This window comes from Lithobates pipiens, unplaced genomic scaffold (assembly GCF_037356315.1).
Source record: "Lithobates pipiens isolate NorthernLeopardFrog02 unplaced genomic scaffold, aLitPip1_a1.2 Scaffold_22, whole genome shotgun sequence".
Classification (NCBI taxonomy): domain Eukaryota; kingdom Metazoa; phylum Chordata; class Amphibia; order Anura; family Ranidae; genus Lithobates; species Lithobates pipiens.
This window is the reverse complement of record NW_027507784.1, coordinates 58,076,110-58,148,198: the sequence shown is the minus strand read 5'-3', so window position 1 is coordinate 58,148,198 and position 72,089 is coordinate 58,076,110.

The window sequence follows — 72,089 nt, the reverse complement described above, 5'->3', positions numbered from 1 at the left end:
CCCTGGTTTCCATCACCCTTTCTTGGGCTGAGTCGTCCATCGATATACAGGCTCTAATCGACTCTGGGGTTGCAGGCCTGTTCATTGATGCTGCATTTGTTTCGTAGCACTCGATTCCGCTGCAGCTGCGTGACACTCCACTTGCAATTGAGGCTCTTGACGGGAGACCTTTACAGCCTGCCCATGTGACTCATGAGACGGTTCTGTTGTCCATGGCCGTAGGGGCTCTTCACCATGAGATAATCCAATTCCAAGTTATTTCCTCATCCAAATTTCCCCTGGTTACTGGTTATCCTTGGTTACAGAGGCACAACCCCTCTTTTGATTGGCTCCGTGCTGAGGTTCTCTCCTGGTCACCACAATGCAGTGAGACATGCTTCCTGAAGGTATCCAAGGTCCTGTGCACCGCTTCACTCCCCTCCTTGCCGGAGGAGTACCGTGATTTTGGCGATATCTTTGATAAAGGTCAAGCTGATAGTTTGCCTCCACACCGGCCTTATGATTGCACAATTGACCTTCAACCTGGTGCCATACCTCCTCGTGGCCGGGTTTACCCTTTGTCAGTCTTGGAGGATAAGGCCATGGAGGAGTATGTTGCTGACGCACTCTCGAGGTTTCATCCGCAGGTCCTCGGCTCCTGCTGGTTTCTTCTTTGTGAAAAAGAAGAGCGGTGAACTGAGACCTTGTATAGATTATAGGGGTCTCAATCGTGTCACGATTAAGAATGCCTACCCGATTCCATTGATTACAGAGTTATTTGACCGCCTCAAGGGAGCAACGGTTTTCACAAAGCTTAACCTGAGAGGGGCATACAATCTAGTGCGCATTAAGGAGGGCAACAAGTGGAAAACTGCGTTTAATACCAGAATAGGCCATTATGAATACCTTTGTAACGCCCCGGCAGTTTTCCAGGAATTTATTAACGATGTCCTCCGAGATTTGTTGCAATTGTGTGTGGTGGTTTATCTCGTTGATATCCTCATATTTTCCAAGTCCCTGGAGAGCCACCACACAGATGTCTGTTGTGTACTTCAGAAACTAAGTGAGAACAATCTCTTTTGTAAACTGGAGAAGTGTGAGTTCCATCGTAAACAGGTTACATTTCTGGGCTATGTCATTTCCTCTGCTGGTTTTTCGATGGACCCAGAGAAACTGTCGGCAGTCCTACAGTGACCTCGATCCGTGGGTTTACGTCCTCTGCAGCGTTTCCTGGGCTTTGCCAACTACTATCGGAAGTTTATTCATAACTTCTCGTCTCTGGTCAAGCCTCTGACTGATATGACCAGAAAGGACGGTAACCCACAGAGTTGGTCTCCGGAGTCCATTAAGGCTTTTGAGACTCTCAAGGCTGCCTTTGTTTCTGCTCCTGTGTTGGCACATCCTGATCCTACGTTGCCTTTTATCCTAGAAGTTGATGCTTCTGAGACAGGAGTTGGCGCCCTTCTGTCTCAACGTCCAAACTCTGAGAGCGCTATGCATCCGTTTGTCACCAATCTCATAATTGCACTCAGCAGGTGACAATTTCTTGGAAAAGTAGCCAGAGAGCTGTTGGCGATCATTTTAGCCCTGAATGAATGGAGACATCTCCTTGAAGGTACCACTGTGCCCGTTCTTATTCTTACTGACCATAAGAATCTTACATTCTTGTCTGAGGCTAAGCGACTCTCTCCCAGAAGGGCGCGATGGGCTCTTTTCTTGTCGAGCTTTAATTACATTGTCTCATTCTTACCCGGTGCTAAGAATGTAAGGGCTGATGCCTTGTCACGACAATTTTCCTCCACTTCCAAGTCGGAGTCGGTTTCGGTTCCTACGATTCCTCCTGATCATATCTTGGCTACGGTTCGCACCAGTCTTACTTCTCCTTTGGGCGAAAAAATTCTTGCTGCTTGGGTCCATGCTCCTCCTGATAAACCTTGTGATAGTTGCTTTGTCCCAGAGAGTCTCCGTACTGCAGTGCTCCAGACTTGCCATTCTCCCAAGGCAGCTGGCCATCCTGGGAAGAATCAACTCATTTGGGCTATCTCCCAACAATTCTGGTGGCTTAGTCTACGGGCTGATGTTACTGCCTTCATAGCTGCCTGTCCCGTGTGTTCAGAGTAAGACTCCATGACACCCTCCAGTGGGCCTCCTACAACCCATACCCAATGGAGAAAGGTCCTGGACTCACCTGTCTATGGATTTCATTGTGGAATTGCCCAACTCCCAAGGCAACACTGTTATCCTTATGGTGATTGACCGGTTCTCAAAGATGTGTCATTGTATGCCACTTAAGAAGTTGTCCACCTCTAAGGAACTGGCTTCCATTTTTGCTCGGGAGATCTTTCGCTTACATGGGCTACCCAAGGTGATTGTCTCGGATAGGGGCAGTCAGTTTGTCTCCCAGTTCTGGCGAGCCTTTTGTGCACAGTTGGGAATCCAGCTTGCGTTCTCTTCTGCGTATCACCCGCAGTCTAATGGGGCCGCAGAACGAGCCAATCAGTACTTGGATCAATTGCTACGTTTCTATATTTCTGACCATCATAACCACTGGTCTGACCTATTACCTTGGGCAGAGTTTGCTCACAACAGTGCCTTGAATTCTGCCTCCCGATTGTCTCCATTTATGGTGAATTATGGTTTCCAACCTTCCATGTTGCCTGACTCGTTTGTTCCGCAGAGTATTCCTGCGTTAGAGGAGCATCTCCGTGGTCTTCGTTCAACTTGGGTACAAGTCCAGGAGGCTTTGCATCAAGCTAATGATAGGTACAGACTCCATGCTGACCACAGACGCCTTCCTGCGCCTTCCTACCAGGTTGGCGGCAATGTCTGGCTGTCATCTCACAACCTCTGGCTTCGGGTTCCCTCACTGAAGTTTGGACCTTGGTTTATTGGGTGTTCCGTACCCTTCGCAGGATTAACTCAGTAGCTTACGTGTTGGACCTTCCTCCTAGTATGCGCATCTCTAATGTGTTTCATGTCTCCTTATTGAAACCTTTGGTCTGTAGCCGATTTACCACCTCGGTGCCACGTCCTCACCATATTCTGGTTGAGAACCATGAGGAGTATGAGGTACAATCCATTGTTGACTCCCGTAGGTTCCGTGGGTGCATACAGTACCTGGTGCATTGGAAGAGGTACGGTCCGGAGGAACGCTCCTGGGTTTGATCCTCTGATGTACATGCCCCTGTTCTCCTCCGCGAGTTCCATAGATGGTTTCCCCTCAAGCCTGGTGGCCCTCCGAGGGAGAGGGGTCATTGAGGGGGGGTACTGTCAGGGCTGGCTTAGCCCTTCCTCCTCTGGGCTGGCCGCTCAGCTGTTGGCTAATTGCCAGCTCTCTTCTCTTTCCACAGTTACCAGCTGTTCCCGATGATGCTCGTCTGACCTGCCTATTTAAAGCCTTCCTGCTCACTTTTCCATTTGCCTTCGTGTTGGTCACATCACAGGGAACCATCTCCTGCTGTTTGTTTCAAGACTGGCTTGCTGACATCCTACCTGGCTTCTTATCCTGCTTGCGGTTGCTCTCCTTGGATCCCTAACTTTGGACTGGCTGACTACCCGTTCTGGCTACAGGACTCTAGCTATGCTTGACTACGCTTTTTTCTATTTACCTTTTTATTTTTATTAATAAACAAGTGTGATTTGATATTACTTCTGTCTCAGTCTGTTTCATGGTTTCTGACAGGGTCTATGAGTTACTATATAAACCAGGAGCACCTTTACCTCCACTTAACTTACTTTAACCTGTGGATTACAAATCACAAGGAATTACTTTAGCTAGCGAAGACAAGAAGACCAAAGATCAAGTACTTTAAGTGAGATCTCACGCATAGCTTAAAAAGTATGGGGAGCTCCTGGGTATTTATATATATACACAGTACAGACCAAAAGTTTGGACACACCTTCCCATTCAAAGAGTTTTCTTTATTTTCATGACTATGAAAATTGTAGATTCACACTGAAGGCATCAAAATTAGGAATTAGCACATGTCCAATTATATACTGAACAAAAAAGTGTGAAACAACTGAAAATTTGTCTTATATTCTAAGTTCTTCAAAGTAGCCACCCTTTGCTTTGATTACTGCTCCGCACACTCTTGGCATTCTGTTGATGAGCTTCAAGAGGTAGTCACCCAAAATGGTTTTCACTTCACAGGTATGCCTTGTCAGGTTTAATAAGTGGGATTTCAAGCCTTATAAATGGGGTTGGGACCATCAGTTGTATTGTGCAGGAGGTGGATACAGTACACAGCTGATAGTCCTACTGAATAGACTGTTAGCTGCTTTTTTCTTGCCATAATACAAATTCTAAGTAAAGAAAAACGAGTGGCCATCATTACTTTAAGAAATGAAGGTCAGTCAGTCCGAACAATTGGGAAAACTTTGAAAGTGTCCCCAAGTGCAGTGGCAAAAACCATCAAGCACTACAAAGAAACTGGCTCACATGACGACCGCCCCAGGAAAGGAAGACCAAGAGTCACCTCTGCTGTGGACGATAAGTTCATCCGAGTCACCAGCCTCAGAAATCGCAGGTTAACAGCAGCTCAGATTAGAGAACAGGTCAATACCACACAGAGTTCTAGCAGCAGACACATCTCTAGAACAACTGTTAAGAGGAGACTGTGTGAATCAGGCCTTCATAGTAAAATAGCTGCTAGGAAACCACTGCTGAGGACAGGCAACAAGCAGAAGAGACTTGTTTGGGCTAAAGAACACAAGGAATGGACATTAGACCAGTGGAAATCTGTGCTTTGGTCTGATGAGTACAAGTTTGAGATCTTTGGTTCCAACCATCGTGTCTTTGTGCGACGCAGAAGAGGTGAACGGATGGACTCTACATGCCTGGTTCCCACCGTGAAGCATGGAGGAGGTGTGATGGTGTTAGGGTGCTTTGCTGGTGACACTGTTGGGGATTTATTCAAAATTGAAGGCATTCTGAACCAGCATGGCTACCACAGCATCTTGCAGCGGCATGCTATTCCATCCGGTTTGCGTTTAGTTGGACCATCATTTATTTTTCAAATAGGACAATGAGCCCAAACACACCTCCAGGCTGTGTAAGGGCTATTTGACCAAGAAGAAGAGTGATGGGGTGCTGCGCCAGAGGACCTGGCCTCCACAGTCACCGGACCTGAACCCAATCGAGATGGTTTGGGGTGTGCTGGACAGCATAGTGAAGGCAAAAGGGCCAACGAGTGCTAAGCATCTCTGGGAACTCCTTCAAGACTGTTGGAAAGCCATTTCAGGTGACTACCTCTTGAAGCTCATCAACAGAATGCCAAGAGTGTGCGGAGCAGTAATCAAAGCAAAAGGTGACTACTTTGAAGAACCTAGAATATAAGACATATTTTCAGTTGTTTCACACTTTTTTGTTCAGTATATAATTGGACGTGTGTTAATTCATAGTTTTGATGCCTTCAATGTGAATCTACAATTTTCATAGTCATGAAAATAAAGAAAGAAAACTCTTTGAATGAGAAGGTGTGTCCAAACTTTTGGTCTGTACTGTATATATATATATATATATATATATATATATATATATATATATATATATATTGTAACATTGGGGGATGTTTAACTCTGTGTCAGATGCCTTTTCAGCAAGTTCACAGCGAACAGGAACTTTCGTTTAAGGGCATGGTAGCCCACTTTTATTAAAAAGGAACAACATAAAGTTCATACATGCACTTGGTTGCCCACACAGGGGTTCTTCTGCCAAAAAACAATACATGAAAAATGCCAAGCCACCTGGCTCTCTTCAGCAGCACTGCCACCTAGGCTTTACAATTCAGCCCTCTTGGCCATATAACAGGGTTCCCGGAAAACTACTGTACCTCTTTTCATCTTCCTTGCTGCTCAGGCCTTCCACTTCAGGCTCTCATTTGTCTCAGATGCGCACAGCTTTAACACACACACAGTGTCTATCTAGAAAGCAGCTCCTCACTGCTCTGATCCTCAGACTTGGGTCTCTGTCTTTCTCTAGTGCACACCTGCACTCTCTGGACTCCTGGAGACCTCCTGTCTCTCTGTGTGGAGCCCAGAACCCTAATCCTAATTTTGCTATAAGCCCAGGACCCACTTGCTCAATCAATCAGCCAGACTCCGGGCTCCAGGTCCCCAAGTGGATTTTACAAACTTTGGAGGAAACTGATAAAACAGATTCCTCCACATTAAATACTCCTGGAGCCCCTCAACCTGCCTATTTAAGAACCCTGGGCGACAATTACTAGGATAGGGAACTGTACTGTCACATATCCCTCCCCCTTGTTTCGAACCAGAGGGCGAAACACATTGTTTCCTTTTGGCACCTATGTGCCAACTACACCTTACAGAAGTCAAACCCTGTCCAACCTCACTTCTCCTAAAGGGGAACTCAACCCACCACTTCCATTGGTGCCTCTCTCTTTGCCCCCTGTCACTCTGTAATGGGTTTTGAGATCTTCCCGACTCTTCTTCCGGGTGCATTTCCATAAGGACTTCTTCTCCTGAAATTTAAACAGGGTACCCCTGGTCTTTCTACCAACCCTTCTGCCTCCACGCTTCAAGTTTCCTGGTTTCCCCAAAACTCTCTCAGCATTACTGTTCTGAGACTGTAGGGGGCCTATTTCTATAGTGTTTATAAGGGGAACCCGCCTCTTATTTCTGGTACCTGACTCAGCAGTCACTAATTGTTTACCAGTTTTACCTGTACCTTTGGACACCACATCATCATGTACCATTAACACATTACTTGGTTCATCATTGACAGACATATTCAAACCAACATTAGACCCCTCAATGTTACACATGTCACCAATGACTTTTCTTCAACATTTGCTAGGGTAGAGTCCGCAGAGGGCACACATACTGGAGGGCCGTCATCACCCACAAGAACCTCACAGGACGTCGCCTCCCCTGGTAGCTGTCCTACCACTTGACCTGTTCTGATGCCATCTGTATTTTTATCCACCTGAACAGGCAAGCTCTTGTCTGATCCACATACAATTTTTATCACGCTCCTTGTCCATTCCCCTGTCTCGGGGACCTCATTAGGTTTGTCACCTAAACCAACCATTGGACTGGGGACCCCAGTCTCTTTAACCACCTTTGTTTGAGCCCTGGTCAGGATCTCTGCTGCTTTCAGGTTCACACTTGGCCCTTCCATCTCATGTGGTTATTCCACTGGTGCAGTATACGTGCCCTTCACCGACAACTGACCAGCACCACCCTGAACCATAGCAGCAGAAATGCTTCCCATCTGGCTGTTAGGAAGTGAAACCACAGACATTTTAGGCTTATTTCCCATTTCTCCAAAGTCTGTCACAAATATTTCTTCTGGACGTAATCCAGCAGCATACGTAGTGGCAACCTTTAACAAAAGTAGCAAATTTAGGAATAAACCTTTCCTGTCCTGTTTTTCTTTGCTCTGTATAGCCTGCCATACAGTGCTCCACCTAGAAGTACTCCGCAGTACCAGACCATCAAACTGTGGAGGAGACACACTGGTATAGATTGGCTGTACATCCCAAAGTTCAAGCATCTCTTTTAATGCTTGGGTTAATAACCAGGCCCTTGACTCCAGACCTAAGTCCTTCCTGGGGACTTTCATGACACTGGGAATGCAGAGAGACTCACTTGCTGAGACTTGAAAAGTTGCAACGGTTAACGGAACCTCCTCCCAGCTGGAGGTAAACACAGCCTGGTGCTCCACCAGAGCGCTGCCAGGTGCTGGACTCATACCCAACTTCTCAGGCTCAACGAACTGCTCCAGAACATTACCAGTGACGTCACGTTGACACTCCATGTAAACTTCAGTTTTGTGGGTCACGGACAATGTCTCTGCTGTGCCCTTATTTGGTTCATCCTGCTCACAAGGGTTAACCCCTGCAGCAGCCACCGCGCCCTCAGGTACAAGCTGTTCTGCAGCCTCCCCTGCTGGTACAGCAGAAACCGTGTCCACCTTATTTTTGTGCATAAAAGCCTTATCTATCAGGGAGATAAGATTTTTACTCCAACTATCCCAATCTATTGTATGTGCGCTCCCTTCTGCGGTACTCCTCAGCACCGATCCATCTGCTCAAGGAGACACATAAGAACAGACTGGCTTAGCTGCAGACTCATTACACCAGTCATTGTAAATCATGTCAGACTGTGGTAGCACAGGTTGCAATACACCATATTCACCAACTTTCTCTGCTTGCTTTTCATAAACCTCACACACATTTGCATTTTTCACAGGTTGTGTTAATCCACCATTTACCTGCACATTTTTAGTACTAGCAGTTTGCATTAACACATTACCATTACACGGTACAGTTCCACTCTATCCCACCAGAGTGACATCGCAGTAGTCCAGGGCAACCTCTGACTCCAATACATGAAGTTCCCTGGAGATTCCTGTGGACAACTGTGCTGTCTTACCACCAGTTGCTACAGGCAATGGCCCATTTTTGCTTACCCCAGGTTCTTTCAGAGCAAAAGTTTTCCCAACAGCAGCAAACATTTCATTAACAGTAACACTTCTAGCATTTTTAGCTTTTGCAGGCTGTCCTAGCCCACGGCCAAATTGAGCCTGATAGTCATTAGACACAGCACTTTTAGTCACCAACACAGGTTCTATTTGGACTTTAACCCTTGCATTCCCACTGTATAGGGAAAAGTCATTCTCAAGTGCACATTCAGTGGCCCCACTAACTGGAGTCACTCTCACATCATCATGGACAGTCTCGTAACCAGTCCTTTTATACATGAAATCAGCAGTTCCAGCCATCATTTCATTAAAGACAGTCTTATCCACCGCAGTAGTTGGGGTCACAATCTTCATTTGAGTACGTTGTCTTATGCACCAGTCCTCTGCTGCACTTTTACTGGCCAACTTCCCCTGGTGGCCATGGGATGAAACTACAGCAGGCATCTCCCACTGTTTAGCACCCCCTGCAGGCACAACAGGAAACTCCTTGTTGCTAGGGGTGACTGCAAACATATTTTCACAGGAATCTGGGCCTACAGACAAAACTTTTTTCTCAGCAACATTATCTCCAGTCGTATTCCATAACATAAGGCAAGAAAACACACCATGCCCCAGCTGGCCACATTCCAGGCATGGTACTGGATGATTTTTTTCCAAAGCGAGTCTCTCCTGGTGATTCCCAGCTGGCCGGAATGCACGGGCCTCTTTGTGGGGACGCTGAACCAAATCTCTACTGCAGCTCCTTTCAGGCATAAATTTCACTCCGGTTGCTATGGGAGACCGCACTCTCCCAGCAGAACTTTGCTGGCTCTCTCCAACATGATATATGGGCTCCTCCTTAAGCCACTTTCCACGATCCTTATTAGACATAGCCCATGGTACAGAAACAGCCCGACTGGCTTCCTCTGCTTTGCTATGGGCAACCACTCTCATTCTCAGCCTTTGATCAGCCTCTCTCCTTGCATATAGCATGGACTTCTCTCTGCTGGATCCCGTCTCATGCTGTGACACATTCACATCTTTCACAATAGCTGTTTTAACTGCAGCAGCTTTGCCAGTGGCAACAACAGCCCTCTTCCAGTTATGGACATCCAGCAGCTTTCCCCTTGCACTGAGGGTTGGCTTGCTTTCCTCTGTAGCTTGGTTAATTCCTGCCAGGTGTCGCTTGCACCAATCCACTGCAGATTCAAATGCTGGTGGACTCTCCATAACAGCAGTCACCTGTGCATTCATTGCACCAGTGTTGCTAGGGACAACCCCAGCCCCTTTTCTCCTTGATAAACTCTGATCAGGCATGTATGGGGCTCGTTCGGGCGGTAACAACCCCTCCAACCACAGTGCTCTGTCTCTCATTTCAGCAAACCTTGCTTCTTTTAGGAGCTTTGACCGCCCCATACTTAGGGACTCCAGAACAACTTTACATAGTCCAGGAAAATTAAAGTGTCTCTTTAAAACAAGTTGCTTTTCTCTTCATGCAAGCTTTCCTCACCTGCACAGTGCACACACAGATTGTTCTGTCTCATGCACACAAACACAGTTCATAGCAGAGGAAAAATAAAATAAAAAATTGACTATTCATTCACAGGTACACCACCTGCAACAAGCAATGCTTTTTGCCTGGCTGCACTTCCACACACAGCCAATAGTTCCGGACTTGAACTTACTGTGGAGCAAGGACCCGGATTCCACCGTCTTGTGCCCGCATTCTCCACCACTTGTAACCTTGGGGGATGTTTAACTCTGTGGCAGATGCCTTTTCAGCAAGTTCACAGCGAACAGGAACTTTCGTTTAAGGGCATGGTAGCCCACTTTTATTAAAAAGGAACAACATAAAGTTCATACATGCACTTGGTTGCCCACACAGGGGTTCTTCTGCCAAAAAACAATACATGAAAAATGCCAAGCCACCTGGCTCTCTTCAGCAGCACTGCCACCTAGGCTTTACAATTCAGCCCTCTTGGCCATATAACAGGGTTCCCGCACAACTACTGTACCTCTTTTCAGCTTCCTTGCTGCTCAGGCCTTCCACTTCAGGCTCTCATTTGTCTCAGATGCGCACAGCTTTAACACACACACAGTGTCTATCTAGAAAGCAGCTCCTCACTGCTCTGATCCTCAGACTTGGGTCTCTGTCTTTCTCTAGTGCACACCTGCACTCTCTGGACTCCTGGAGACTTCCTGTCTCTCTGGGTGGAGCCCAGAACCCTAATCCTAACTTGCCCAGGACCCACCTGCTCAATCAACCAGCCAGACTCCAGGCTGTTCCAAAAACCCGGGCCCAGGATTGGAGATTCCATCCCACCCATAACACTATGGAATCTCCGGGCTCCAGGTCACCAAGTGGATTTTACAAACTTTGGAGGAAACTGATAAAACAGATTCCTCCACATTAAATACTCCTGAAACCCTTCAACCTGCCTATTTGAGAACCCTGGGCGACAATTACTAGGACAGGGAACTGTACTGTCACAATATATAAGTCTGGAAAAAAGAAAGGAGCTGATTATAAGACCCGCTGATAAAGGGGGCGGGGTTGTGTTACTGACAAAAGAATTTTACCACAACCAACTAACAGAAATGTTGTTGGAAGAAGATACGTACAAGAGACTTGATAAAGACCCCACTAAACAATATGAGTATGAGTTGAAGGCATTAGTGAATTTCGGCGTTTCAACTGGGGTCTTAACTAGTAAAGAGATGAAGTATATAACCCCTAGCAGTAGTAGAATTCCTACTATCTATACTTTGCCGAAAATCCATAAGAACATACAATGTCCACCTGGGAGACCAATTGTTAATGGGATAGGGTCCATCACATCTAGAATGGGCCAGTATCTTGATCTGTATCTACAAAAGAGTGTAGTACAGACAAAAGCATATTTGCAGGATACTAAAAATCTTCTACAAATATTGGAAGAGGTGAATCTAGCTGGTAAAGATGAGGTATATTTAGTCACTGCGGATGTTGCGTCTTTATATACCATCATCCAACATGATGATGCTATTTTGGCTCTTAACTGGGCTCTGAGTCAGAGAGACGATCTAACACATAACAAAAAAGTCTTTCTAAGAAATGCCCTTAATTTCTGTTTAGGTCATAACTATTTCTGGTACGGTGGAAAATTTTACTCCCAAAAACGCGGCGTCGCAATGGGCGCCAAGTTCGCACCTAGCATAGCGAACCTTTTCATGGGAGAGTGGGAAGATAAGAAGATTTTTGCTGTCAAGAGACAAGAATTACTGATATACAGACGGTATATAGATGACCTAATCTTCATCTGGGCAGGAACAAGATTGTCTCTTATGAACTTCCTTGCGGAACTGAATGATAATACTAGCCATATTGAACTGACGAGTGAAATAAGTACTGAAAGTATTAATTTTTTGGATGTTAATATCTACAGACATGGAGAAAGATTGGGCACCAAAGCTTATTTCAAACCCACAGACGCAAATAGCTATCTACCGATACAGAGTGGACATCACCCGGTCTGGCTAAAGAATATCCCTAAGGGGCAAGTGACCAGGATCAGAAGAAACTGTTCTGATGACAATGACTTCTACTCCCAGGCGAATATTATTAAGAAAAAATTTCTAGAAAAGGGTTATTGTGATAAACAACTCGACAAAGTGATTGAAGGAGTAGCATCCATATCAAGAGACAATCTCTTGACTAATAACAACGCTAACTACACTGCTAATAATCACGAATGGAACTTTATATCAGGATACCATTCACAATACAGAGAGGTGGAGAATATATTTCTATCACACTGGCATATGCTTTTGATGGACAAAACATTACAACCAGTGTTACCTGTAAAACCTGGCTTTATATATAGAAGAGCTCCCAACTATGCTGATAAGATAGTTAAAAAGGTGATAGACCCCCCTACCCATCCTCCTACTTTTTGGGAAAGAGAAGGGTTTTTTGCCTGTAGACGATGCAGGGCTTGTAAAGAAGTAAATACACCAATAAGAGCAATGGAACGATTTACAGCATCTGGGAATAATAAAGAATTTACAATCAAAGGGTTTATTACTTGCAATACATCGTATGTTGTGTATGCTCTACAATGTCCATGTGGGCTGATATACATAGGCCGGACTAAAAGACTTTTAAGGATAAGAATAGCGGAACATGTGGCTAATATTAAACTGGGTTTTAAAGACCATAATGTCTCCCTACATTTTAAGATTTTTCATAATCGGGATCCGTCTGGACTTAGATTTTGGGGCGTAGACCACATGAAACCCGCCTGGAGGGGGTCTAACTTGGTACGGGAGTTGTCTAAACGTGAAACAGAATGGATATATCTGGTTGACACTTTGACCCCAATGGGGTTAAATGTGGACCTAGACATTAATTGTTTCATTAGTGATTATTAAATTTGTGATATATGACATTTGTGAGGAGATCCACGATATAGGGGTGTATGTGTGCACCACTATATTACTCTTATGAAGGTTTAGTTATACCTATATCCATTGTTTATGCACAAAGAGTTTATGTGCATAAAGGCCAATGACACTTTTTGTTGCCTGGTAACCATAACTGCTCTATGGCTGATATATTATTGACTATTTCTTGATATTGGCGGAGTAGTAAGATCTTTATGGCCATTAGAAGATGATCAACTCCAAATAGTTATGGTTTTTTAATATTTTTAATAGCTTTATTTTAATATTTGCAGTATTGATTATTGATCTGTCTCTCCCGTCCGAGATGGTCTTTGAAAATAGGCCGAGTAGTAAGAAGTGTGTAATACTCTTCTTAATTAGAATGGCATTTCATAGAAAAGAGAAAACCTGGGAGTTGGTGGATATATATATTACAATTATTGTACCTGGTCCCTGTGACGTTAATTTCAAGTGTTACAGGATGAATTTTAGTGTACAGCCTTTGATCAGCCTCGCTCCTTGCATATAGCATGGGCTTCTCTCTGCTGGATCCCGTCTCATGCTGTGACACATTCACATCTTTCACATTAGCTGTTTTAACTGCATCAGCTTTGCCAGGGGCAACAACAGCCCTCTTCCAGTTATGGACATCCAGCGGCTTTCCCCTTGCACTGAGGGTTGGCTTCCTTTCCTCTGAAGCTTGGTCCAGTGCTGCTAAATGCCGCTTGCACCAATCTACTGCAGATTCAAATGCTGGTGGACTCTCCATAACAGCAGTCACCTGTGCACTCATTGCACCAGTGTTGCTAGGGACAACCCCAGCCCTTTTTCTCCTTGATACACTCTGATCAGGTATGTATGGGGCTCGTTTGGGCGGTAACAACCCCTCCAACCACAGAGCTCTGTCTCTTTTAAAGCAAGTTGCTTTTCTCTTCATGCAAGCTTTCCTCACCTGCACATTGCACACACTGATTGTGCTGTCTCATGCACACAAACACAGTTCATAGCATGAAAAAAAAAAAATTTGACTTTTCATTCACAGGTACACCACCTGCAACACGCAATGCCTTTTGCCTGGCTGCACTTCCACACACAGCCAATAGTTTCTGACTTTAACTTACTGTAGAGCAAGGACCCGGATTCCACCGTCTAATGCCCGCATTCGAACACCACTTGTAATATTTGGGGGTTATTTTAGCTTAAAGGTAGAGCTTACCAGTGAGCTGAGTCCACGCCAGATATGCCGTTTTAAGGGCTTGTAGGCCCACTTTTATTAAAGAAAGAAAAGTCCGATAACAAAATAGTTGCCCACACAGGGGTTTCAGCTTTCCACAGCAATAATGTACGTAGAACCAAAAATACCAAGCCACCTGGCTCTCTTTAGCAGCAATGCTGCTCAGACTTCTGCTGCAGCCCTCTTGGCTCTTTAACAGAGTTCCTGTACACCCAGTACCTCAGCACTCTTTACTAGCTTCTTTTTCAGCCCACAAGCTTGGACCCTCTGTCTGCTCTGACAGACCGACCTGTGCAGACATGCACACTTCTCCCTTACTCGCCTGGACTCCTCGGGAGGGTGGAGCCCAGAACCATGGTCTTGGCTTTGTTTTAAGCCCAAGACCCACCTGTGCAATCATCCAGCCAGACTGCTGGCTGTTCCCAAAACCCGGTCTCAGGATTGGAGATTCCGTACTACCACAATATGTAGATGTATATATATATATTTATATGTGTACATGTGTATGTATATATCCTTGATGATGCACACACTAGTTTCGTTTAAATAGCGTTTACTTTTTAGAGAGATGGTGCGGAGATCTCTCTTGCACATTTATGCTCTTGCTTATAGATCAAATATACATATAGGGATTTTATGAGAAAGCAGTGTTTTTACCTTCTTCCTGTGTTATTTATTTATATATGTTTACCTAAACCGTTATTTATTTATGTATTTAGACTATTGATTAGTATCTTATAATTTCAAATGCAGCTTTTTATCTTTTATGTATTGTTTCTAGCAGAATGCTCACTGCATCTGTATTAGGTTGCTTTTAATCCGGCCACTAACTGTGTCTGTATAGGCATCTCTCCCCTGTAATGAGAATCGGGCTGTGTGCGTCCTGTCACCATGGCGATGTGCAGCGTCATGGGGGCTTGACTGTGCACTGCTGCGCGATAGGTTGATAGGGAGGGAGATGGCCGTATATATATTCACCGCTGACGTCGTGTGGCCACGCCCTCGGTTGAAGTCGAAAGTGACGAAACGCGCCAGGGCGTGGCCTACACGACGCTACCGGAAGTGAGGTGTGCGCTCCACCGCTGACCACAGACCAGGAAGTTATGCCCAGTGTATACAGCGGAACACTGGTGGATGACTGAGAGATCTGAAAATTCGGTGAAGTACATACTTTAAAATGCTGACGAATTTCTATACAATGTACGCAGTTATTTAAATGGGATTTTAGTGTTAGTCTGTGAACCTTTCAAAAATAAAACAGTATTATGCTATGTGCACACTTTGTTTTACTTTTATGATAAACTGGGAGGACTGCTTGGGACTGCAACGCTGAGGTGACATATAGGAAGTTTTCTATACCAAAAGAAAGGAATACTCCTTAAAGGCCTATTATACCAGCAGTTTCTGGTGAGTTTAACCCCTTAGGGGGTACGCATCGCATGTGGTGAAGCACTCCCGGTTTGTGGTGGAAGGAAGGTTGACAGCACTTTGATCACCTTGCAACGCTGAGTAGATCACTGTAAACACCCTATCTGCACAATAAGAACTTTCTAGTGATCTCTCATACATTGTTGCTTCTGTTAAGGACTCTTCATAAAGCGCTGTTGTAATACGATTATTCTCAGATATATATTGATGAATTGCTAGTATTATCTTTATATATATATATATATATATATATATATATATATATATATATTTTGTTTATATTGAAATCCATTGTGTTGTCATCCTATGTTGGGATGACAGCGCAATTACTGTAATAACCTCTTTGAATATTTTTGCAGTATAATACACAGTTTTTTAAGTATCCTGTTGTGTGGAGTACTGTTTTCTCCCAGCAGGTGGAGCCAGTGGATCCTGAGGTTACAATAAGGGTACCTTGCATTGTATTATATTGTACTGTATTGTATTGCACCACAGCTGTGTTAAGGGGACTGAGCCAAGTTAGTGGGGTGTTGTTACTAGAGTGCAGGCCCAAATCAAATCAGCCGGGAGTCAGTGCTACACCAGATTTTAGTGTCACGCTAACATTTTGCAAGAAATGAGCATGATTGGCCGGCTATAAGGGGAGGTGGAGGGCGTTTTTTTTTTTTGTTTTTTTTTAACAGCTTGCAAAAAAGAGTATGATTGGATTTTATGTGATAGACCAACACAAAGTGGCATATAATTGTGAAGTGAAAGGAAAATAATAAATGGTTTTCAAATATTTTTTACAAATAAATCTGTGAAAAGTGTGGGGTGCATTTGTATTCTGCCCGCCCGAGTTAATACTTTGTAGAACCACCTTTCACTACAATTACAGATGCAAGTCTTTTTTGGGTATGTCTCTACCAGCTTTGCACATCTAGGGAGTGACATTTGTGCTCATTCTTCTTTGCAAAATAGCTCAAGCTCTGTCAGATTGAATGAAGAGCATCTGTGAACAGCAATTTTCAAGTGTTGTCACAGATTCTCAATTAGATTTAGGTCTAGACTTTGACTGGGCCATTCTAACAAATGAATATGCTTTGATCTAAACCATTCTATTGTAGCTCCGGCTGTATGTTTAGGGTCATTTTCCTGCTGGAAGGCGAACCTCCTCCCCAGTCTCCAGTCTTTTTCAGACTAATGCCGTGTACACACGATCAGATTTTCCGATGGGAAATGTTGGATGTGAGCTTTTTGTTGGAAAGTCCGCCCATGTGTATGCTCCATCGAAATTTCCGCCAACAAATGTTTGATAGCAGGTCCTCAAATTTTCCACCAACAAAACTTGTTGTCGGAAAGTCCAATCATGTGTACATAAGTCCGTCGCACAAAAGTTCACGCATGCTCTGAATAAGGGGGTAGATAATGCGGCCCCCATAGATCAACCCACAAGGGCATGAAAGGCCATACACAACGAAATCGGATGAGCAATTGTAAAAGTAATCAGTTTATAGGTTTTCCCTTTTGAGACAAAATATTTTTTACCATGTTGAACAAAGGAACAAGTTTTGCATAGAGCTTTTTTGCATTGATACATGCCTGTCAGGGGTATAAGGGTAGTATGAATGGTTTTTAATTTACTAGGGACAATTTTATTTTTCAGGTTAGGGGCTTTGCGATAAGTGGCTCTAGGTACCGAAGGAAGAATGTTTTTGAAGTGGGGGTCTTGTTGTAGGATATTCCAGTGCTTATTGAGTATCTTTTCCATTTTTTTGTACTTAAAGTGAAACGTAGTGACAAATCTAGTGGAGTGGTCTGTCAGTTCTTTATCAACTTTAGCGGGTTTGCCATTAGAATAGTGGTCACGTGCTTTGTCTACTAGGTCTTCAGGGTATTCTTTATCGATGAATTTCTTTTTGAGTGGAATACTTAAGGAGCAGCCTTGTGTGTCAAGCTAGGGACCGAGCCAGTCAGCAGGGGTGAAGCTTGAAGGTATCCAAAGTGCCAACCTAGGTACCCAGCAGGGAAGCATGGGTGACGCTTAAGGGAGATACCACCTCAAAGGCCTTGGGGAGCTTCCAGGATTCAGGGTCAGTGAATAAGAGGGTTTAGTGAGAGACCGGGAGCTCAAGGGGCTGAAGAACTACAAGAAGAAGTTGTAGTACAGCTGAGAGAACTGTTACTTTGAGTTAGTAATTGTTTAAGTACTGTTGCCATAGGAGACCGCAATCCTGCACGTGCAGAAGTTGCACCCCTCTGCTGGGGCCTTTCCCTGTACAGCTGTCCTCCTGATGAAGTCTCGGAGTATACCATTTAAAATTGCAACTACTAAAGGGTGTCCTGGCCCTAACCCTCTTTCCCTTGCAAAATATAAAAAGGATTGTCAAAGAAATAAAACGTCTTTTTACATCCAAGAAGTGTCTGGCGCCCAATGACTTTTACCACCTTTGCACCCACTATGCCTCACCACATATTGAAGGATCTCAACTATCTTTGGCCTTGAAGGTTCTCATCAGACTGAAAGGTCAGAGATTCTGCTACACACTGTATGCCTATACTTTACAGCCATGTGCAAGAGGCATTAATCACTTACATTACTTATGTTGTTCAACTGAGCTTATACAATCTTCTTCAGGTGTGTACACTGCGTGCAGTTTTCTGGTATGCACAGGTATCTACAAGTTTAAAGCAACTAAACAATATTCAGATATATACACTACAGATTATTGCAAATAAATAAAATTCATATATGTATGCTCCATAAAGCTGTCTGTGGACTCACTGAGCAGAAATAAAGGCTGTCAAACATGGCCCCAAATTTAAAATCTTGGATGCCTCTGTCAACACCAACCAGTTCAAATTCAGGAGGTGGCAGGATCACCCCCTGAACACCTGGATGCTGCTGCTCTACTGCCCTTCGAAAAGGGATTGACCCTGGATCACCTTTTAGAGGGCAGTAGAGACTGCAGCGCATGCGAAAAATTGCTAGGGGGAATTGCCCCTTAGTAGTGCAATGGCACCAAACTGTGGATGTGCATGCTCAGTGAAAATGTTTTTTTTGACTGTATAATAAATAGACATGTGCAATTTGTTTCGTCCAAATTCGTTTTTTAACCACTTAAGGACAGAGCCTCGTTTTGAGATTTGGTGTTTACTGGTTTAAAACAGTTTTTTTTTATAGAAAATTACTTTGAACCCCCAAACATATTTTATATATATATATATATATATATATATATATATATATATATATATATTTTTTTTTTTTTTTTTTCTAACACCCTAGAGAATAAAATGGCAATACTTTCTGTCACACAGTATTTGCGCAGAGGTCATACAAGTGCATTTTTTCGATTAAAATATAAGAGAACAGTAAAGTTAGCACAAATATTTTTTTATATTGTGAAAGATGATGTTACACCGAGTAAATTGATACCCAACATGTCACGCTTCAAAATTGTGCCTGCTCATGGAATGGCGACAAACTTACCCTTAAAAATCTCCATAGGCAAAGTTCTACAGGTTGCATTTTTTGAGTTACAGAGGAGATCTATGGCTAGAATTATTGCCCTCACTCTAACGATCACAGCGATTACTCACATGTGTGGTTTGAACACCTATGCAGGCGTTACTCACATATGCGTTCGCTTTTGTGCACTTTTTATTTTTACACTGTTCTTTTAAAAAAAAAAAAAATTGGGTCACTTTTATTCCTATTGCAAGGAATGTAAAAATCCTTTGTAATAGAAAAAAAGCATGACATGACCTCTTAAATATGAGATCTGGGGTCAAAAGGACCTCAGATCTCATATTTACACTAACATGCAATAATAAAAAAAAAAAATGTAATTAAAAAAACAAAAAGAATTTCTCTTTAAAAGCTATGGGCAGAAGTGGTGTTTAGGCATCGCTTACGCCCTGCAATGGTATGGAGCTGGGTGGGGGCCATCTTCCTTTCACTCAGCTCCATACCACACCACACACGGAGAAGGATCCGATCGCCTCCACCGGTAAGCGGCGGAGGGCACAGGAGCATGGCGGGAGGGGGGGTGGCCCTCTCCCGCCACCGATAAAAGTGATCTCACCACGAATCCACTGCAGAGACCACTTTTATCTGAAAGCCGACCGCCTGCTCTTGAAGAGGATGCAGGGGGTTATGGTAGCTAGTTGCTGCCATAACAATGATATTCCTCTTCAAACAGCTGACGTATAACAATGGTTAACAAGTGGTTAACAAATTTCAACAAATTCATAAATTCGGAAATATCCAAATTAACGAAAACCTAGTTAACAAATTTTTCCGAATATTCGAAAATTTATATATTCAGAATTTGAAAATCCGAAAACCCGAAAATTTGTAAATCTGACATAGTAATAGTAAGTTATTAGTTAGTTACAAACTATTAAATTATATGTATTTGAATTTCCTTTCAAATTTGTCTGTTAGTGAACATAACGAATATGAATTTATCCAAAGTTATGAATCATTCGAAACAACGATATCTAAACGAATGGAACGTAACAAATTAGGAATAATAAATAACAATAATAATAATGAAAACTTTTTATTATTATTATTTATTATTAGTTTGTTCAATTCCATTTGTTTAGATGCGGCATTAGTAATTTCAGATAAATTTGTATTCGTTATGTTCTCTAACAGACAAATTTGAAAGGAAATTCCAATACCTATAATTTAAAAGTTAGTTATTATTAGTTAGGTAGTTAATTCTTTCAAAATTTCGTATTTTCTTTCTTATTTTCAGATTTACGAATACACGAATTGCGATCATCAGATTTTGGAGCCCCAGGGGATGGATCAGTGAGCGGAGGAGGAGAGGGGCTGCTTGCTCCTGGCTACTGTAGCTATACATGTTCTGAAAACTATCTCATGGACATAGGTGTGCGCACAGGGTGTGCCAGGTGTGCCCAGGCACACCCCAATCACCCTGTGTAGCAAAGATTTCCCCTACTTTCCTGGTTCGCCCCCCTCCTTCTCCCCACATCGATTTCGGCCTCTCCTCTCCCGCTGGCTGTTGCTGTGGGGATGCTTTAGGATGAGTGGGGGGAAGGAGCCTGTAAACATGTATTTTACTGACCCCTTCCCTTTCTGAATGAACATTGTACGTGATTGGTGGTAGTGTGTGTTTGAGCTTTGGGGTGCACACCCTAATGCAATAGGCTGCGCACACCTGTGCTCATGGAATTGTCCTCTGTAGAATTGTGCTCAAGCGTTTTGGAGTATCTCACATCACCCCTAGTCTCCTCCCAAGTTTCTACAAACAATAAAATAAAAAAAAGACAAACCCCTGAACTGCTCAATGAGCCGGAGTGAATGAACTGTTGCTGTGTGGCTGGCTGTCTCTGCACCGTTGTAGGAAAGATCCAGTGAATTACAGCAGCTCTTCAGGGGTAGTACTACACTTAGTGCACCATGTCAAGAAAACCTTTTCCTTTTCAACGCAACATAGCACAACACACATATGGTATGCTGAAAAGCACAGGCATCGGGATGTGCTTGCCAGGTACATTGGTGTGCCATTTAAAATGAACACCGCAACACACCAGGGATAGTGCTTTACCAATGTTGTTGTGATGCTTGACCTATAGACCTATTTATTATTATTATTTATTAAGTCTTGGATGCCCATACAGCACAACATAGGTTTTAACAGAGCTGCATCATTTTTATCCATGCAGTGTGCCACAATGCACAGATGATTCACTCCTGTGCAGGGCTGCTGTTAGAAATCACGGGGCCCCATACAGCCTTCCTGACAGTACTCCCCCCCCCCCCCCCCCCAGCCGAGATTGTCTGAGAACATAGATTTATCAGTCCCTTTCTCTGCAGCCTCAGCTGCACAGATGAATGAATAGGAAGTACTCTGAGGCTTCATGCTCATTCACAAACTGAAGCACAGTAAACAAAGCTTACTGTGCTTCAGTGATGAATGGACACAGGAGTGATTGGTACTGTGTTCATTCAGGAATGGAAAGGGCCAAAAGGCTTCCCCATGTGTGTACGCAGGAGCTGCCGGCGGGAGGAGAGGGAAGCCAGCAGTTCTGTGGGGGAAAAAGGCACACAGTGGGGCCCAGCCAGCAGATGGAAGGGGCGCATGTGCTGCAACCAATCCACTTGCAGTGCAGCTGGAAGGGGGGAGGAGAAGGTGGCAGTGCTGCAGTGAGAAACAAAAGAGGATCAGTGTCTGCAATAAGACAGTACAGCTGGCCCTCTTGCTCAACAGGTGCCTGGGCCCCTCTTTTGAACTGATGGGGCCCAGGCCCTGTATAGGGGGGCTGGCTATACTGCCTTATCAGCAGCCCTGCTTCGGTGCATTGTAGTGCGTTAAATGCAGGTACATGGGTACATTGGGGTAAAATTTAAAATGTGGTAACTCATGGTTAAAATGTGTTACCGCAGCACAATAATTTGTATAAAGCCCTAATGATAGTGTGAATGAGCCCTAATGTCTTCTGATAGCTTTAGATTACAAAGTCCTGCAAATAACATTTACTAATGGTGCTAGAGTATGCTTTGTGAACATTTAAAATACTGAAGCTTTTGACTGTACTGACAACTCATTTAGTAGCGTATTGTTAGAAAGAATTGTGAGTTTATAGTGAAATCCACAAGAATTAACCAAAGAATGGATTCAGATATATTATTGCTGCGGTGGGATTAAGTTAATGATTCTAATGGGACTGTTACAATTCTGGGAAAAGTCTGTTTTCTGGCAACGCACGCATGACTGCTTCTTTAATTGCCATTCTCTGAACAGCAGTTAATGGTCAGTTGATGAATATCTCGTTACCCAAATTGCAGCATTATCCTAATGAGCCCGTCCAGCCAGTATTGCTGCGATACTGATATTGTATTTTAGAGTTTTATAGTCAGTAGTAGTGCACCTGAGCAGGACTTACATAAGACACTGATATACTTATTTACAGAAAACAGGATCAAGATTGTATAACTACCTGGTACAGCAATTTGAAAAGGACAGTCCAATAAAGGAAGATTCCAGCCTGCCTTTTGATTAGTTTAGAATTTCACACAGGAATTGCTGTCTCTTTTGGTACCAGCATGAAGCTCTGAAGGTTCGGTACAGTATGCTGGATCTTCAGAGTGCATGTGCTGGTGATGTCACTGGCTGGATCCCGGGCGAATATCTCCTAAATGGTGCACGTTTAGGAGGTATGCATTTTACCAACAGGTAAGCCTTACTATAGGCTTACCCAGGGCTTTTTTTTCAGCAGGAACGTGGGGGGAACGCAGTTCCAGCACCTCCCGCACCTCCAGCACTGAATGTATGTACTGTAAAGGGGTGCTGGAGGGTCTGTTGATGCTTGCTGCTGGGGTATCTGTTATTGCTGGTGGGGATCTGTTTTGAGGTGGGTGTCTATTGTTGCTGGGTAGGGATGAGCCGAACACCCCCCTGTTCGGTTCGCACCAGAACCTGCGAACAGACCTAAACTTTGTGTGAATTTTAGAACCCTATTAAAGTCTATGGGACTCGAACATTCACAATCTAAAGTGCTCATTTTAAAGGCTAATATGCAAGTTACTGTCCTAAAAAGTGTTTGGGGACCCGGATCCTGCCCCAGGGGACATGGATCAATGCAAAAAAAAAGTTTTAAAAATGTCAGTTTTTTCAGGAGCAGTGATTTTAATAATGATTAAAGTGATAGCTGGATAGCAAGAGTGGATTAGCACTGCTGGAATCTTTTTTTTATTTTTTTTATTTTTAATAAAGGAATTTTTCAAAAGTGTGTTTGTCTTATTTAACCATTTTTACACTTTCTTTGTGAAATGGTAGGTACCCCCTTACCATTTCAAACAGGGGGGGGGGCGGGATCTGGGGGTCCTCTTGTTAAAGGGGGCTTCCAGATTCTGATAAGCCCCCCGCCCGCAGACCCCCACAACCAACGCTCAGGGTTGTGGGGATGAGGCCCTTGTCTCCATCAACATGGGGACATGGTGCTTTGAGGGGTCACAGACCCCCAAAGCATCCTCCCAATGTTGAGGGCATGTGGCCTGGTACGGTTCAGGAGGGAGGGGGGCCACTCTCTCGTCCCCCCTCTTTTCCTGCGGCCTGCCAGGTTGCGTGCTCGGATAAAGGGTCTGGTATGGATTTTTAGGGGGACCCCACGTCAATTTTTTTTTTTAATTTGATGCGGGGTTCCCCTTAATATCCATACCAGACCTGAAGGGTCTGGTATGGATATTTAGGGGGACCCCACGTCAATTTTTTTTTTGACACGGGGTTCCCCTTAATATCCATACCAGACCTGAAGGGCCTGGTAATTGAATTTAGGGGAACCCCCACGCTTTTTTTTTATTTTTATCAATGAATGAATGAATTGTCGGCTAATACAGAGAACACTCATTGAGTGTTCTCTGTATTACGGGACCCGACAAAATAGCCGCAAGTGATTTTAAAAGACTTTTTTTCCTGCACAAATGACACTTTGTGCAGGGATAGTTCTAAGCACCAGAAACATGCGCCCCTTCACAGGCATACTATAGACATCCTCCACATTTAAAGGAATATTACACTTTTATTGTTTCACTTTAATCATTATTAAAATCACTGCTCCTGAAAAAACGGCTGTTTTTAAAACTTTTTTTTGCATTGATCCATGTCCCCTGGGGCAGGACCCGGGTCCCCAAACACTTTTTAGGACAGTAACCTGCATATTACCCTTTAAAATTAGCACTTTAGATTTCTCCCATAGACTTGTATAGGGTGTTCCGGCTTTTCGAAGCTTCTCGAAGCTCATCCCTATTGCTGGGTAAGTCTACTGTTGCTGGTGGGGGGGGGGGGGTCTTATCTTGCTGGGGGGGTCAATTGTTGCTGGGTGAGATCTATTGTTGAGGGAGAGGTATATTTCTGATGGCTGTTATTTCTGCAAGGGGTCTATTGTTGCTGGGGTGGTATTTTGTTGTGGGGGGTCCATTGTTGCTGGGTGGAAAGTCTATTGTTGCTGCGGAAGGTCTATTAATGCTGCGGAAGGTCTATTGTTTCTGGAGCGGAGTCTATTGTTGCTGGTGTGGGGTCTATTGTTGCTTATTGCAAGGGATGTTTTAATATCTTTCTTGTTTTCATTACCAAATTTCATCGAGATCACTGAGTAGTATAAAATACACGGTACTGTATTCTCTAAAAGGTGCTGGGAGGGGGTGGAACCAAGGGATGGTGCTCGGAGACGGGTTGGGGGCATAGATTAAGTGTGGCTCAGAAGGGTGGAGTTCCTGCACCTATTCCCTGAGAAAAAAAGCCCTGGGCTTACCTGTAGGTAAAAATCACAAAGCGGGCTTTGCTACCGATTTAAAAAGGTAACTAGCAATATTTTTCAGTTATGCTATGTTAATGGGAACATTTACAGTCTCAAATATAAAGCCTCTCAGAAATTCAGGTCCACGATGTAGCCGTCATTCAGCTATAGCGTGGACGTCACGTGGTTAAGTCAGATTGTTTGACAGTTTTGATATCCAATTCCTATGAGAGTTCAGGCAGCCATCTTAACAGGGAAACCTATAAATACGGGAGCTTTAAGGGGTCCAATGTCATTTGGGTGCACTTTGAGTTGGTAGCAGGCTAGGAAGAGGAACTTGCTAGGTAAGGACAGTGCTTAGTGTAGGGTCAGGTTCCTGGTGAGTAGGGAAAACGTAAGTTACACTATCTGGAGTAGGGATGAGCCGAACACCCCCCGGTTCGGTTCGCACCAGAACCTGCGAACAGACCTAAAATTCTCAAATTTTAAAGGCTAATATGCAAGTTATTGTCATAAAAAGGGTTTGGGGACATGTATCAATGCAACAAAAAACTTTTAAAAACTGCGCTTTTTTCAGGAGTAGTGATTTTAATAATGCTTAAAATGAAACAATAAAAGTGTAATATTCCTTTAAATTTCGTACCTGGGGGGTGTGTATAATATTTTCCCTTTAAAGGGGCGCATGTTTCCCGTGCTGGATTTTAAGACCCTTTATCCGAGCACGCAACCTGGCAGGCCGCAGGAAAAGAGGGAGGACGAGAGAGCGCCCCCCCCCTCCTGAACTGTACCAGACCACATGCCCTCAACATTGGGAGGATGCTTTGGGGGTCTGTGACCCCTTAAAGCACCATGTCCCCATGTTGATGGGGACAAGGGCCTCATCCTACAACCCTGGCCAGTGGTTGTGGGGGTCTGCAGGCGGGGGGCTTATCAGAATCTGGAAGCCCCCTTTAACAAGGGGACCCCCAGATCCCGCCCCCCCCCTGTTTGAAATGGTAATGGGTACATTGTAGCCCTACCATTTCATAAAGAAAGTGTAAAAAATTGTTAAAAAACACACAGACACTGTTGGGATAAGTCCTTTATTAAAAATAAAAAAAATAAAAAAAAGATTCCAACGGTGGTAATCCACTCTTGGTATCCAGTGATGGGTGATCTCTTCTCCGGGGTCCAGCGATGGGTGATCTCTCCCAATGATGTACTGTCCAGCGAAGCGCATCCTGTCTCAACCGGAGACACCGCGGGAATCCCGACAGCCTGACAGGTCTTAGCTGAGGAGGACAGAAACCTGCGTTATATCAGAGGGGGGCAGGGTCACCCGTACATCACTGGGGAAGCCCAGGTTTCCCCTTCTGTCAGGGGGGGGGGGGCGGGGGCTATGCATACTAGCACATTATGCCATTGTCTTACAGGTTTTTTTTTTTATTTAAACTCTGCAGCGGTTTACTACTGCTTTAAGTGCTTTTAATTTGCTTAAAAATCCTTACATGCTCTCCCAGCTTTGTAATGTTTAGGATGGGGCTGTGCAGTAATATTTAGCATAATTATCCCTGTCTGTACTGTGTTAACAGTTCTTTATTATCAGCTGTAAACTAGATTTGAACAACATTTGTCCTAACAAAAGGTTAAAAATGTTGAAAATGCCCTCCTGCATTGTATGTTAATGAGGTGTAGCACTGCCCCCCGAAGGAGTGGCTGAATTTTTCTGGGCTTACCGATTACCTCCACCAGCTCGTCACTCATTAGTCTTGTTCCCAGGGTTGATGACCCAGTAGCCTCGGGTATGAAAGGGGATAATGTCCTTTTTTAAGTTGCCAGCAACGGTGGATGAGGCCGAAGCCGTAGGCCTCACAACCGGAGCATATACGATATCCTCCTCGGTTGCCACGCCTGTGGCCCAGTCCATGTGATAAGCCCGAGGCGATTCAGTAGGCTGCTCCACCTTTAAAACATAGTCCCCACATCTCCGACATTGAGTAAACGGTCGAGGACTTGCTATTAGACCGTCACATCCTCCACAGAGCATACCGAGGTCCTCAACATTCCCAGCGGTAGAAAGTATGAACTGCCCCTGTGACAGCAGGCAAACTCCCATGTCGGTCAGTACGGTGCCAGGCTTGTAGGACCTCTGGGAGCTGGCATCCTAGGTCCTGGAGAAGACGGTACACCCGGGACACGGAACATGGTTGCTCAGAACTTCCTTTTCTGCAGCTAAACAAGCGGGACTAGCTCCACTCTCTTCCTGCGACACACTCACGCGGTGCCTCATGTAGGAAGACGAAATAGGCATAGACTCCTCCCACTGGCTCCTCTGGTTGCACAATTTTGCAGGCTTTTCTGCAGGGCTCCTCCCACGCTTACGCACCACAGTGACAGTCTTTGCCTTAGTCAAAAATGCACAGTCCAAAAACTTCACCCTCCATTCCAGTAAACTCACATGTATGTCTTTCTCCGTTTCGAGAGATAACGTCAAATCCCGGACTATAAGCCCACACGCGTAGCTCTGACCCCCAAAGGAGCGGCTGCATTTTTCTGGGCTTACCGATTACCTCCACCAGCTCGTCACTCATTATTCTTGTCTAGGAGTTCCCATGGTTGATGACCCAGTAACTGTAGAGAGCGACACTTGAGTTCCTTTTTAGGATTTTTATTTGCATAAAACGGTTGAACAAACTCAGTCTCTTTGTTGGGAATAAGGATAAAGTTTAGCTCAGGTGCATGGAACTGCTAACTTCAATAAAAGTCTCTCTGTAGATAATCCAGGGAATAGCCACTCGCAACTGGATTCTTTAACTGTTGGATAAATCCTTGACCTTGGATCTAGCAGCCAACAAGTAATTCTAGTTTTGCAAAGTCTCTCTCTCAGACTTGGTTGGAAAAACTTGCAAATGGAAGGCTAGAGGTAGGAACCTTTCTTACTGTACCAGTATCTTGCTGCCGGTCCGGCGATAACGTAAGAAATGTGGATTCAATCAATGTCCATGGCAGCTCAGCTCCCAGGCTCTCACCGAGCAACCAGCCTCGTGCGTGGCCCTCTTACTGAAGAGTCCTCCCCTGGTTGCATGTAGAGTTGCTGGGCCTCTCCAAACTCAAGACGGCACCGGAACACCTTAGAATCCTCCTTCCAGTTACTGCTCCTCGAACTAGCCAGTTCTGAGGCTCGCAAACGGATGCCAGGCCATGAGGGCCTCTGGGGGCTGGTCAGGAGGACCAGGACCATAGAGTCAACAACAACTTCTAGACTGGAACCCAGAACCACGTGACTTCAGCACCTTAAGTACCCTCTCCCGGAATACACAGCGAGACAAATGCGCCCACTGATTGGCTCAGAGAAAGAGATTGATACCCAATGCGTCCAACCAGATTGCGTTCTAATGCCTCTCACAGGTGCAAACCCCACCTATGACCAGGCAGAACCTCAATACAGCCCAGCCAAACTGATGCCAAAGCATAATTTAGAAAAATTAATCCCAAAACTCAACTATAGTTTTGGGCAAAAACTAAATTTACAGACATAGCGGGTACTCATCAGGAGTACCGGCGCTACACAGGCATAGCTAGAGTCTGTGTGGGGACCGAGGCACTGTGAGACTCTCCAAAAATTGTTGGAATCTGCCATCACACCTTCTATTTAAAAACGTCTGAAAGTTAAGAAATATGTTTATTATTTTTTTTTTTTTAAAGGTGTGGGAATGGGAAGGCATATGTATATATGTATATAGTATGCATTGTATACTAGCTCATTATGAAATACTTACCCTAGAATGAAGCCCCCCCAGTGGCGCCTGCATACTGCTGACACAGCTTACAGCTTTCCCGGTGTTTCTTTCGGGAAAACTTCCGGTGTTCGCAGGCTCCAACACTGTGATTTGGCCGGAGCCATGATGACGTCACTCCCAAAGAAACGGCATGGGCAGCCGTTTCTTCAGAGTGCATGCATCTTTGACATAATAGCCGGCATATACAGTAACTATCTCCTAAACAGTGCAAGTTTAGGAGATATTTACAGTACCTATAGGTAAGCCTTATTATAGGCTTACCTATATGTAAAAACAAACTTTTACTTCTTCATTAAGTGAAGGCTTTTCAAATATGACAGCAAAAGTAGAAATACCTTATTAAGCACAGACATAAAACATTAAAGCCAAAACTGTGCTGTATTTCCTATTTGTCACCACAAGAGGGTAATATTACACAAGAATTAGCTTACTCCAGAAACCCGCTGCGACTGATGACAAGCGGAAAGTAAATGTGACTGTTTAGTTATCTGCGGGTATGTTATTGGAATTCAGCTTTATTGACCAGTCTATTGCTTTCTCATAAAAAATACAAGCTAATAGCTAGAAAAAGTTGTACTCTGAGTCAATCTGTGGATACTAAGGAAAGCAACAAAGAACAACAAGGAACATAGACCTGAAGTGTGCTGGGGTCATGTGGTCAGTAAGCCTAAAAGGGGGCATACCCAAGTATGAAATGTAATGAATGAAATTAAAAGAAAAAGGGAATGGGTGGGTGGGACACGAGAGCCAGCGTCCACGAGAGGAGGAGGCAGAGGAGGGCAGGCTATATGCAGCCTGACTCCTCCTACAACCAGATTACACAGTGAATTATTGTCTAACCTGGGGTGGCAGCAATGAGGTATGTATTTAGCTGCAGAAAAGGAAGTGCTAGGAAAGGCAGTGGAGGACCATCCCCGGGTTTGACAAATGTAACACTAACAAGCTGGTATAAAACCAACACCAAGCACCACACCTTGCAAGGCTCCAAGAACCTGATAACAGTGCCGCCCCCAAATGCTGCGTCTTGCGAGTCTGCAGATGTAACAGAAAGGGCCGGGGTGCCAACCAGTAGATTGGCTAAAGTAAGTGAGACCCTGAGCCAGAAGCACCACTCCCCTGGCTTTAGGAACCACAAAAGCCAGCTATAGCACCACCTTGAGCCCCAAGCTGGTAACCAACGCAAAAGGAGACCTGAGAGTATGTCAAAAACGGTACTAAAATAAGACCCACAATGGAAAGTCAGCTGAGCACAGCAGGGAGTCTACTCTGCTGGAACCCTGGATGGCTTCAAACGAAAGTGCAGAAAAATAAAACAAACTGACGGGTCATTCAACATGAAATGCTGAGACTTAACTCGATACGCCCTGAAAGTGCTGTGGGCCGATGCAAGCTGGAAGAGGCTGCAAGAAAACACAACCTGCCTAGGAAATGCAGGTTGCATGAGAAACGCAAATCGATGAACCCACAAGAGAAAACCCTGGGGTACAAGAGAAAACCCTAGGGACACAAGAGAAAACCCTGGGGACACAAGAGAAAACCCTGGGGACACGAGAGAAACCTGGAAAACGAGAGAAACCTGGAAAACGAGAGAAACGTAACATTGCATGAGAAATGTAATACTGCATAAAATGTAACATTGCCCGAAAACCGTGACATTGCATGAGAAACGTAGCATTGCATGAGAAATCGTAATTTGCATGAGAAACTTAATTTGCAAGAGAAACGTAAATTGCATGAGGACAAACCGTATGAGAAACTAACTGCATGAAAAACGTGAGTTAGAACAAAATGTGAGTGGTGTAAGAACAGATGAGAAGACTTGCCACCGACCAAGCCAAATAAAAACGATCACCTCAATCTGTTAAACCCATAGGCGTGATGGGTAACCCGCGGTGGAACAACATGGACAACCCAACTGTGTGAGACAACCAGAAAACCTAATAACAACCCGCCCATGACACAACAAACCCCCTGGTACCTGACAAGTAAAGGACGTAGGACCTAAAGTGTAAGGACGTGGGTGCCGAAATGACAGGACCAATAGCGCATGAATGTGAACCTGAAGACACCACCCTAATGAATGCAGAAGTGAACCAGAGCAACCTGCAGCGCCAAGACAGGAAATTAAAATGAACACTCAGGGCTAACTTACCCACAGACCGTGGTGAGTAGTAGTAAAGGTGTAACAGTGAACGTATATGTATGATGTGTGGACTACAGGCGAGAAAATTGTGGGACGACAATGAATTAACAACGAAACCTCAGCCCGTATGGACCTGTAGACGTGAGAGATCCTGGATGTAAGTGCCAGCTAACGGAAATGCCACAAACGAAGGGCAACATGAAACGTGCGACACATGGGGAAAAATGTAAACATATGGGAAAAACGTAAACAACATGGGAAAAACGTAAGAAACATGGGAAAAACTTGAGAAACGTAAGAAAACATAAAAGTTGCCTGAGACACGTAAATTGCATCAGACACGTAAATTGCAACAGACACATGAATTGCATCAGACACGTAAATTGCATCAGACACGTAAATTGCATGGGAAAATGTAAAACCTGAGAACCATAACTTTCCTGAAAACCCTATATGAACCGTAAAACGTGTAAAATGTCAACCGCCTGAGAAACGCTAAACGCTTGAGCAACACAAATTGCAAGAAAACCCGTAAATTGCAGAAAACTGTAAAATTGCGTAAGAAACCGTAATTTGCAGAAAACTGTAAATTGCGTAAGAAACCGTAAATTGCATGAAATGTAAATAGCATGAAACCATAAACCAAATGAGAAAACTGTAAATCGCATGAAATGTCAACTGCATAAGACACACAAATTGCATGAGATCCGTAAAATGCGTAAACCGTAATTGCCTAGAGCCGTAAATTGCAAAAAATGTAAATTGCGCAATGACCCGTTAATTGCATGAGACTGCAAATTGCATAAGACCGTAAATTTGCATGAGAAACCGTAAACTGCATGAGAATCATAAACTGCATAAAAAAAACCTGCATGAAAAAAACTGCATGAGAAGACCGTAAACTGCATGAGAGACCGTAAATTGCATGAGAGACCGTAAAATTGCATGAGAAACCATAAATCGCATGAGAAACCGTAAATTGCATGAGACCGTGAAATAGCATGAGAAAACGGAAAATAGCATGAGAAACGTAAACGTGCATGAGAAACCGTAAATTGCGTGGGAAACCGTACATGCGTGAGAACCTGAAAATTGCATGAGGACCACCACCAGGCGGACGGACCCCTCTCCCCCGGCAGAGCCAGGCGATCGAATCTTTCCCCCAGCAGAACCACCAGGAGAAGGAGGCGGGCGGGAGAACCGGTTTCCCGGAGCCACCAAGCGGACAAAACAGGCGACCTGAACCTCCCCCCGGCAGAATGACGTGAGAAGGAGGCGGTGGGAAAAGCATCTCCCCCGCAGCCACCAGGCGGGCCAACCCCCCCTTTCCTCGGACGAACCCCCCCTCCCCTCGGCAGGCGAATGAAACCTCCCCCCCACCCCCGTCAGAACCCCCAGGAGAAGGAGGAAGGCAGGAGAAGCGGCTCTGGAGCCACCAGGCGGACAAACCCCCCCTCCCACGGCAAGCCAGCGGGCAGGAGAAGCGGCCCCTGTGGGGACGGAGGAGTCGCCAGGTGGCCGAAACCCCCCCCGCGGAACACTGGGAGAAGTGGGGTCAATAAGTGGAGCTGGCTGGGGACGAAACCCCCCCCCCCCAGCATGAACACCGGGAGAAGAGTCGGGGGTGGCTGAAACAACATGGGGAGAGAGGTGCGGACCAGTCCACTCGGCAGGCGATCTAAACCCCATTCCCCCGGCAGAACAACCAGGAGAAGGAGGCGGGCAGGGGGCAGGAGAGCCTGCAGCTGACACCTCCCTCCCCCCTCCCCTCCAGCAGAGGTAGCCAGAGAAGGAGTCGGGCGGGAGAAAGGCTCCCTCGTGCAGACAGAAGCTGCCGGCGGGTGAACCCCCCCCCCCCCCCTCTGATCCAGAGAGTTCCCAGTTATGTCTATTACGTGCCTATACATATGGAAGTTATCCTAAGAAGATAATCATTTTGTGTGTCACTGGAGTGGTTATTTAAAGCAGAACTTTAGCCAAAAATGACAAGATAAACTGAAGCTGTTGCAACTCTCATGCCCATAACCCCCCCCCCCCCCCCACTAGATGTCCTCAATCTATGTCCATTGTTTTTTAACCCACTTGATTGAGCCTAAGCTGTCATGGACATGCCCCCAGCCTGTGACTGGACAGTGAAAAGAGAAGCAGAACAGTGATGAGCTCATCTCTCTGTCACTCTATTTTCTTCTATCAGCCTTCTTCTTGTCATCACATGAACTGATTTGTTCCAGGTGCCGCTTCTTCATTCCAGCCCAGTTGTGCAGGAACTACAAGAGGCTGATACCAGAAAAAATTCAGGTACTTACACTTCTTGCACTTCAAAAATACATTTGGGGATATTTGATAATTAAAAAGATGGATTATTGTGTTTCTTTTATATCTAGAGCTCAGATTTAAAGGTGAAGTATAGCCAAAGCTTGTTTGGTTGTACTTCTCCTGTGGATCACAGGAGTGCAGTTTGTTCTGCACTCCTGTGACTCATTTCCAGCAGACAGAAAGCTAAAGCCCACTGTCGGCTGACGTCACAGGGCCAGCCCAGGCCTTGGAAAGATCACAACCATATGGTCAGGATCCACCCACATGCCTGTACTGGCACCCAGATCAGCCTCTCAGCAGGGCCACTGAGAGGCTGAGCTGGCTGCTCTCACCCCTCCACAGCTCAGCGTTCCAGTGAGCGTGAGGGGGGGGGGGGGTGGTTGAGCAGAGAGTCAGTGACAGTTGTCATCTTTCTGCTTAGGGAGCTGTGAGAAATGAGCGATTGCCAATGTTTGATCTCAATATTAGAGGTGGCGGGGGACCCAATTCTGCATCCACCTAGGTAAGTATGATTCTGGAAAAAAACAGACCCCATACTTCTCTTGTAAATTGCTGCAGGAGGGAGCTAAGATATAGTACCAAGTGCAATTTTTGGCATGTTAATGATATGATCTCTTCATTTATGTACTCCTGCATAAATGATAGCTCTCACCAAGTTCAGTGTGATGCAATCTACCTTTAAAGGAAAAGTCCAGCCTAAGCTCGTTTTGCTGGGCTTCTCCTATGGGTCACAGGAGTGCAATTTGTTTTGAAGTCCGCTCTCTGTTGACATCACAGAAATCAGTCCAGACTCCGCGTCATTGCGACAATAGAGTCTGGATCCGCCGGGTGCCGACGGATGCCTGTCTCAGCCTCTCAGTGAGCTGCTGAGAGCCAGAGACGGCCACTTCCTGCCCCTCCACAGCTCAGCACTCCAGTGACAGTCAGCAGCCCTCTTCTAGGGGAGCTGTGAGAACCGAGCCACGTGTTCGATCACTCGGTTCTCAGTGCAGAGGTGCCAGGGGCAGATACAGCATCAGACTGATGTTGCATCCACCTAGGTAAGTTTGATTTTTGAAAAAAACAAAAACATACTTTTATTTTAATACAGTTTTCTTTTAGTAAATGCCCCACATCCCTGAGAGCAGCCAGCCTGAAAAAATGATAGCCTCATCTAAGCAATCTTCACTGTGTGGTCCTACCCAAAGCCACACAGACTATGTAACAAAAACATCCCCTCTAGGTCAAACAAATCCACCTCTCTTCACCCACTCAAAGGCCAGCCTGTATCCTCCTTGATTCCCTGCAATCAGCTGGGTGCCAAGGCCCCAGAGTTTTCTCTTGCTCCACTGTAGTCCACCATTCAAATAATGGCTGTGCACAAAAAGATATTCAACTCTAGCTAAAGCTTACTGCAATGACAGCACATTGCTCACTTTCACCTAAAGCCACACCGCCAACCTGTGCACCCAGGGCAGGGCATAAGTATGGGGATGATTAAAGTGGAACTTCTCCCCACACTTCAACTTTTGGCCCAACTGTTAGTGAGGGAGAGGGGCCCCTTTTCCTCGCTGCATGCAGAGTTTTGGTACACAAATCCCAGAAGGCTGCGGGACCATTCACAAAGCGCAGAGTGGCTTGTGTATGCACAGTGGGAAGCCAGCTGTGACGCTACAAGGCATCATAGCTGGCTTCCCACATTAAAGATGCCGACACTGGGGACCCGAAGGCCAATGGAGAATTGGCTTGGGTAAGGATGGTGCTGGATCCTTGGACAGATGAGTTGTCCTTTTATTAAAAGTCAGCAGCTACAGTATTTGAATGCCTTGGGTGTGCAGTCCATTATTTGGATGATCCTCTCTATACCCTCTAGTTATTGCCACCATTAAGCCGACCAGTTCAGCAGGAATCAGCCAAATTTTTGATCCATGTATAGGCAGCCTGGTTGTACTGAAGTCAATCTATTGATCAACTTCAATACAACCAGTCTGTCAGTTTTTTTTCCATACAGTCACTGCTGGTGGCTATTCTCCTGCTGTCAGAATACAGTGCATCTGGAAAGTATTCGTAAAACTTCACTTTTTCACATTTTGTAATGTTACAGTCTTATTCCAAAATGGATTAAATTCATTATTTTCCTCAAAATTCTACAAACAATACCCCATAATGACAACGTGAAAGATATTTGTTTGAAATATTTTCAAATTTATTAAAAATGAAAAACTGAAAAAAAAAATCACATATAGATAAATATTCACAGACTTTGCTCAATACTATGAAGCGCCTCTGGCACCAATTACAGCTTTAAGTCTTTCAGTATGATGCTACAAGCTAGGCAAGTCTATTTTTGGGCAGTTTCTCCTATTCGTCTTTGCAGGGCCTCTCAAGCTCCATCAGTTAGGATGGGGAGCGTCTTTGCCCAGCCATTTTCAGATCTCTCCAGAGATGTTCAATTAGGGTCAAGTCTGGGCTCTGGCTGGGCCACTCAATGACATTCACAGAGTTCTCCCGTAGCCACTCCTTTGTTATCTTGGCTATGTGCTTAGGGTCGTTGACCTGTTGGAAGATGAACCTTCACCCCAGTCTGAGGACCAAAGTGCTCTGGAGCAGGTTTTCATCAAGGATGTCTCTTTACATTTCTGCATTCATCTTTCCCTCAATCTAGAATAGTCTCTCAGTTCCTGCCACTGTAAAACATCCCCACAGCATGATGCTGCCACCACCATGCTTCACTGTAGGGATGGTATTGGTCAGGTGATGAGTGGTGCCTGATTTCCTCCAGACATGTCGCTTGCCTTTCAGGCCAAAGAGTTCAATCTTTGTTTCATCAGACCAGAGAATTTTGTTTCTCATGGTCTGAGAGTCCTTCAGGTGACTTTTAGCAAACTTCAGATGGACTGTCATGTGACTTCAATCTGGCCACTCTACCATACAGGCCTGATTGGTGGAGAGCTACAGAGATGGTTGTTCTGGAAGATTCTCCTCTCTCCACAGGGAAACGCTGGAGCTCTGTCAGAGTAACCATCGGGTTCTTGGTCACTTCCCTGACTAAGGCCCTTCTCCCGATCACTCGGTTTTGCCAGGCAGTCCGCTCTAGGAACAGTCCTTATGGTTCCAAACTTCTTCCATTTTCAGATGATGGAGGCCACTGTGCACATTGGGACCTTCAATGCTGCAGAAATGTTTCTGTACCCTTCCCCAGATCTGTGCCTCAATACAATCCTGTCTCTGAGGTCTACAGACAATTTCTTGGCTTGGTTTGTGCTCTGACATGCACTGTTAACTGTGGGACCTTATATAGACAGGTGTGTGCCTTTCCAAGGCATGTCCAATGAACTGAATTTACCACAGGTGGACTCCAATCAAGTTGTAGAAACATCTCAAGGATTATCAGTGGAAACGGGATGCACCTGAGCTCAATTTTGAGTGTCATGGCAAAGGCTGTGAATGTGAATACTTATGTTCATGTGATTTTTTTTCATTTTTTATATTTAATAAATTAGCAAAAAAAAATAATTTCACATTGACATTGAGGAAAATAATGAATTTAATCCATTTTGTAATAAGGCTGTAACATAACAAAATGTAGAAAAAGTGAAGCGCCATGAATACTTTCCGGGTGCACTGTATATTTACTAAAATAATTGCATTCCCATGTTCCAAGTACTGTGGGAGACCAGATATAGTGAATACGGGGTCCTGGGTTTAGTAACACTTTAAAAACAACTGAAATAGATGCAAGTCCATTTTCACCCGGTTGCCCATAGATTCAGCATGATTCTGCAAAGATCTGGTTGCTAAAATGTAAGAAAAACTGAAAAGGCACAGCTGTCACAAAACATTCGTTCTGCTCCGAATTAGTGGGGGATCTGTTCACGGACTCTTTACTGAACAGACCAGAGGACAGTTGTGTGAAATGATTCATAATCAAAAATATGCAGTAGGTAAGTAAAAGTTTTATTAAAATGAAATGAAAGATTGGGTTGATGCTTAGTGTGGGGGTATATTTGGGGAGGATGTGACCCCCCCATAGCATCCTCCATCCCATATCTACAGTCAGATTTAGTAATTATTACACACATACACATCAGCAGTGGCAGTCCAATCGTTTCTCCTTTATCAAGGCTCTGTCTTGTAGTACATCATGTATACTCTAGACGGCGCTCTCCAAAAAGAAATCTCCACAATGAATTATCATTGGCATTCACTGAGCACGATAGATGCATCCAAGCTGGTAAAATGAGCCCACGGTGCAGCTGGTAAGTAGTCAGGTTATACCTCTTTAATGTAAAATTTATGGAAGCTCTTAAGCACCAAAGGGAGCTCTGCCTGGTATTTCAGGCTAATAGCTTCAAACTGCTGTGAGTTACACCACTTAACAGTAATGAGGTCAAAATGTGTTCAGACTTTACTCTTCTTATGTTTGTAAATTCCGCTAATATTTCCTAATTTCTTCACTTATCTCAATAATATACTTGTACCGCCAACTCACATTTTCATAAAGGTCTCCAAAGGGAGATCGAGTTCACAGTAACTAATGTACCCTCTGCACTGTACCGGTGATGGACAAATGACCATTGACCATGGTATACCATGTCATAACTTTAATTCTTTCCATAGCAATGGACCCTTTTTTAATAGGGGCCCTAAAGTCTAAATGTCTTTATTTCCTTGTACACTGACAGCAGAGGAGAAAAAAAAGCCGATCACTGGCTTATCTTAAAGGGACATCGGTCCCGAAAAGGAAGAGGCAATTATGCCTCAATTATAGTCTAACAGTGCCCACAAGTGCAGGGCCGGACTGGCCTACCGGGATACCGGGAGATTTCCCAGTAGGCTGCCTGCCCTGGGGCCGCTTTTAGTTGCGGCTGCATTGCTCCGCTGTCTCCTATAGATCACACAGAGCTGGCTGGGTCTGTGTTCGGCAACCATGCTGTAACACAGTCCCGCCCCCCCAGACCAGCTCGTGTGATAGTAGATAGAATCAACGTTCCACCTACCGCACGAGACGGACTATGGAGGCGGGACTGTGTTACAGAGCAGCCACCGAACACAGAGCCAGCCAGCTCTGTGTGATCCATAGAAGGAGATGCCTACCTGTACAGTCCGCCCTGTGTGCCTGGATAGGAGGATCGATGGGGGGGGGGCGGCATATAGAGGAGATGAGCCTTCTATATTTCTCCATGCAGCCGTTGGATGCTTGCAGGAGTGAGAGGAAGAGAATCGAGCATTCAGCGGCTGCATGGAGGAATATAGAAAGCTCATCTCCTCTACATGCAGCCCCTCTGATGATTCTCCTATCCAACTTATTTTACTGCCCCCCCGTTCACCTTGTGCTCCCTGCCCCCCCAGTGCTCTGCTCCCCCACCACACTCTCCTGCCCCCCCCGACAGTTCTCTCCACCCCTGTTCTTTCTGCCTCTCCCCCCTGCTCTCCAGCTCACCCCATCCTTCTCTAGCCACCATCCCTGTGCTCCCCCCAGTGCTCTCCACTCCAACGTGCCCCCCCTGTTCTCCCCCCCAGTGCTTTCCACTCCCCCGTGCTCTCCCCCCGTTCTTCCCCCCCAGTGCTCTCCCCCCAGTGCTCTCCAGCTCTCCCCATCACTCTCCAGCCCCCACGCCTGTGCTCTCCAGCCCCCCATTCCCCCACCTCTGTTCTTTCTGGCCCCCTGGTGCTCTCAAGCTCCACCCATCGCTCTCCAGCACCCCCAGTACTCTCTACCCCCCGTGTTTTCTCCTCCCCAGCACTCTTCACTCCCTTCTTGCATTTTGCCCCCACCCATGCGCTCTCCAACCCTGTCAGGGCTCTCATTCCCCCCATAGTGCTCTCCAGTCCCATGTGCTTTCCACTCCTGTTCTTTCTGGCCCCCACTGGTGCTCTCAAGCTCCCCCCCATTGCTCTTCACTCCCCTCTGCTCTTTGTACCCCCCAGTACTCTCCAACCTCCGTGCTCTCCACCCCTGTTTTTCTGCCCCCCCCAGTGCTCTTCACCCACCCCACACTCTTAGCCCCCCAGTGCTCTCAGCCTACCTGTCAGGGCTGGCTTAGCCCTTCCTCCTCTGGGCTGGCCGATCAGCTGTCGGCTAATTGCCAGCTCTCTTCTCTTTCCACAGTTTCCAGCTGTTCCCGATGATGCTAACCTGACTTGCCTATTTAAAGCCTTCCTGCTCACTTGTTCATTTGCCTTCGCGTTGGTCACATCACAGGGAACCATCTCCTGCTGTTTGTTTCAAGACTGGCTTGCTGACATCCCACCTGGCTTCTTATCCTGCTTACGGTTGCTCTCCTTGGATCCTTGACTTCTGGCCTGGCTGATTACCCGATCTGGTTAATGAACTTTGGACTGGCTGACTTCCCGATCTGGCTACAGGACTCTGGCTATGCTTGACTACGCTTTTTTCTATTTACCTTTTTATTTTTATTAATAAACAAGTGTGATTTGATTGTACTTCTGTCTCAGTCTGTTTCATGGTTTCTGACACTACCGTGCTCTCCACCCCTGTTCTTTTGGCCCTCCCTTTGCTCTCAAGTTCCCCCCAGCTCTCTCCACTCCCCACCCCTGTGATCTCCACTCCCCCTGATATTTGCCCCCACCCATGTGTTCTCCAACCTCGCCAGTACTCTCTGCTCCCCCTTCTCTCTAGCTCCCATCCACTTCTCCAGGACCAGAGGACAGGCTGACTGGGGGCGGAAAATGAGGACGGCTGAAGGTGCAGGTGGCCAGGGACCACTCCATCTCACAGCAAACAGATCCTCTGGAAGGAGCACCGTCCCCATCCAAAACGAGAACAGACCCAGCCTGCTGCTGGCCGCCATGGATATCCTGCTGGCATGCAAGGTACTGTACTGAGCATCAACTGCACACCTTCCCACAGACAGGGACTGCAGACTGGGACATGGGGCACAGTGATACTGCATTCACGGCACAGTAAAGCTGTATTTGATGGGCACAGTGAGGCTGCATTGATGGGCACAGTGAGGCTGAAATGGTGGGCATGGTGAGGCCGCATTTGTGGTCACAGTGAGACTGCATTCACAGGCAGAGTAAAGCTGCATTTGATGGGCACAGTGAGGCTGCATTAGGGGGCACAGTGAGGCTGCATTGATGGGGACAGAGAGGTTGCATTTGATGGGCACTGGTGAGGCTGCATTGAGCTCTTGCATCAAGTCTGCAGTCTCTGACCATCTCCTGTATCATGTCTGTAGTCTCTGACCATCTCCTGTATCATGTCTGCAGTCTCTGAGGGAGTCTGGAGAGGAGTCAAGAGTGGGGGTGCTGCCGAGATGGGGGTCATGGGAGAAGCCAGATTTGTGTGGACTGTGGAGAGGAGACTATAGTATAAAACCAGAGCCACCAAGCTGGAACCAACTGACTGAGCCCTGCATGGTGCACCTGAGAGGAGGTCAGTGACAGCACCACCAGGCCAGTCGGGGGGGTCACTGATGTAAGGGGGAGTGAATACGATAATGTAAGGGGGCACTGATAAAAAGGGTTTCCCCTTATATTAGTAACCCACCCCCTTACCATAGTGTATTCTTTCTGTGGAAGGTGGTCCCCCCCATGTTCTGAGTTCCTGGGGCCCCACTTGATGATTGACCACTTACCGCTTTTAACTGGAATTTTAATATATATCTATATATATATATATATATATATATATATATATATATATATATATATATATATATAGCCCTATGTGATTTCATATCTATATATAATATACTCTTCATCAAATGTGCTTTAAAATGTATGGTTTTCCCTTTCATGAACAAGAAAATACTGGCATTATCCTGTTGGGCTGGTATAATAATGCTGTGGGGCCGGTATGATTTTTTTTTCCAGGGCTGGTTTTTATTCCCAGTCCAGCCCTGCACAAGTGCCACCTATCAATGCGCACCAGTGCCACCTATCAATGCCCACCAGTGGTGCCAATCAGTGCCACCTAAAAGTGCTGCCTATCAGTGTAACCGTTCAGTGCCTATCACTGCCACCCATCAGTGCCCATCAGTGTTGCCTCATCAGCGTACATCATAGACAGACAAAAATTACCCGTTATAAAATTTTAAAACAAGATAAAAAAATTGAAAAAATGTGGTCTTTTTACATTTTTAAAAAAAATAAATAAAAATCGCACAGGTGATCAAATACAACCAAAAGAATGCTCTATTTGGGAGAAAAAAATGATACAATTTTCATTTAGGGCACAGTGTTAATATGACTGTGCAATTTTCATTCAAAGTGCAACAGCGCTGAAAGCTGAAAATTGGTCTGGATAGGAGGGGGGTTTAAGTGCCTAGTAAGCAAGTGGTTAAACTTGAAAGTGCCTAGAAAGAAGACAGAAACTTCCAGGCAGGCTATGATGCAGTAGATATTTAAATGCACCCTCTATGCAGCTGAGCTGAAATGTGTAAGTGGGGCTTTGTATGGTTGTAGCCTGAGTGTGGGCAGGGACACAGTGGGTCCTATGATCTCCTTTTGCCTGGGGTGGTCAGTTTGCTCCTGGTCCCATTTCGAATCTTAGTTCTATAACTATGTTTCTTGTATGCGGTTTTGTAAAAGTAGCTGATCCACTTTTGTTTCTCATGAGTTAGAGTCTTTGAGTCTCATCCCATGAATCTGGCTCTGGTTTTAATGCTACGCAAGCAACATAGGACAGACGTTTGACTGGGATGCCTTTATTACTTCTGGTGCATTCCGGTTTGAAGCCTCTTGTGGCCTGGTTTCTCCTTTTACAACATTTGGATTGTCTGTGTTAATTTCTATTTCTGTGTCACTTTGTTGCTTATCTTCATGTGACACTGATGTGGAATCTCCTTCAGTTTGAAGTGTTTTTGTTGGTTCATAAAATTTTAATTACACTTCTACTGATGGTTACTTTGTTTGTGTCTTGGTGTATAATTCCGTTTTTTCTGCTTTGCTTCCAAAAACTTTTAGATGATTAAAATTTGGGATTTGTCTATTCCATAGTTCATATGGAGTTTCAGTTGATTTTCCTGGTAGTCAATTTTGGAGATAGCATGCGGTCCTTATTGCCTCCCCCCAGTATGTGGTTGGCATATTTGCATTAAACAGCACGGTTCTTTCAATCTCACATAGTTTATTCTTTCTGCAACCCTGTTTTGTTCAGTAATTTGAAATATTATGTCATGCTCTCTGAGAATATCCTGTGCGTTATCACCTGTATATTCAGTTCCCTTGTCTGTGCACAATATTCTCTGCATTTTGCCAAATTTGTTGCTTAACGTGAGCCAAATACTGTTCAAGTTTCCCTAGTACTTAATTTTGTTGTGTAAAAGATATAGTGTTCAGTAGTATACCTGGAGTATTTATCTATAAAAGTGAGAAAATGGGGCGTGGCCAGGAGCAAGGATTTGAGGAGCTGTTTCCTAGAGCCCCAGCGGCACCGCTGCTAAGTGATGGGAAAATCACCTTGCTGGACATTGTGAAAATTGGGCAAAGCATGCCCAAAGTGTGGGAGTGTGGGAGATGGGTTCTCCAGGGGAAGCCAAGGCAGCAGCAAAGATGGTGGCTACATGTGCTCTTCCACAGCGGGAGAAACCTAAAAAAGTGGCGAGTGTTCCATCCTCTGATGCTGTCTCAATCAAATCCAGCTCAACTGGGAAGCTTAAACCCATTAGCACCACCAGGGAGCATTTTATTGATCCTCCTTCTCCCTCTGTGCCTTGGATTACTGCCCAGGCTGGGGCAGCTGCTGACACACAGGGCTCAGCAAATTTGATGAGGGACTAGGGTGCTGATACAGACACACAGGAAGATCCTGGTTCTGCAGCTTGTGCCCAGGGAGAGGCAGCTACTGATTCAAATACACTGCCTGAACCTGAATTAACCCTTAAGCATGTTATGGAAGCTATCCATATTTGTCAAACTGCTTTGACTACTCAGATAGACTCAGTTAAAGTGGATTTATCCGTTCTCCGACATGATATCCAAACAATCTGCACCAGAGTGACTACAGCAGAACAGATTATTAACAACGTGGAAGATACTGTTAATCCATTGCAAGCTGTAGTTTGCTCTATGCATACCAATCTCTCCGATCATGCCTCTAAACTGAGTGACTTGGAGGATCACCTCAGATCCAATAACCTTCACTTTGTTGTATTCCCTGAGGGATTGGAGGGCGGAGAGCCGAGGCGTTTTATTGAAAACTGGCTCAAATCCATACTGAATCCTAACACACTCTCTCCTTTTTTCGCTATTGAAAGAGTGCATTGCATACCTCTACGTCCATTGCCCCAGGGGGCACCTCCGCATCTTCTTCTGGTGAAGATTCTGTACTACCATGACAAAGAAAAATTCTGCATGCTGCATGTACATTCCAGGATTTTACATACATTGGCTACAACATCTCAATTGTTCCTGACTTATCTGTTGCTACTCCAAAGCAACGAGCTGCATTCAGTGCAGTCAAGAGCATGCTTTACCCTGCGAAACTCAGGATTGTTAGTAATAGAAAGGCTGAATTCTTTACTTCTCCAGAAGATGCCTCCAACTGGCTTTATACCCTGAAATAAACTACTCTTCCTACTCTGACATTGCCTTGTGGATATCGCCACATTAGTCTGACGCTGTTCAAGAGGGACAAAAACTTTGAATAATTTCTTTGTTTGGAACACTTCCCAGCTTTTTGTGGTGTAGTTCATGTTTTCTCTATGTTTTCCACCTTTTTGTGGTCTTTTGTGGGCTTCCATGGACATGCCCCTTGACGATTATCATAGTTTTGGGAGAAAGCCTGCTACTGGTTTAACAGACGGGCCAGGTGGGGGGTTGTGGATGTTTCTTGCTTCTGTCACTCTGAGTCTTATAAGACTCTGTCTGGGCTCGACATATTCTTTACCAAAGCAGACATGTTGAGTTCTGGACATCCGATATTTACCTAAAACAATCTCTGACCATACCCCTTTGGTGTTGCAACTTCAGGTGACACCATCTGCTGGCCTGTGCACTTGGCCTATGAGCCTTTATTGGCTTTCGGATCTTATGGCCCTACATAAATGCTGTGATGATATGAACCTTTATTGGTAGAAAAAGGATCAGGAGGTCTCTGAGAGTGTCAAATGGGATGCCTTTAAGGCAGTTATGAGAGGTTCTTACATGTCTTGTGTATGTGACCTTAAAAAGGCAGACGATCCTAAATTGTCTTCTCTGTCCTAAACTATTTATGATTTGGAATCAACAATGGCAAGCTGCATAAAGATCACCTCAGCACTCACTGACAAGACACGAAAAAGCTTGCTTTATCAAGCACAACATATCTTTGAAAAAGTGGACAAGAACGGTAAATTATTGGCTTATCAGGCTAAATCTGTTCATGAGCCCTTCATTATCCCCAGAATATTTAATAGTAATAACATTCTTCAGATGTCCTCTGATCTCATTTTAGATTCCTTTTTGCAAATTTATACTTACCGTACGCAGCCTTTATTTTGGAAGCAAAAGCCCTACCAGCTTCTATGTTGGAGGCCCTAATTTTACTGATTTCAAAACCCAATAAGGACTTTGAGTATTGTGAAGCATTCTACCCAATATCTCTGATCAACACTGATCTTAAGATTCTATCTAAAATCCTTGCCTCTTGATTAAATTCTATGGTATTCTCCCTGGTAAAATCTGTACAAGTTTCGATGAGCCATTTGTTCTTGTTTTCTACAGTCTGGTTCTTTCTTATGATATGCCGATATAATTCATGCATGCATTCACTTGAGTACAGCATATTATTTAATTTATGTATCTTACATTCTTGGACATTTGTGAAAGTTGTTCTCTATTGTGTATTATTATTACAATTTCTGTGTTACAATTCATGATATGTGAATGTCCTTTTCCTTGTATGTAAATATTTCCAACAAAATCAAGTTAAAAAAAGAATAAAATAAAAGTGATAAAATAACTCTTTTTCTTTCCTGGTGTGAGTTTTTCCATTGGACTGCAAAGATCTGAATGAATTAAGTCTACAGGTTTCTTAGCTCTGCCGTTACTCTGCTTTGGAAAGGCTTATCTTGTAATTTTTCCTTTTATACAGCTGGTGCATTTCATTGTTTGATCACATGGACTCATTTTTTTTTCACTTGCATAGTCATTCTCAGTAAAAAAAATGTATAATGGCAGGACTTCTTTGCCCAAGTCATCTGTACTATGTGTAGAAATGGGAACAGAGGGGCGCCAGACTGAGTGCAGTATAAATCATATATTTAATAAAAACAAGTAGTAACTCACAGGTTAAATTAGATGAGTTCAGTATGCAGTGAAAATCGCCAGTCCTGGAGTCTCATAAATGTCTTCCCTTTGCAGCCTGGGGCACTGGTGTGATCTTACAGGGATCCAGAAAATGCTGGGAACCAGGAGGCAGGAAACAAGAAGCAGCTGGTCGTGACTTCACAGGAACAGGAAGTGTGATTATTCACAGTGGCAAGGAATGGTAATGCATTTCGAAGCTACAGCTTCTTCATCAGACCATGATTAGCTGGCAAACCTGGCAGTCTTATATTACAGAGGAAATAGAAACAGAGAGATCTGATGGGCTGGCCAGCCCGTCAATCAAATACACAGATTCAAAGAGGTAGATGGCTGGAGACCGAGGAGAATGTAAATATGAGTAAGAAGCTTGCTGATTAATAGTGGAAGATAAGTTTATAACGTTTGCAGAAATCGATCAATTCACTAATTGATTAAATACATAAATATAAAATGTATAAATATACCTCAAATTTAAAATGAATACATTTTTATAAGTAAATTAACTAAAAAATGAATTAAGAAAATTATTAGCAATTTGGAAATCAATTGATTATTATAAATTATAATGAATTAATAAAATGGTGAGAATGGAGGAAAGAGAGGACTCTATGCTAGGTATAATATTAAGTTTCTAAGTTATATCATGACCAAAACATCATGTACATGTTCACAACATGCAGTTGTAAACATGTACATGTGCAACAAACGCATGTATATACGTGAGTATATACAAACATCTTTCTGTCCCAATACTCTCTAGAGGGAACATACTATTGTATAAAAAAGGGGAAGGGGGAAGAGAATAGTATGTTCCCTCTAGAGAGTATTGGGACAGAAAGATGTTTGTATATACTCACGTATATAGTGAGTTACTACTTGTTTTTATTAAATATATGATTTATACTGCACTCAGTCTGGCGCCCCTCTGTTCCCATTTCTACACAGAGCTCATCGCTTCACTCTAAGGGAGCTGCCTCCAGGTGCTAATCATACAAGATCTCGGATCATTTATGGACATTATGTTTTAAACAAATGTTTTAATATCATGTGTGCTTATTCACACACATTTTATGTATACCTATATTCCAGTTGTTATATAATTTTATGTTATCACCATATCTAGCGCCGCTGTTCACCCTTGTTTTTATCTGTACTATGTGTGAATGTAGTTTAAATATTTTTCCTCCTTGGCTGTATTAACCACCTCATTGCAGTTCAGCTTATACAGTTCATCTGTAATTTTAGCATTTACAAGTAAGATACAGTTGTGCTTATAAATTTAAATCCCCTGGCAGAATTTGATTTCATAATTTATAATTAGGGAATATGAATAATAACACACACAAAAAAGATATCCAAGGAATTGTAAATGCCAATCAGCAGTGTTCAAACCCTAATCAAGAAGTGGAAAATGAGGGGTCCTGTTGAAACCAAACCATGGTCAGGTAGATTAACTAACATTTCAGCCACAACTGCCAGGAAAATTGTTCAGGATGCAAAGAAAACCCACAAATAACTTCAGGTGAAATACAGGACTCTCTGAAAACATGTGGTGTGGCTGTTTCAAGATGCACAATAAGGAGGCACTTGAAAAAAGATGGGCTGCATGGTCGAGTCACCAGAAGAAAGCCATTAATATGCAAATGCCACAAAGTATCCCTCATACAATAAGCCAAACAACACGGAGACAAGCCTCAAACCTTCTCTCACAAAGTCATTCGGAATGATCAGACCAAAATGTAGCTTTTTGGCCACAACCATAAACGCTACATTTGGAGAGGAGTCAACAAGGCCTATGATGAAATGTACACCATTCCTACTGTGAAACATGGAGGTGGATTGCTGATGTTTTGGGGATGTGTGAGCTACAAAAGCACAGGAAATTTGGTCAAAATTGATGGCAAGATGAATGCAATATGTTATCAAAAAATACTGGAGGAACATTCGCATTCTTGGACATTTGTAAAAGCTGTTCTCTATTGTGTATTATTATTACTATTTCTGTGTTACTATTCATGATATGTGAATGTCCTTTTCCTTGTATGTAAATATTTCCAACAAAATCAAGTTAAAAAAATAATAAAATAAAAGTGATAAAATAACTATTTTTCTTTCCCGGTGTGAGTTTTTCCATTGGACTGCAAAGATCTGAATGAATTAAGTCTAGAGGTTTCTTAGCTCTGCCGTTACTCTGCTTTGGAAAGGCTTATCTTGTCATTTTTCCTTTTATACAGCTGGTGCATTTCATTGTTTGATCACATGGACTCATTTTTTTTTTACTTGCATAGTCATTCTCAGTTAATTTCTTTATAATGGCAGGACTTCTGTCCCCAAGTCATCTGTACTATGTGTAAATGTAGTTTAAATGTTTTTCCTCCTTGGCTGCATTAACCACCTCACTGCAGTTCAGCTTATACAGTTCATCTGCAATTTTAGCATTTGCAAGTAAGATACAGTTGTAAAGACAAAAAAAAAGAAGAGAACTGCGAAATCCCCAATATTTCTATTAGGATTTAAACCAATCTACCTTAAACAGGTGTATCTTGTGATCTATAACTCTAACACACCAAACTTATGACTGAATAAACCATAAGACATTACTTATAATTGTATACAGTGAACATATATGTTCCCTCATAGGCTATGAACCAAAAAGGAAAAAACATGTGCAATTCAAAGAAAAAAAAAAAAAAAAGGCATATAAAGTAAACTCAAACGGTTCTAAAACTATATGTGATAACATAAAGTCCATAAACAGTCCAACTGGAGAGACACCCTGTGTGGAAGGGATCTATTCAATCGTAAAGCTTTTCAATCAACGTGAAGAAAAACCAGGTGCACCTCCACCAGACAAGTAATAATAGCCCCTTACCAGATGTCCCGGTAGGGAGCGCTTAATCACAAAATGGGTCTGCAGATGGATCAAACTTGAGCCCTCCAAATGGAACACTACCGTAAGGCAGGTTAGGAGATACACCAGTCATAAGCCGTCCAGCATGGGAAGACGCTGTTTGAAGCGGGACTCAGATGTATGGCATTGTAGAATCAAGGAGGGTTCACCATAGGGAGGAAAAAAACCGCTCCAAATAGTGTAAAATCATTTATTAAAACGAATATAAAAAACAAGAGATGCACTTACAAACATGAAAGAACATCGGGCATATCATCAAACTGCGCAAGCGTCGGCCGATCGCGAACACCAATCGATATCCCTTCTAGTACCGGTTCACATGAGGCAAGTAAGCGTGTCACGCCACCCATACCCAAGATACAGTTGTGCTTATAAATTTACATACCCTGGCAGAATTTATGATTTCAGAATTTATAATTAGGGAATATGAATGATAACACAAAAAAAGATATCCAAAGGAATTGACAATGGCAATCAGCAGTGTTCAAACTCTAATCAAGAAGTGGAAAATGAGAGGTCCTGTTGAAACCAAACCACGGTCAGGTAGACTAACTAACATTTCAGCCACAACTGCCAGGAAAATTGTTGGGCTGCATGGTCGAGTCGTCAGAAGAAAGCCATTAATATGCAAATGCCACAAAGTATCCCTCATACAAAAAGCCAAACAGCACAGAGACAAGCCTCAAACCTTCTCTCACAAAGTCATTTGGAATGATGAGACCAAAATTTAGCTTTTTGGCCACAACCATAAACGCTACATTTGGAGAGGAGTCAACAAGGCCTATGATGAAATATACACCATTCCTACTGTGAAACATGGAGGTGGATCACTGATGTTTTGGGGATGTGTGAGCTACAAAAGCACAGGAAATTTGGTCAAAATTGATGGCAAGATGAATGCAGTATGTTATCAAAAAATACTGGAGGAACATTTGCATTCATCAGCCAGGAAGCTGCGCACGGGATGTACTTGGAAATTCCAACATGACAATGATCCAAAACACAAGGCCAAGTTGACCTGTCATTGGCTACAGCAGAATAAAGTGAAGGTTCTGGAGTGGCTTTTTTTAGTCTCCTGACCTCAATATCATTGAGCCACTCTGGGGAGATCTCAAACGTGCAGTTCATGCAAGACAGCCCAAGAATTTTCAGGAACTATAGGCTTTCTGCCAGTGGCAGTGCGTCCATAAGGGCGCACGGGTACCTCCCCCTCTCTCCAGCCACCCATCTAGCACCAATAGATTTATTATTTATTTATTTTATTATTATTATATACATTATTTATTTATTTAGATTTATGCATTGCATGAATCTATCTATGGACGCCGCTGCCACCCCCTATTCAGGCACCTGGACCTTTTTTGGGTGTCGGGCGCCTGAATTACAGCAGCGGGTTTTGTTTTTTTAAGCACCTGATTAGAGCCATATTTATTACTTTTGTACTATCGTTGTACTTGCTGCACATATTCAGACCCTCACCAGTATAGTCCCTGGGAAATTTCCTCTTTTTTGTTCTTGACTTTTCTTGGATAAGGTGGGGGGTCTTGAGTGCTATATGCTAGATAGACCCCTTTTCCTTTTTCTTTTAAATTGATTAGAGCCATAGGCTCTAATAGAGGTCAAAAAAGATGATTTGGGAGCCACATGCTGGGTGCTTGCAGGTCACTCAGCTGTGTTAGGAAAGCAAATTAATATTTGCTTTCCTAACATTAAACCTCCTCTCCGCCAGTCTGGTGCTCGGATCTGTTACCCGTCACCCGATTGGCTGAAATGACAGGCGCTGTGATTGGACGCCCTCAATCAGGTGTCCAATCATAGCAGAGGACAGGAAGAGGGGATGGGAGAAGACATTGAGGAGCCGTCCCACCGCCACTGAGACAGGGTAAGTACAGACGGGTGGTGGTGGGCACACTGGCAGCATTTGATATGGCACAGTGGCTGCGTTTGATGGGGCACAGTGGGAGCATTTGATGGGGCACAGTGGGTGCATTTGATGAGGCACAGCGAGGCTGCATTTGATGGGGCACAGTGAGGTTGCATTTGATGGGGCACAGCAAGGCTGCATTTGATGGAGCACAGCAAGGCTGCTTATGATGTCACAGTGGCTGCGTTTGATGGGCACAGTGGCTATGTTTGACAGTACAGTGGCTGTGTTTGACGGTACAGTGACGGTGTTTGATGGCACAGTGGCTGCCTTTGATGGCACAGTGGCTGCGTTTCATGGCACAGTGGCTGCGTTTGATGGGCACAGTGGCTGCGTTTGATGGGCACAGTGGCTGCGTTTGATGGTACAGTGGTGGCAATTGATGGGCACATTTGCTGCATTTGATGGGACAGTGGCTGCATTTGATGGCACAGTGGCTTTGCTTGATGGTACAGTAGCGGCAATTGAGTGCACAGTGGCTGCGTTTGATGGCACGGTGGCTGTGATTGATGGTACAGTGAGGCTGCAATTGATGGGGTTTTTTTGCAGAATTTTTCAGTTTGTTTGCGCTCCCCCAAAAATTTTGAGCACCAGCCACCACTTCTTTTTGTCTAGAGAAATGGGCAGCTTTACCATCTGAGAAGATAAGGAGCCTCATCCACAAATACCACAAAAGACCAGTCTGTAAGCTGTCATTGATGTTAAAGTGGGCAATACACGGTATTAAAAACTGGGGTATGTAAACTTTTTATCAGGGTAATTTAGGTAGTTTCTTTTGCCATTATGATTTAAAAAGAGTAAACACAGTTGATTGATAATAAATGGCTTCAGCCAAACACTAACTACGAGTGAAAGAAAAGTTTTTGTGTTATCATTCATATTCTCTGAAAAATGGCCAAGAAATCATAAATTCTGCCAGGGTATGTAAACTTATGAGCACAGCTGTATCTATTTAACACATGATACAACCTGTCAAACTCTGCACCTGAGTTACAAATGTCAAGGCCATTACATCTATACAGCCCTTGGTTTGTGCACTGGTCCAAATCATTTGGTGGAGGGGGATTATGGTAAGGGAACTTTTAAGGCATTAACATACCAAGACATTTTGGACAATTTCATGCTCCCAACTAGGGATGAGCTTGATGTTCGAGTCGAACATACGTTCGACTCGAACATCGGCTGTTCACACGTTCTGCAAATACCAAATGTTATCGGCCGTTCATGCCAAATTCGTGTGGCGCTCATGGCCCCCAATGCACTGCGCCATCGCAGTGCATTGCTGGCTCATGATTGGCCAAGCATGCACTGTGACCCCGCATGCTTGGCCAATCACAGCACCGGCAGCGAGGAGAGCCATGATTGGCCACAGGCAGGATGCCTGTGGCCAATCATAGCTCAGGCTGTGTAGTACATGCCCCACACTATATAAGGCCGCCAGCGCGGTGGCCTTGTGTAGTGTGTTGGTGTCTGTAGGAGTTAGTGGGTGATCTCTATGTACCTTCAAAACAGTATACACCATTCGTTATTGGCCAATTTAGCATTCTTGCTCTTCTGTAATTGAGCTTTTAGCAATCTGCAGGAGTTTGTGGGTGTTGTCTGCGTGCCCTGACCGCAGTATGCACTATTATATCCACCTATATAGCTAGCTATATTGCTCTTCTGTAATAGAGCTTTCAGTCAGCTGTAGGAGATTGTGGGTGTTGTCTGCGTACCCTGACCGCAGTATACACCATTATATCCACCTATATAGCTAGCTATATTGCTCTTCTGTAATAGAGCTTTCAGTCAGCTGTAGGAGATTGTGGGTGTTGTCTGCGTGCCCTGACCGCAGTATACACCATTATATCCACCAATATAGCTAGCTATATTGCTCTTCTGTAATAGAGCTTTCAGTCAGCTGTAGGAGATTGTGGGTGTTGTCTGCGTGCCCTGACCGCAGTATACACCATTATATCCACCTATATAGCTAGCTATATTGCTCTTCTGTAATAGAGCTTTCAGTCAGCTGTAGGAGATTGTGGGTGTTGTCTGCGTGCCCTGACCGCAGTATACACCATTATATCCACCTATATAGCTAGCTATATTGCTCTTCTGTAATAGAGCTTTTAGTCAGCTGTAGGAGATTGTGGGTGTTGTCTGCGTGCCCTGACCGCAGTATACACGATTATATCCACTTATATAGCTCTTCTCTAATTGAGCCAGAGCCACAGCACAGTATACACCGGTATCTACCCTTTAATTCCTGTTCTATAATAAAGGCATCTACAGGAGTTAGTGGGTGTTGTGTGCCTCCAGCACAATATACACTACCCAATTGCTGGTTTTCCCATCTCCCTTCAGGCCATTACCATGTCTGGAAGGCCAGCAAGGAGAGGCAGACAGGCATGAGCCGATAAAAGAGGGCAAGCAGGCTCTGTGTCTAGAGACAACAGTGCTGGTCGTGGATGACGTGAATCGTCATCATCAGCACATGGCCATGGGACACGCTTGTCCTTATTTTCGGCAGCTGGACGTGTTGAGCCGCATCATGCCGAAGACTTGGTAGAGTGGATGACCAAGCCCTCTTCATCTTCCTCATCCTCTCTCACCCAGGCTCAGGGTACTAGCAAAGCAGCTGCCAACGCATCGTCTTCCCTCGTCTCAGTGTCATCATCAGTGACTCCTTCCCTAGACCCACCACGTCCTCCTGAGGAGTCCCCTGAACTCTTTGAGCACAGTGTTGGGTACATGCTCCAGGAGGATGCCCAGTGTTTTGTAGGCTCTGATGATGATACTCAGCTAGAGGAAGGCAGTAGCGTTAGCGCAGAGAGAGGGGATGCTCAAGAAGGACAGCAATCTGGCAGTCATGTAAAAAGTTGTGCTAAAAACACTAATTCTCGCCGACCCCTGTAGCACACTGCTCTGCGCTCCTGGGTGTTTAACTACAATATTAACTCAATGTGTCATCTTTCAAACAGCTGCTGCTTTAAAAAACCAAGAATATATCATAAATACATAAAACATGAAACAAAAACTAAAAACTAAAAGTTTTTGTTTCATGTTTTATGTATTTATGATATAATCTGGCAGTCATGTTCCACAAGCTGCAGCATACTGCCAGGTTTGCTCCAGCGATGAAGAGGGAGGGGATGATGAGGGCACTGACTCCATGTGGGTGCCTGGTAGGAGAGAGAAGGAGGCACATGTCCAATGAGGCAGGATGCCCTCCGGGGGCCAGCTTAGGGGCAGCACACCGACTGAATCACACTGCAGAGCTCCGCCTGTGCAGGGCGCTGCCTCTGCGCGTTATTCTAAAAGTTCTTTGGTGTGGGCCATTTTTGAGATGAGTGCATCAGATCGCACCGGTAGTTTATGACAATGGCACCAACCTCCTCTCTGCCCTCCGTCAGGGAAAACTGACCCATGTGCCCTGTGTGGCTCACATCCTTAACCTGGTGGTGCAGCGGTTCTTGGGCAGGTACCCGGGCTTACAGGATGTCCTGAAGCAGGCCAGGAAAGTCTGTGTGCATTTCCGCCGATCATTTAATGCCTGTGCTCGGCTGGCTGAGCTCCAAAAGGAGTTGAACCTGCCCAAGAACCGCCTTATATGTGACATGCCCACCAGGTGGAACTCAACGTTGGCCATGCTGCAGCGGCTGCACATGCAGCAGAGGGCCATCAATGAGTACCTGTGCGACTATGGCTCCAGGACAGGGTCAGGGGAGCTCGGTTTTTTCTCACCACGCCAGTGGGGCATGATCAGGATGCATGCACTGTCCTGTCACCGTTTGAGAAGGCCACAAGGATGGTGAGCAGTGACAGTGCATGCATCAGTGACACTGTACCTCTTGTCCATCTGTTGGAGCATACGCTGCATGGAATAATGGACAGGGCACTTGAGGCAGAACAGAGGCAGGAAGAGGAGGACTTCCTTGCCTCTCAAGGCCCCCTTTATTCAGACAGTGTTCCTGCTGTCCCACCCATCACACAGGAAGAGGAGGAGGATGATTGTGTCAGCATGGAGGTGGAGGCTGGCACTCAGCATCAGCAGCAGCAGCAGTCTTGTAGGGATGATTTACAGTCCCAAGAAACTCGTGGACTTGTACATGGCTGGGAGGAGGTAGCTGCGGATCATGTTGTCCTTAGTGACCCAGAGGACTCTGGACCAAATGCCTCAGCTAACCTATGCTGCATGGCCTCCCTGATTCTGTAAAGCCTGCGGAAGGATCCTCGTATTCTTTGGATCAAGGAGAGGGACCATTACTGGCTGGTCACTCTCCTTGATCCATGGTACAAGGGTAAGGTTGCCGACCTTATCTTGCCGTCGCAGAGGGAGCAGAGGCATGAGACATCTCCGGGAGGCCTTGCAGAAAGGTCTGTGCAACGCGTTCCCAGAGACTGGGAGGTTACAAACTTCTGGTCCTGGACAACGTGTTGCTGAGGCATCGGTCAGAAGGAGCGGTGGAGAAGGTGGCCATCTGACAGATGCGTTCAGACAATTTTTTAGTCCGCAGCCCCAAGGTATGATCGGTTCCAGCAACCATCACCAGCGTCTGATTTACATGGTGCAGGAATACCTAGGGGCAAGGTCAGACTTGGACACCTTTCCCACCAAAAATCCTCTGGCTTACTGGGTCTTGAGGATGGATCACTGGCCAGAGCTTGCACAGTATGCAATTGAGCTACTGGCCTGTCCTGCATCCAGCGTTCTTTTGGAACGCACCTTCAGTGCTGCTGGTGGCTTTGTTACCGATCACAGGGTGCGCCTGTCCACTGACGCGGTTGATCATCTGACCTTCATAAAGATGAATCAGTCTTGGATCAGCCACAGCTACCAAGCTCCTGAAGCTGATGTAACCGAATAATTTTTTTTTTAAATATCACATCCCTTCAAGACTGCCTATGCTGATGCTGAGTGACTGTCCTGTTATGTTGGTTGTCTATCCTCTTCCTCTTCCGCTGATATGTTGGAAGAACATTTTTGGTTCTGGGTGATGCCACTAGCCCAATTTTTAAGCCCCTGTTTAACAGGGGCGTTTAATTACAATTTTTGATGCAATGCTTTGCAGCAGGGCTCATTCCTGCACCACAACTAGAGTATATGGGAGAGGTTGCAGTGTCGTGGCACCAGCACCAGTGCCTAAGGCCCAATTTTTGAGCCCCTGTTTAACAGGGGCATGTAATTACAATTCTTGATATAATATTTCACAGCAGGGCCCATTCCTGTGCCCACCGAGAGTAACTGTGAGGACTTATAGTGTTGTGGCACCAGCACCACAACCACCAAAGGCCCATTTTTTCTACCACTGTTCAACAATGGCATGGAATTACAATTCTTGATATAATCATTCACAGCAGGGCGCTCAAGCGCCCACCAAGAGTCACTTTGAGGGCTTACAATGTTGTGGCAACACCAACACCTTTTTCCCCCATTTCTGCAGAGCATATAGGGCAGGCCCCTACTTTCAAACATCCAACTTACAAACGTCTGCTACTTGCAAACGGAAGGAGACAACAGGAAGTGAGGTGAAAAAAGACGGACGGCAAAACAAATTATACAGGGGTGATAACCCTTCCCTATGTTTTCCAAAAAGCTTAAAAATATATTTTTTGACTGGAGCTACACTTTAAAAATGTACCAGTTCAAAATTACAAACAGATTCTACTTAACACAACAAACCTACACAGTCCCTGTCTTATATACTGCTGTTCTGAGTATATAGGGCCTGGGGGCCCCAAGTCTTTCCTTTTTTTAATATGGGTAGGGGGTTCCCCTTAATATCCGTACAAGACCGAAAAGGGCTGATAATGGGCAGGGGGGGCTACCCATGCCATTTTTCTCAATGATTTTCATCCATATTGCCGGAACCAGATATCACATTAAAACCGCAAGCTGTTTTAAATGACTTTTTTCCCGTTAAATGTCATTTTGTGCAGGGACTGTTCTAAACACGGGAAACACGTGGCACTTCACAGGCATACTATAGACACCCCCAGGCACGATATTTAAAGGAATATTTCACATTTTTTTTCACTTTAATCATCATTAAAATCAGTGCTCCCGCAAAAACGCCCATTTTTAAAAACATTTTAGGCATTGAGCCAGGTCCCCAAACCCTTTTTAGGACAGTATCTTGCATACTAGCCATTAAAATTAGCACTTTTTATTGGAACGTTCGAGTCCCATAGACTTCAATGGGGTTCTAAAGTTCGCACAAATTTTCGGTCCGTTCGAAAGTTCTGGTGCGAACCAAACAGGGGGGTGTTTGGCTCATCCCTACTCTCAACTTTGGGGTTGGCCCCTTCCTATTCCAACACGACTGTGCACCAGTGCACAAAGCATGGTCCATAAAGACATAGATGAGTGAGTTTGAGGTGGAGGAACTTGACTGACCTGCAAAGAGTCCTGACCAGGGGTCAAGTCCTGGGGAAAAAAGTGTGGGAACACCCAAGATCCACTCGCCCACCAAAAAAAAAAAAAAAAAAGATGATAGGCTCATATGCACAAACGCTTCAAAAGTGGTATTTTTCATCCAATTTTCGTATTGTGTGTATGAAGCTTAACTGTTAGTACATAAAAAAAAACAATCCTCAATAAACATAAATACGGTAATTCTCTGAATAATCAGCATTCATTCAATTGTGCTTCCATGCAAATGTGAACATCATGTTCTGATCTTTTTTGGGGAATTTTATTTTGTATATAGAGTGTTTATGTGGTGAGTTTAACCCTGTGGTGTCCAAACTCTGTTCAATGAAAAGTGTAAACGGAAAGGTCATATATTAACTGCACATTATCTGGACAGAATGCTTGGGGAGATAGTGATGTGTTCCTGCTTAGGAGATGTATGTTAGTTTGGGGGGCTGCAAACTCTGCAGGGCTCCAACACACACTCGCTGCTATTCCAACCCTTCACATATTTCCACATAAACTTCCCTCCTGGCATTAAACGTTGCCAGGTATTGTGCTCAGCTTACCACCCCAAACTGATGTTCCTCCCTCAGCTCACCTCTCTCCCTGCATGTCCTTTGAGCAGAATAGCTGTGCTCCTCCTCTGGGTTCTCTCATCATATGGCACTGAAGATAGAGGAGGGGGGGATTCAGCGAGACACACAGAGCAAGTATGCAGGAGACTGGGGGGGTGAGGAGACAGAAAATCAGGAGGGGCCGGCGGGGAGTAGCGCATCACGAGAGGTCTGACTAAATACAATCTCTTAGCAGCAGGGACCTGATCTACCCGTCAGCTAGCTGTGATTGACAGGTAGATCGAAGTGGAAGCTGTCATGGGCCCCCTACTGGTAATGCCTGAATGGTCAGTCCACCACTTACTATTGCGAGCTGTGTACCTACCACACAGCTCGCATACTTCAAAGTCTTGCAGGACACGGCTGCTAATGGGAACTGAGTTCCTGTTGTGGAAAAAGTACAGGAACTCCGTTCCCGTGCGTTCCCGCAGGACATGAGCCCTGGTCCTGACTCCAACCCGACCCCAACCCAATAGAACACCTTTGGAATGAATTAGAGCGGAGCCAGGCCTTCTCTCCAACATCAGTGCATAACCTCACAAATGCGCTTCTGGAAGAATGGTCAAACATTCCCATAGACACACTTCTAAACCTTGTGGACAGCCTTCCCAGAAGAGTTGAAGCTGTTATAGCTAGGGGTGGGCCAACTCAATATTGAACCCTATGGTCTACGACTGTAAGCATTCTTCTAGTGAAATGTTACATAGTTACATAGTCAGGTTGAAAAAAGACACAAGTCCATCCAGTTCAACCACAAAAAAAAATATATATATATATATATATATATATACATATATATATATATATATAATAAATATCATACCAGCCCATATACCCAATTCTATACCCACAGTTGATCCAGAGGAAGGCAAGAAACCCCAGCAGAGCATGATCCAATTTAGCAAATTGCAAAAAGGAGGGGAAATAAATTCCTTCCTGATCCCCCGAGAGGCAATCGGATTTTCCCCGGATCAACTTTACCTATAAATGTTAGTACCCAGTTATATTATGTACACTTAGGAAATAATCCAGGCCTTTCTTAAAGCAATCCACTGAGCTGGCCATAACCACCTCTGCAGGGAGTCTATTCCACATTTTCACAGCTCTTACTGTGAAGAAACCTTTCCGTATTTGGAGATGAAATCTCTTTTCCTCTAGACGTAAAGAGTGCCCCCTTGTCCCTTTTGTTGACTGTAAAGTGAATAACTCGAGACCAAGTTCCCTATATGGACCCCTTATATATTTGTACATGTTGATCATATCCCCCCTTAATCTCCTCTTATCAAGAGTGAATAAATTCAGTTCCTCTCATCTTTCCTCATAGCTGAGTTCCTCCATGCCTCTTATCAGTTTGGTTGCCCTTCTCTGCACTTTCTCCAGTTCACTGATATCCTTTTTGAGAACTGGTGCCCAAAACTGAACTGCATATTCCAGATGAGGTCTTACTAATGATTTGAACAGGGGCAAAATGATATCTCTCTCTCTGGAGTACATACCTCGCTTAATACTGGAAAGGACTTTTCTCGCTTTGGAAACCGCAGCTTGGCATTGCATGCTATTATTGAGCTTATGATCTACCAAAACCCCCAGATCCTTCTCCACTATGGATTCCCCCAGTTGTACTCCCCCTAGCATGTATGATGCATGCATATTCTTAGCCCCCAAGTGCATAACTTTACATTTCTCAACATTAAACCTCATCTGCCACATAGTCGCCCAATTAGACAGAGCATTGAGGTTGGCTTGTAAATTGGAGACATCCTGTAAGGACGTTATTCCACTGCATAGCTTGGTGTCATCTGCAAACATGGAAATGTTATTTTTGATCCCAGACCCAATATCATTTATAAAGATATTAAAAAGTAAGGGTCCCAACACTGAACCTTGGGGTACACCACTGATAACCTTAAACCATTCAGAGTAAGAATCATTAACCACTAGTCTCTGAATTCTGTCTTTTAGCCAATTTTCTATCCATTTACAAACTGATATTTACAAACCTGTAGACTTTACCTTTCACATGAGCCGTGTGTGCGGAACTGTATCGAACGCTTTTGCAAAATCCAAATATATCACGTCCACCGCCACCCCTCTGTCCAAGGTTTTACTTACCACCTCATAAAAAGAAATCAGGTTAGTCTGACAACTTCTGTCTTTCATGAATCCATGCTGTCTGTTGCTCAAAATATTTTTTTCCTGCAAGAACTCGTCTATGTGGTCTTTTATTAATCCCTTCAGTATCTTCCCAACTATAGAAGTGAAACTAACAGGTCTATAGTTACTTGGTAAAGACTTTGTTCCCTTTTTAACCACTTTCAGACTGGACCATTTTGCTGGTCAATGACCAGAGTTCTTTTTACAATTTGGCACTGCGCTGCTTTAACTGGTAATTGCGCGGACATGCAATGTTGTACCCAAACAAAATTTGCGTCCTTTTTTTCCCACAAATATAGCTTTCTTTTAAAGGTATTTGACTGACTCTGCGATTTTTATTTTTTGCGATATAAACGTAAAAAGACCGTAAATTTTGAAAAAAAATTATATTTTCTACTTTTTGTTATTAGAAAAATCCAATAAACTCAATTTTAATCATACATTTAGGCCAAAATGTATTCAGCCACATGTCTTTGGTAAAAAAAAAGTCAAAAACTGTATATTTATTGGTTTGCGCAAAAGTTGTCACATCTACAAACTAAGGTACATTTTCTGGAATTTACGCAGCTTTTAGTTTATGACTGCCTATCTCATTTCTTGAGGTGCTAAAATTGCAGGGCAGTACAAAACCCCCCCAAATGACCCCATTTTGGAAAGTAGACACCCTAAGGAAATTGATAAGAGGCATGTTGAGCCCATTGAATATTTTATTTTTTTGCCTCAAGCGATTGAATAATGACAAAAAAAAATATTTTTTTTTTTTACACAAAGTTGTCACTAAATGATATATTGCTCACACATGCCATGGTTATATGTGGAATTGTACCCCAAAATACATTCTGCTGCTTCTCCTGAGTACAGGGATACCACATGTGGTCGACTTTTTGGAAGCCTAGCCGCGTACAGGGCCCCGAAAGCCAAGGACCGCCTTCAGGATTTCTAAGGGCATACATTTGTAATTTCACTCCTCACTACCTATCACAGTTTTGAAGGCCATAAAATGCCAAGATGGCACAAAACGCCCACAAATGACCCCATTTTAGAAAGTAGACACCCCAAGCTATTTGCTGAGAGGCATGTTGAGTCCATGGAATATTTTATATTTTGCCACAAGTTGCGGGAAAATTACAAACTTTATTTATTTTTCACAAAGTTGTCACTAAATGATATATTGCTCACACATGCTATGGGCATATGTAAAATTACACCCTAAAATAAATTCTGCTGCTTCTCCTGAGTATGGGGATACCACATGTGTGGGACTTTTTGGGAGCCTAGCCATGTACGGGGCCCCGAAAACCAAGCACCGCCTTCAGACTTTCTAAGGGCGTAAAGTTTTGATTTCACTCCTCACTACCTATTACAGTTTTGAAGGCCATAAAATGCCAAGATGGCACAAAACCCCACAAATGACCCCATTTTAGAAAGTAGACACCCCAAGCTATTTGCTGAGAAGCATGTTGAGTCCATGGAATATTTTATATTTTGCGCCACAAGTTGCGGGACAATTACAAACTTTTATTTATTTTTTTTTTTTTTCACAAAGTTGTCACTAAATGATATATTGCTCACACATGCCATGGGCATATGTGAAATGACACCCCAAAATAAATTCTGCTGCTTCTCCTGAGTACGGGGATACCACATGTGTGGGATTTTTTGGGAGCCTAGCTGCGTACGGGGCCCCGAAAGCCAAGGACCGCCTTCAGGCTTTCTAAGGGCGTCAATTTTTGATTTCACTCCTCACCACCTATTACAGTTTTGAAGGCCATAAAATGCCAAGATGGCACAAAACCCCCCCAAATGACCCCATTTTATAAAGTGGACACCCCAAGCTATTTGCTGAGAGGCATGTTGAGTCCATGTAATATTTTATATTTTGCCAAGTTGCGGGAATATTACAAACTTTTTTTTTTTTTCCACAAAGTTGTCACTTAATGATATATTGCTCAGACATGCCATGGGCATATGTGAAATGACACCCCAAAATAAATTCTGCTGCTTCTCCTGAGTACGGGGATACCACATATGTGGGACTTTTTGGGAGCCTAGCTGCGTAAGGGGCCCCGAAAATCAAGCACCGCCTTCAGGATTTCTAAGGGTGTAAATCTTTGATTTCACTCCTCACTACCTATCGCAGTTATGAAGGCCATAAAATGCCAAGATGGCACAACCCCCCCCCCAAATGACCCCATTTTGGAAAGTAGACACCCCAAGCTATTTGCCGAGAGGCATGGTGAGTATTTTTCAGCTCTCATTTGTTTTTGAAAATGAAGAAAAAAAGAAAAATGTATATTTTATTTCTTTTTTTCAATTTTCAAAACTTTGTGACAAAAATGAAGGTCTGCAAAATACTCACCATACCTCTCAGCAAATAGCTTGGGGTGTCTCCTTTCCAAAATGGGGTCACTTGGGGGGATTTTGTGCTATCTGGGCATTCCATGGCCTCCGAAACTGTGATAGGCAGTGAGGAATGAAATCAAAAATGTACACCCTTAGAAAGCCTGAAGGTGGTGCTTGGATTTTGGGGTACCGTACGCGGTTAGGCTCCTAAAAGGTCTCACACTTGTGGTATCCCCGTACTCAGGAGAAGCAACAGAATGTATTTTGGGGTGTAATTTCACATATAACCATGGCATGTTTGAGCAATATATCATTTAATGACAACTTTGTGCAAAAAAATAAAAAAATAATAATAATGTCCTTTTTCCGCAACTTTTGTCAAAATATAAAATATTCCATGGACTCGACATGCCTCTCAGCAAATAGCTTGGGGTGTCTACTTTCTAAAATGGGGTCATTTGGGGAGGTTTTGAACTGTCCTGGCATTTTATGCACAACATTTAGAAGCTTATGTCACACATCACCCACTCTTCTAACCACTTGAAGAAAAAGCCCTTTCTGACACTTTTTGTTTACATGAAAAAAATTTTTTTTTTGCAAGAAAATTACTTTGAACCCCCAAACATGAAGTATTTTTTTTAAAGCAAAGGCCCTACAGTTTCAAATGGTTTGGTGTTTAATTTTTTTTTTCACACGGTATTTGCGCAGCGATTTTTCAAATGCATTTTTTTGGGGAAAAAACACACTTTTTTTAATTTTAATGCACTAAAAATCACTATATTGTCCAAATGTTTGATGAAATAAAAAATATGATCTTAGGCCGAGTACATGGATACCAAACACGACATGCTTTAAAATTGCGCAGAAACGTGCAGCGGTGACAAACTACATACATTTTCAAAAGCCTTTAAATGCCTTTACAGGTGACCACTTTAGATTTATGGAGGAGGTCTACTGCTAAAATTAGTACCCTCGATCTGACCTTCGCGGTGATACCTCACATGCATGGTGCAATTGCTGTTTACATATGACACCAGACCGACGCTTGCGTTCGACGTTGCGCCTTAGCAGGGGGGACAGGGGTGTTTTTTTTTTTTTTTTTTTTTTTATTATTTATTTTGCTTTTTTATTTTATTTTTAAACTGTTCCTTTCATTTATATATTTTTTTTATAATTTTTATTGTTATCTCAGGGAATGTAAATATCCCCTATGATTGCAATAGGTAGTGACAGGTACTCTTTTTTGAAAAAATTAGGGTCTATCAGACCCTAGATCTCTCCTCTGTCCTCAAAGCATCTGACCACACCAAGATCGGTGTGATAAAATGCTTTCCCAATTTCCCAATGGCGCTGTTTACATCCCGCAAAATCTAAGTCATGAAATGCTCGTAGCTTCCGGTTTCTTAGGCCATAGAGATGATTGGAGCCATTCTGGTCTCTGATCAGCTCTATGGTCAGCTGGCGGAACCACCGGCTGCATTCTCAGGTTCCCTGTTGGGACAGGAGAGCCTGAAAAAACAATGGTGCGGGGGGGGGGGGGGACATTCCCTCCCACTGCTTGTAAAAGTAGTCTAGAGGCTAATTAGCCGCTAGGATTGCTTTTACATAAAAGCCGACCGCTGGCTGAAAAGAATGATACCAAGATGATACCTAAACCTGCAGGCATCATTCTGGTATAAGCACTCAAAGTCCAGCAACATACCAGTATGTTGCTGGAACTGGTTGGGCATATATTGTAATTTTTTTTTCATGCAGCCTGTGGGCTGAACGAAAAAAAAATATTGATTGGTGGGTATGCCCACCATTAGAATCCCTCTCTTCATCCACCCACTTCTAATGGTGGGCATACATGCACCATTTATATATGCCGAAGCATGGGGGCATCCTCCCGCAAAAGGTAGGAGCAAATCGCTCCTCCACCCCTTATACCCCCATGCTTCGGCATATATGCTCTTTTTTAACTGTGGTGGTGAAATCACCTCCGACAGTGCTGGAGTCACGGCTTTATGTATCGTGGAAGCAAAACGCTGTTGCTGTCAAGATAAATAAATCCGCGTTGCCGCAGAATGGCGTACCTGCTAAGCAAATGATGGTTAACAATAAAACAAAGTAACATTACAGTATAACAGTAGGACTTACCATACCTGCAAAGCAAATACAAAAAAAAAAAAATAGCAAAAAATAACAAATTTAACACAATCTGTGCCTAATATATATATATGCCTAAGCATGGGGCATCCTCCCGCAAAAGGTAGGAGCAAATCGCTCCTCCACCCCTTATGCCCCCATGCTTCGGCATATATGCTCTTTTTTAACTGTGGTGGTGAAATCACCTCCGACAGTGCTGGAGTCGCAGCTTTATGTATCGTGGGAGCAAACGCTGTTGCTGTCAAGATAAATAAATCCACGCTACAGCTGAATGGCGTACCTGAAAACAAAAAATGGTTAACAATAAAACATTGCAGAATAGAATACAGTACAAAGGAGCAGAACAATAGAGAGAGAATAGAGAGAGAGAGAACAATAAAACGACAACTATTTTTGTTTTTTCTATTTTATATTTTTTTTGTTTTTTTGTTGTTTTACTTTTTTTTTTTTTAAACACTTTTTTATGTAACTTTAACACTTCTGTTGTAACGTTTCCGGTGGTTTGGGTCTCTCAAAATGCGATGGCATCTTGGTAGACCCTGTGAACGTGTGCCTAGCCTGTGCAATGCTGTACCCTACGCTAATACTCAACTAGTTCATGGTAGCGTTCAAAACATTCACCAATGCAAAGACCAGGATTGTCAGGACAGCGGGGACAACAATAACGGGAGTCACGCCTATATCCGCGCTTTCTGCAGACACAACATTTTCTTTGGGGGGCTCATTGGGTAGGGGTACTCGGGAGGACATAAGAATAATGCCTCTCATGCAGCCGTCTTACTGCATCTGGTTGGGGAAGGTGAGGTGGAGCACCGCCTGGATACAGAAGGGCTCTGACGATATCCTCCTGGAATTTAAGGAAGGATCCAGTCCGTCCTGAAGCTTTGTGTATCACATAAGCATTCAGCATAGCCAATTGGAATAAATAAACAGACACTTTTTTGTACCAGCATCTGGCCTTACGGGCAACTAGATACGGCGCCAACAACTGGTCATTGAGGTCCACCCCTCCCATATTTTGGTTATATTTGTGGACACAGAGGGGTTTCTCCACAATACCAGTCGCCGTAGGAATTTGGACTGTCGTGTCTGCATGAAGGGAGGTAAGAATGAAAACATTCTTATTATCCCTCCACTTCATAGCGAGCAAATTATTACTCCGCAAGCAGGCTCTCTCCCCCAGCCTAAGACGAGACTCTACAAGCCGCTGGGGAAAGCCCCGGCGATTAGGTCGCACGGTGCCACATGCTCCAATCTGCTGATCAAACAAGTGACTAAACAGTGGCACGCTCATGTAATAATTGTCCACATATAAATGGTACCCCTTTCCGAATAAGGGTGACACCATGTCCCACACTATCTTGCCAGCGCTTCCTATGTAGTTAGGGCAGTTCTCCGGCTCTACGTGACTATCTTTACCCTCATAAACCATAAAACTATGTGTATAGCCTGTGGCCCTGTCAAAGAGCTTATACATCTTGACCCCGTATCTGGAACACTTGTTGGGAACGTATTGTTTGAATGACAAGCGACCAGAAAACTTAATCAGGGACTCATCAACGCAGACAACTTGATGGGGAGTAAACAAGTCTGCAAAACGTTGGTTGAAGTGGTTTATGAGAGGCCGAATTTTGTAGAGCCGATCGTATGCAGGGTCTCCACGAGGACGATAGAGTTCATTGTCGCTGAAGTGCATGAACCGCAAAATCTGCTCGTATCGTGCCCTGGACATGGAAGCAGAGAACACGCGCATATGGTGAATTGGGTCAGTGGACCAATATGACCGCAACTCACTCTTTTTGGTTATGCCCATGTTGAGGGAGAGGCCCAGAAAGATCTTAAATTCGGAAATCGTAATTGGTTTCCATTGTCTGGCAAGGGGAACAGTGGCGATGTGTTGACCAGCGTACAAATTGCTTTGGTCCACAATAGATCTATAGAGATCTTCGGAGAAAAACAGTGAGTAAAAATCAAGTGTCGTAAAATCAACTGTTTCCACGTTAATGCCAGGTTGGCCAGTGAATGGGGGAAGTACGGGTTCTGCAGAAGTGGTGGGCACCCAATCAGGATTGGCGAATTCTGCAGGAAGGGCACTATGGGTACGACGGGCCTGTCTTTGTCTTCGTCTTGGTGGCAGCGGGACACTACTTGTGCTTGCCACCTCGCCAGCTTAAACTGCACTTATGGGACTCGCCACGTCACCACGTGCTACTGCAGTGCTGGATGTACGTCCAGGGTGTACTAGGCCGCTGGTGCTTGCCAGTTCACCAGAAGGATGAGCGGCTCTAGTACATCTCTGCTCCATACGAGGGACCTGCGGTTCCTGCACCTGAACAACAGAAAAAATTCGGGATCGGGTACACCTGCCCTTAACAGGGACCTCATCTCCGTCGCCAGAGCTATCTGTCATGGAGCCGCTGTCCTCTACAGGATCGTATTCTGAGCCTGAATCTGACAGATGAGTGACTTCCTCTTCACTATCTGTCATGCTCAGAAACGTGTAGGCCTCTTCACTAGTGTACCTTCGCTTTGCCATTTTGGGCTCTAAATTTAGGGGTACACTAGTGAGACTCACAGGTAAAAAAGCACCTAGGCTGTCAGCGACTGTATCAAAATGCTACAAAAAAAACTGTTAGCGATCGCAGGGATCATGCCTGACCCTCCGAACGCTGCAGTTATGTGTGTTGTGTTTTGTAAGTGACAGTGATCGATCGATACTGCACTTGGGTGGGCTGGGCTGGGCTTGGCGGAGGGGCTAAACGCAGGTGCTAGCAGGTATCTGGGCTGATCCCGCTAGCAATGCGTTTTGGGAAACCTAAACTGCTGGCAACGCTAATATAGATCTGATCAGATACTATATTACTAAGGGAGGTGTATGCTTTGCGCGTGGGTGTTAGCGGTACTGGCACTAACCTGATGCTGCCTGGGGCGACGCAGACCTTATCTGACCCTCAAACTTATATCACCCGCCGGGTGATCAGGGGGTTAAACCTTTATTAGGTAATAAATGGCGGGTGCCCTGAAACTATAAAAAAATAACTAACCAACCAGCGTCACCTGTAACAGTTATATGGTGATCACTGGTGAAAGAGTTAACTAGGGGGCAATCAGGGGGCTTTATGCGGTAGTATATGGGGGTCCCTGACGCTATAAAAAGCTGCGGCGAACCTAAATACCTACCTGCCTAACTAGCGTCACCTGTGACACTAATATAGCGATCAGAAAAACGATCGCTTATTAGTGACACTGGCGACGGGGGGTGATCACAGGGTTAAACCTTTATTGGGGGGTTAGGGGGGTACCCTAGAGCTAAAGGGGGCTAACCCTAACTGCCCTAACAGTTATTGCAGTCACAAATGACACCAATGCAATAATAATAAAAATAAAAAAATGCAATTGGTGTCACTGTGACTGGGGGTGCAAGGGTGATTGGGGGGGGGGGTGATCGGGGGGGGTGAAAGTGTGCCTGGCGTGTTCTACTGTGTAGTGTAGTGTTAGGTGCAACTCACTGATCCTCTCTCCTCGGTGCCGGAACGAAAAAGACAGACACGAGGAGAGATTACATCACTTCCTCTGCCTGTGTTTACATTACAGGAGAGGAAGTGATGTAATGCTGCCATTTCATTTGTCAGGAGCGATCGCGAGGGGGTGGCCATGAATGAATGGCTGCCCCCTCATCCCGGATCGCTCCTGCATGGAATCCGATCGCCGCTGGCACCAGGGGGGGCCCGATCTGGCCTCCCACCCGCAGGAAGGCATGGACGTACATGTACGCCAATATGCCTGCCCGTGCCATTCTGTCGACGTACATCGTCGTGCAGCGGTCGGCAACTGGTTAAATATAGGCACAACATTGGCCCTGCTCCAGTCCAGTAGTACTATTCCTGTCAATAATGAGTCCCTAAAAATGAGATACAATGGATTTGAAATTACAGAGCTCCATTCTTTTAGGATCCGTGGGTGGATGCCATCAGGTCCAGGTGCTTTATCCGCCTTTATTCTGTCCAAATATTTCTGGACCATATCCCTTTTGAGCCATTGTAGATTAGGGGCTGCGTCAGTACCATCCCCATTATGGACATGAGCTCCCCCATGCTCCTTTGTATACACAGAGCTGAAGAAAGTATTTAATAAGTTAGCCTTCTCTTTGTCCCCAGTCACCCACTCCAGATTATTTTGCAAAGGGCCTACATGCTCAGACTTAACCTTTTTACTATTAATATATTTTGAAGAATTTTTTGGGGTTTGTCCTACTATCTTTTGCAATCTGTCTTTCATTTTGAATTTTTGCATCCTTGATTTCCTTTTGACATATTCTGTTATATTTCTTGTAACATTTAAATGACACTAGCGTTCCTTCATTTTTATATTTTTTAAAAGCTCTTTTTTTATAGTTTATAGTTTTTTTTAACTTTGGCCGTGAGCCACATCGGTTTTATTTTTAACCTTTTAAACTTATTGCCCAAACAGTCTTTTTGAAGAATTCCCATTTCTGTTCTGTGCCCATTGGTGCCAATATTCTCTCCCAGTCTAGGTCCTGGAGAGCAGCCCTCATCCTTGGAAAATTTGCTCTCTTGAAATTAAGTGTTTTCATCTTTCCCGTATGTGATTTTTGCTTACAGCTAACATCAAATGAAATCATGTTATGGTCACTGCTACCCAGATGTTCGTTTATCTGAACATTAGTAATACGTTCTGCATGGTTTGAGATTACCAGGTCCAACAGAGCATCATTCCTAGTTGGGGCCTCAATAAACTGGACCATAAAATTGTACTGTAATAGGTTTACAAATTTTTGCCCTTTAACTGTCCCAGCAGTACCATTACCCCAGTCAATTTCTGGGTAGTTAAAATCCCCCATTATTATCACTGTCCCAGCCCTTGCTGCCCTTTCTATCTGTGCAAGGATCTGAGTCTCCACCTCCTCATTAACATTGGGTGGTCTATAACAAACTCCAATGATTAACTTTGAACTACGCACATCTGTATGCAGTTCCACCCATAATGCCTCAGACTCATCACACTCTCCGTCCACCAGGTCCTCTTTCTCACTCGCTTTGAGATCACTTCTCACATACAGACAGACCCCTCCACCTTTCCTTTTTACTCTGTCTTTCTGAAAGAGTGCATAGCCAGGAATATTAATAGCCCAGTCATGTGAGGAATGAAGCCAAGTTTCAGCAATACCGATTACATCATAGCTCTCATGATGCACCAGAGCTTCCAACTCGCCTATTTTGCTTGGCAGACTTCTTTAATGTATTAATATATTTTGACCGGTCACATACTATCCTCTTGGGTGTTCCAAGAGTACAACTAGAACTTGCTACTATATTTACCTTGGGTTTATGTGCTTTGGTTACCCACCCACTAATGCCCCTAATATTACCCTCTGGAATATGCTCCACGCTGACTATCTCTATCTCTGAACCCTCCCCCCATCGCCTAGTTTAAAAACCCCTCTAACTTTGTGGCCATCCTTAATCCCAGCTGATCTGCACCCTCCTCATTTAGGTGCGGTTCGTCCCTTCTATGAGATGTCTTCATGAGAATCCTAGCTTTTTTTCCTCTATCCACTGGCATTATGGAGGTTTCATTATTTTATTTTATTTCACATTATGGAGAATGGCGCATGAGACTAAGAGCCCTTTCACACTGAGACACAGGCAGTGTTAGCGGTAAAGCACTGCTAGTTTTAGTGGCGCTTTACACTGCTCCACCCCAAAGATGCTGCATGCAGGACTTTTTTTAATGTCCTGCCAGCGCAGCGCCCCAGTGTGAAATCCCCTTAGTAAGACCCTTTTCAGGCACTTTACATGCGCAATTTTTTGCCCTTTAGCACCTGAAAAATGCCTCAGTGTGAAAGGGGTCTTACTAAATCTGGAGAGTGTAAAATCTGGTGCAGCTGTGCATGGTAGCCAATCTAACTTCAGCTTCAGCTTGTTCAATTAAGCTTTGACAAAAAAAAAATTGAAGCTGATTGGTCTCTATGGAGAGCTGCACCAGATTTTGTGCCAGTGGCGGCTGGCGGCTGGTGCTCAAATGTTTGGGGGGGGGGGGGCGCAAACAAATTGAAAAATTGTGAAAAATACTTTTAAAAAAACATCACATGCAGCCACTGTGCCCATCAAATGCAGCCACTGTGCCCATAAAATTCAGCTACTGTGCCATTAATTGCAGCCACTGTGTCATCAAATGCAGCCACTGTGCCCATCAATTGCAGCCACTGTGCCCATCAATTGCAGCCACTGTGCCAATCAATTGCAGCCACTGTGCCCATCAATTGCAGCCACTGTGCCCATCAATTGCAGCCACTGTGCCCATCAATTGCAGCCATTGAGCCATTAAATGCAGCCACTTTGCCATCATATGCAGCCACTGTGCCATCAAATGCAGCCACTGTGCGCATCATATGTAGCCACTGTGCCCATCAATTGCAGCCACTGTGCCATCATATGCAGCCACTGTGCCCATCAAATGCAGCCACTGTGCCATCATATGCATCCACTGTGCCCATTAAATGCAGCCACTGTGCCATCATATGCAGCCACTGTGCCCATCATATGCAGCCACTGTGCCATCAAATGCAGCCACTGTGCCTAAAAATTTCAGCCACTGTGCCTATCAATTGCAGCCACTGTGCTCATCATATGCAGTCACTGTGCCCATCAATTTTAGGGACTGTGCCCATTATATGCAACCACTGTGCCCAACAAATGCAGCCACTGTGCCATCAATTGCAGCCACTGTGCCCATCAAATGCAGCCACTGTGCCATCATATGCAGCCACTGTGCCCATTAATTGCAGCCACTGTGCTCATCAATTGCAAGCACTGCGCCCATCATATGCAGCCACTTTGCCATAATATGCAGCCACTATGCCCATCAAATGCAGCCACTGTGCCCATCAAATGCAGTCACTGTGCCATCAAATACAGCCACTGTGACATCAATTGCAGCCTCACTGTACCCATTATGATGGGTCCACTTCCCACCATCATCCCTGTGCTGAGTTTCCAGCCAGGCATGTACACCTGCTATGCCCATTATAACTGTCCCCACTCCCCAATATTTTATTTTTTTGACTAGCTTGGGGGGGCACCCCCACGCCCCCTATGGACGGCCTGCCAATGTTTTAGTAAACCAACCTATGTGTGACACAGAAGGATGTACCTGAGAAAATACAGTCAGTGGAAGAATCAGCTCACGGAAGTACACCAATAACTCAAATTTCAGTTTTTAAGTGGACCGACCTTTCTAATGAGTAAAAGTAAAACAGGGGAACACTTATTAATATATATTTTCAATAAATGGTCTAAAAAGCAGAAGTGGCACTTAGGGAGCCTGCAGGGCTCGTCAGATGAGAGAAAGGTTCCCAGGTCCATCCACCTCTCTGCTCTACTGCTGCTAGTTTGTTAATACCATGACATAACGGTTGGTCAGTACAACCTGCAACACACTATTTGATTTTCTGTAATTATTACTTACTCTATCACTGTGTACACAGAGCCAAGCCCTTGACTTTATTTTCTCTTTCATAATATTATTCACTCCACATTCTGCTTCTGTTTTGTTGACTTCCTATTATATATGTGTAATGCTACCCCCCGAGGGGTCAGATGATAGTTGGGGTCTTCTGTCTCCGCCCCCGCCCCGTGATGACCCAACTTGCCTGAACCCAAATCACTGATACAATTAATAAGGCTCTATTCACACCTGAGCATAATGCAGCGACTACTGCTGCACCGTGTTTCTTTCAACCTTATTACATTTTTTTGTGGAGCGTTTTTGGAGCTGCATCGTTCATTTGATTGGGCCTCCCTCAAAAACACTCCAAAGAAGCTCATGTAGCAAATCTTGGCACAGAGCCAGGAGTGTTTGGCATTGCGATTTTTGCTGTCATTTTATCGCGTTTTGTTACTCGACAATCATGGCAAAATCACACCACATTTTCGTTACCATTAGAAAACAATGGCTTTGCAAATGTGTCCCATGTTTTTGCCAAAATTTTGGAATTGCGGACAGAATCGCGCGATTCCACTAGGCTCAGGTGTCAACGGAAATAGAAAGTGAACTTTATTAAACAGGCAAAGCTCTGCAGAAAAGGGTCGGTTAGACAGCCGTAAAGCAATAAATCAGCAACAACAAATTGACAGTGTTAACAGTGTGACAGTGTGAACAGTAAAGCCTTATTCACAGTGGCACTAGAAACAGGCATTTGGGATGTGTTTTTGCCGCTCCCCAAACACCTAGCAAAGCATCCTACAATGGATAATATGGACAGCAGGTAGAGCTGTCCACATTTGAAAAACATGTAATGTTTGCATCGATGTGAGGCAGGAATGAAACTACATGTTGAGTCTGGGAGGAGTTGAATCTT